At 52.2% G+C, this 70849-nt stretch overlaps 1 protein-coding gene across 1 annotated transcript; it reads right to left on the bottom strand.

The window, feature by feature from the left end:
• Window positions 1–20808: 20808 nt before the first annotated feature.
• ATOH8 (atonal bHLH transcription factor 8) lies at window positions 20809–53130 on the bottom strand. The gene is made up of 3 exons (XM_042932899.1): window positions 51971–53130; window positions 42928–43119; window positions 20809–21881 (listed from the first exon to the last, which is right to left on the bottom strand). Exons 1-3 carry the CDS (start codon window positions 52727–52729, stop codon window positions 21876–21878), a joined length of 957 nt encoding a protein of 318 aa, XP_042788833.1. The 5' UTR covers window positions 52730–53130; the 3' UTR covers window positions 20809–21875.
• Between the last annotated feature and the right edge of the window lie 17719 nt (window positions 53131–70849).

The following is a 70849-nucleotide window of genomic DNA, read 5'->3' as shown; positions in this document are numbered from 1 at the left end:
TGTCTCTCTCTGCCTCAAAAATAAATATAAAAACGTTTAAAAAAAAAATTTAAATACATGGATGCTCATGGTAATATGGCTCCTAAAGCAGATTTCTTTATGGATGGCTGAAGAGATTTTTTTTTAATCTTATTTTGATATTATTACAGATTCTCAGGAAGGTGCAAAGACATGTGCAGGGAGGTGCCATGTGCCCTCCACCCAGCTTCCCCCAATGTGAAGGTCATACTTTACCATAGTATAGTATTAAACCCAGGAAGCCTACAGTGGTATAGTCTTTACAATGAACTCAGATTTTACCAGATATGCATGTGTTTATTTGTGTGTGTGGCTCTTTGCAATTTTATCATATGTGTAGCTTTGTGTAAATTGTCTTCAACACTCTCAGAGGGGTCTTTTGCAGAGCAAAAGTTTTTCATTTTAATGAGGTCCAGCTTATCAATGTTTCTTTTTGTGGATCATGCCCAGGCCTAGATCCTATGCTTTTTCAAGTTTTATAGTTTGTGTTTAAGCCCAGTGAAGTTTATGATCCATTTTTGAGTGAATTTTTGTATAAGGGGTGGGGTTAAGTCAAAGTTCTTTTTTTTTTTTTTTTCTTTTTTTGTCTATAGATATCCAGTGGCTAAAGGGATTATAAGAGCTATTTTGACCATACCCAGTTTTGGCTTTAGAAACACTAGTTTTAGATGAAGTAGAGGAGAACTGGAGAAATTAGACAACTTTCCCAAAATTACTGTGGTCATCACAAATTCTGCTCATCAAACATTTCATGCTATCTTTCTTCCAGGTGTATAATAGGATCACACCTCTGGGCCCCTCTGTGGTTGGGTGGGGCCACATTGGTGCTTGCCAGTGACCTGTGAGTAGAAATTATATGAATCTCTCCCAAACAAGAGCATTTGAATGCTTCTGTGAGACCCTCCAGATCTTTTCTTTCCCTCTGTCCCAGCAACCGTTAAGTTCAAAATGGTGACCACTCCATCAGCCTGCATCCCAGAGTGGGGAGAAATGGAATAGAGCCCCCAGTGGATTTGTGCGGATATTTAGAAGGAATAAGAAATAAACTTTGGGTCTAAGCCATTACACTTCTAAGCCTGTAGGTTACCAGAGCATGACTCAGCCACTCCTTCCCCATACAGCCACCAAGCTGGACTTCAGAAGAATCCAGGTTCCCCTTCACTCCAGGGTCAGTGCTCCACATGCTTGCTCTGAGGGAAACCCAGCAGGAGGGTTTGTGGCTCTATATGAACCCTCTCTGCTACTGAAACAGCAGCTGTCCCCAGCGCCTGCACAAGCTCAGCTCGAGAAGGGCCCTCAGGGAATTCAACAGTGCTGCTCCCAGTGACCCTGGAGACCTCTGCACTCTGCCTAGCACTAGTCACTCCCCCACTACCCCCGACACGGGGGCTGGATTGACTTCTAAGGGGGATAAGGACAAACTGGGACCCACTGAGGAGAGGGCCTGAAATGGGAAGAGGGACACAGAAGACTTCACGGTGTCAAGTCCAGAAGGCAGGGTTTCTGATTCCTTACCATTTCACCTGCCAGAAGCTCCATTCAGACACAAACAAAACAAAGAAAACACATCATTTCAGGCTATGTCTGGAGGACGTGCCTGAGTCCCTGTAGCAGACATTGCCTTTGTTTACCAATATCCATTTTTCTTTCCCCTTTGCTAACAAATTCAGTTTGTTTGAGATAGAAATGCACCCAGCCTCAAGCGCGGAATCTATGGCCAGATTAAAGCAAGCATGACAAGCCTGTTCCTCTATTCCCAGTCCCCTTGCAACCAGGATTGGACCATAAGATACAGGTGCAAGTGTGTGTGTGTGTGTGTGTGTGTGTGTGTGTGTATCTACCTCAAGTAAAGCTTCTGCTTTCCTAAAAATATAGATTCAGCTGATATGTTCCCTCTTTCCATTTCTCTGTGTCTGTTTTCTTTTGAATGTGGGCATGATATCTAGAGTTGTACCAGCCACCTAAGACCACAAGGAAAAAGCCAAGAGAATCTCAGAGTTGCTGAGTTAAGATAGCAATATTACAACCACCACCACCTGATTCCTTGTTATGAGAAAAAGACTCCCTGGTGCATTTAAACCTCTATCACCAGGTTTCCAGCTACTTGTAGCCAAACACCTTCCTAAGTGGTAGAATTTCCAGCAGAGGAGTCGGGGAAAATGACTTTTTCTGATTATCAGCCACTGTACTTCTCCTCTTTCCTCACCTGGGGTTGTGTGGCCCCCAGATCAGTCCTGCCCCCAGAAGTTGTCCCTAGATCAATTCTGACCTGCAGCAGGAGGTAGGATTTAAGCAGCCTCATATCCTGAGCTCTGCAGCAGGAGCATTTTGCATCTTCCACATCAACTCCAGAGTTATCTCCTCCAAACACAAACCTGAACATGGCACTCTTCTGCCCCAAATCCTATTAACTTCCCTCAGACCCCAAGAATGGCATTCAGATCCTTTCCCAAGCCTTCAAGGCCCTTCCCACCTTGGATTCAGCTTACTTTCGTAGCTTTATATCCCTGTCCTTTTCACCAGGCACGATCCCCATCTTCTGGCCCACCTCTGTCACCCCATGTCCACCATGGGCTGATACGTTTGCTCCCTCCTTTGCACTCTTTCTGCACACCTTTGTTATAGCGAGCGCCACTCTGCCTTGTAGTTGCTTGTTTACAAATGTTTCCTTCCAGAGATCGCAAGCTGTGAGGACAAGAGCCCGTCCTTATTCTGTTTGTATGTGCTTCAGCTTCCAGAATAGCTGGTACCCAAAAGAAATCCTGGGGATCAAGAAATAAAACCCCAGTGCTTTGGTTATACTTTGGACATTAACCTTGAGCTTCCTCTTTGGGCTCTGTTTGGAGCCACTCTTCAGGTAACTTGTGAAGTTCCCCATTATAAGGAAAGGGTTTGCTCAGTTTCCTATTAAGCAATATTTATTAAGCACCTACTGTGTGCTTGTATCAGTTAGCTATATGCTGTGTAACAAATATCCACAAAATCCTAATGGTGTATAATCATGAGCATTTATTTCTCACCGGTCTTTGGGTTGGTGGGGAGTATTACAAGGTGTTACTACAAGCCCCACTTTTCAGATGAGGAAACCAGAGGTATAGAGAGGTAATGTAATCATCCAAGTTTGCATAGTTGATAAGGAGCAGAGCCAGAATAACAAGCAAGAGGACCTGACCTGAAGCTGGAGTCCTAACCATTATCTTGCACTACCTCGATGCTCTAGACTGCATGTTTGTGTCCCCTCAAACTTTGTATCTTGAAACTTAATTGGTGATGTGATGGTATTCAGACATGGGCCTTTGGGAGGTGATTAGATCTTGAGGGTGGAGCCCTCATGAATGGAATTAGTGACCTTCTGAAAGAGACTCCAGAGAGCTCTCTTGCCCTTTCTGCCATGTGAGAACACAGGGAAAAGACAGCCACCTATGACCCAGTAAACAGTCTCTCACCAGATAACAAATCTGCCAGCATCTTGATCTTGGACTTCCCAGCCTCTAGAACTGCAAGAAAGAAATATCTGTTGTTTATAAGCTACCCAGTGTATGGTATCTTGTTATAGCAATCCAAATGGACCAAGACATTCTCCATCTTGGAGAGTATCCCACTGTGCTTAAGAACTTGGCTTGTTTTTTTTAAAAAAAGTTAATGTTTATTTCATTTACTTATTTATTTATTGAGAGAGAGAGTGCATGAGCAGGGGAGGGGCAGAGAGAGAGGGAGACACAGAGTCTGAAGCAGGCTCCAGGCTCCAACCTGTCAGCACAGAACCTGACATGGGGCTCCAGCCCACAAATCCTGAGATCATGACCTGAGCCGAAGTTGGCTGCTTAACTGGCTGAGCCACCCAGGCGCCCCAAAAGTTGACTTGTTTTAAAAATAACAGCCTAATATTCCAAGGAATGGATGTGGATATACCGTAATTACTTAGCCAGTCTCTACTGATGTGCATTTAAGTTTTTCTCAAACTTTTGCCACCACAAACAATGTTGCATGAGCAATTCGTGCCCAAGTCATTCAGCATCTGTGAAGTATATCTGCAGGGAAAATTTCTAGAAGTGGAGTTGCTGGCTCAAAGTTATGTACCTTTGTAATTTTGATAGATATTGCTAAATTGCTTGCCAACAATCTATGGACTGTCGGTTTCCCCACACCCGTTCCCACAGGATGTGTTAGCAAGCTTTTTGATCTTTAGCAGCACGATGGATGAAAAGCAGTATCTCAGTGTTGTTTTAATTTGCATGGTTTTTATTATGAGTAGTGTTGAAAAAATAATGTTACCTCATGGGGTTGCCATGAGGATTAAATGAACTAAGACAATGAATACATATCAAGTTCTTAGAACAGTACTCAGTACTGGGTAAGCACTTAATAAATGTTTATTGCTCTTACTATTATATATTAAATGGGGGAGAGCAATGCACAGAGCTCTATGCACAATATGCCACTATTTCTGGGGAAAAGAGGAAGCAAGCAAAAATATGTGTATATACATAGGCATATACATCCACATCCATGCATACATTGGTGTGTGTGTGTGTGTGTGTGTGTGTGTGTGTGTGTATGTACTTGCATGTGTATGTAACATTTCTCAGGAAAGATATACAAAAGTAGAAAACATTGATGCCTCTAAGGAAGGAATTGTGTGCTGGTGACAGGAGAGAGAAGAGATTTTTCACAGCATTCCCTTTGTATCTCATCGTATTTGAATCATGCGCACGAATCATTTATTCTCAAATGGGCTGTAGTTACTGGCACTTCCTGTAGGAAGTCTATGCAATTAAGAAGGCTCCCAGCTCCACGGTTTTAGCCCAGAGTCCTGGGGAGGTGACACATTCCAGTTTGCCACCTTCCCACCCTTGCCTCTTGAGGGCACCAGACTCAGCCCTAATGGTAGCTCAAAAGAAAGCTGGGTTTGCCACCAGCTGAGGAATGAATGGAAAGTACCAGTGTTCATTCTTCCTTTCCCCCCAAGTTTTCCACACCTATCACTCCATCCAACCCCCTCAAGACAGAAGGAGGAAGGACCACATGAGAAAAAGGGACCCTGAAATCTTTGCTGCCTTCCAGACACTCCGTGTGGTAATAGAAGAATTCCTGGACTTGAGTACCCTCATCTAGTCTCAACGAAGCCACCGATCTCCTGGGGAGACAAGAACCATCACCTTCCTGGGCCTTAGTCTTCTGAGAGTGAAAAGGGGTTACTGCCACCCAGCCTACATCATAGGGTTTGGATTAAATCAAATAAGAAATATGAAGCCACATTGAACACACCAAAGCGTGATGTTACAGAACGTGTGGGTGGCATGGGACAGCGAGTGTTCCTGAGCTGTCACCAAAGACAGTGGCCTCTGCTCCACAGGGCATCTGTTCGCAGCACAGACCTCCAACCTGGGAGTGCCTCTTCTCATCCAAGAGAACTGAATGAAACACCTTGCCCAGGTACTACCAGATGTCAGACACCATGCAGAGAATAAAGAGAACAAAGATGCAGGAAAGAGAGAAGCCAATTCCAGGCTTAATAAATGCAGGAATTTTGCAGAATGCGTTGGAAACATCCAACCTCGGTGAAAATCTGTTGATTAAAAACTTAACCCTCAGTCATAAGAAGGAATGGAAGTTTTGACACGTGCTGCAACATGGAAGTCATTATGCTGAGTGAAATCAGCCAAACGCAAAAGGACAAATACTGTATGATTCCACTTATATGAGGTAGCTAGACTAGGCCATTCATAACGGCAGAAAGGAGAATAGAGTTACCAGGGGCTGGGGGCAGGTAAATGGGAACTTATATGAGTTCTGAGTTTCAGCTCTGGAGATGGATTGTGGCGACAGCTATACAACACTGTGAGGGTGCTTAGTACTACTGAATTGTACAATTAAAAATGATTGAGGGATGCCTGGGTGGCGTCCACCTTCAGCTCAGGTCATGATCTTGTGGTTTGTGAGTTCGAGCCCCGCACTGGGCTCTGTGCTGACAGCTTGGAGCCTGGAGCCTGCTTCAGATTCTGTGTCTCCCTTTCTCTCTGTCCCTCCCCTGCTTGCACTCTTACTCTCTCTCTTAAAAATAAACATTAAAAAAAAAAAAGGCTTTTTAAAAATAAATAAATAAATAAAAATAAAAATGATTGAAATGTTAAATTTTTATGTTATATATATTTTACCAGAATAAAAAGTCGCCCCAAAAAAGAAGGGGGAAAAAACCCTTTATTGCTCACCAATTATACGCGATTGCCTTATGAGATCCTGAAACTAATTTTAAAATAAGGGCCCTGAAACAAGAAAACACCGGATCCCAAGAGCAGCAGTAGAGAGAGCGAGTGTGAAGGGCCTAAGGGAGCCCGCTAGGTCCACATCGGTGCCATTTCCTGGCCACACTGCTCTGAGTTCCCACTAGTTAATAGAAACTGCCAGGCGGTGACCCCAGAATGCCACTATAGAATAGTCACGGTCATACAGATTTGAGTTTGTGTTTGCATAAGCGATATTGTAACATGTATGTCATTTTCACATCACAATGTGAAGTCATTCATGCTAAAGCAAATCCTTTTGTTGACTTCATATAGTCCTTAGTTTAAACACAGAAAAGGATACCTTCAGCTGGTTATCTGGGTCAGGTGAAACTTACCTAGCTATTAAAATTGCGATTCTGCTGTCCTGAGTAGGTGAAATCAGGAAAGCCCCAATCCCATCCCTCTTAAAAGCATTCTGCCCAAATGAGGCTTGATTCTGTCTGGATGTGTGACCCACAACCATCATCAGGGATAAGTGACATTAAACAGTTTATGAGAAGAGGAACTGCGTCTGCCTCAGATCTGTCGCTGCCTCTGTCCCTGAGGTGGGCAGAGTCCAAAAAGAAAAGGGATCTCGGGGAATGGATGGGGTCAGGGGAAGGGAGCCGGACTCAAAGGCAGCCAGTTCTCTGAGGCTGGCAAGGAAATGTTGTTCCTTTGTTTGCACAGTTGGCCCTCAGCCCAGACAGGGTGAGTGACCGCCAACACGGTGGGGCCTCTTGGACCTGGGGAAAGCCTGACCACCTGCAACACCCGCCAGCCTCACCTGCCAAGATGTGACAGATCCCTTCAGGGCACGACTAGGGCGCCTTAGTTAGGAGAATGCATGTTAAACATATTAAGTGATGTCTCACTTTTCAAGATGCCTTTGTTAGGATAAAATTTGGTTGTTGTGACAGAGATCCAAAGCTTCCCAAGTTTTATTTCCATGCTGGCACCCAGAGAAAACGATAACAATCATATAGCTCAGTGGCGTAAAAGAACAGGGTTGCTTGTGTGCAGAAGCCACTGGCCCAGGGATGAAGGCAACAGTAGCTTCACACACCTGGAACCCATTTACACACACCAGGGAGGCCCAACACTGGGAAGCTCTGGCTTTATTACTGTGGCTGTTGAGTTCCCGCTCAGACAAGTGCGTTGTTATTCTGACTCTGCTCTACAAAGCCGCCGAGGGCCCAGACCCCATCCATGTTGTTGCTCCTCCATTCCCAGGATGTTGCCCTCATTTGCAAGATCCAAGATGGCACTTCACATATCCACCTTCCCTCCAGAGAGAGGGGAAAGAGGAAGGGAAGACCCACCCATCCTCTTAAGGGCATGTATCGGGTGTTTACTGCTGCATAACAGATTACCCCAAAACTGAGTTGCTTAAAACAATCAACATTTATCATCTCAGCTTCCCTGAGTCAGGAATTCAGAGGCTGCAGTCAAGATGTCCACCAGGATGGCAGTCATCTGAGGGCTAGACCGAAAGCTTCAGAACTTGCTTCCAAGATGGCTCGTGTGGCTATTGGCAGGAAGCCTCAGTTCCTCACCACATGGGCCTCTCCCCAGGGCTTCTTGATTGTCCTCATGACCTGGCAGTTGGCTTCCCAAGAGTGGTTATTACAAGATAGAGCAAGGAGGGAAGCCAACTGCCTCTTCGGTCCTATATCTTGCAGATCACACACAGTGACTTCTGCCACATGATGTTCATTAGATGCAAGTCACTATGTACAGCATACACTTAAAGGGAGGAGGATTAGGCTTCACCTTAATGCAAGAAGGACTATCAAAGAATTTGTGGACATATATGAAACCACCACAGGACACATCTGGGAAGTTGTATGTACACTTCTTCCGCTCGTACCCCATTGACCAGAACTCAGTCACGTGACCACACATAGTCCAGGGGGAGCTGGCATATATTGCCTTTATTGCAGTGGGTATACACCCGACTAAAAATTGGTGATCTATTACTATGGGAAAGAAATGGGACATGAATTAAGTTTCTGACTCAAAAGAAGCAAAAATGCAGATATGCTAGGTGAACAAAAAGAATCTGGTGGAATCTAATTTACATTCTAGGAGCAGGAAAATATGTTTTTCATCAATGGCATCCTTTCTGATGTTCATGGCATATGGATGAGTGAAAAACGCAGGTTGACTAACAGCATGATCCCATTTAAGACGATTTATATACACATATCTCAACGGGTGTGGAGGCGGAGAGGTGACTGGGGAAGGTGTTTGCCAACTTAATAGCAATGGTTATCTCCAGGTGGTTAAATTACTGCCGACTTTTTCCATACATTTCTATGTCATTTTTCTGTATCATTTACTGTTTCTCCCCAAACAGAAAAAGCTGTTAAAAAAATATTTTCTCCTATCCTTTCTAATCAACCTACCTGATGTAGAGGAGGAGGGTCAGTGAGGAATTCTAGGCAAACTGCAGTGAGTCTTGGTGAATCTGTCAGCTCTGAGGCCAGCCAAGTGCAGGGCAGGAAGGAGAGGCAGGCAGGGCCAAGAGCCTGGTTAGAGAGTCGGGATGTGCCACTGGACACAGAGCATGACATCACAGCTGAGTCCAGGGGGTGGCGGGTCAAGGGGAGGCCAAGAATCATGAGAACAGAAGTCAGAGGCTGGAGAGTCAGGCCAATGGCGGGAACAACCAAGGTGTGGCGCCCGAGGGGATGTGCCAGGGTCTGGGCAAAATCCAGAGCAAGCATCCAGGCTGACGACAGTGTTCCCAATTACCAGCAAGACCTAGAGTCCAGAGGAAAAGGGATTCCAGAAAGCAATGCTAGCTATCATGATGGGAGCCAGTGCAGGTCAAAAACACCCTAGGTGCCCCTTCCGGGCAGGAGCAACCAACTGGACTGCAGCTCTGGGGCAGCCATGGGGTCACTGGGGAGAATGCCCCTGCCCCAGCAAGAGAGGCCTCTGTGGGGCTGACTGCACTGCCCCTTGCTTGGGCAAGAGTGCGTGAATGGGTTTCATCTTGCCCCCCAACTCTGATCTGTGACTGGTGGCTCCTTGGCCTACCGGGTTGAGAAAGATTCTAAGGCTGAGTCTGGACTTCAGAGAAACCACTGAAGTGATTGATTAGTGAGGTCTGCCAAGGCACAGCCTAGAGTGTTGTAAGCCAAGTGCCATCATTCCTACAGCTCATCCTTTTCCACTAGGGATTCACCATCACCTCTTCCCTGCCTCACTCACCTGGCGCCCATTGTAAGGAAAGTTTACCCATAATCTCTCCCCACCTTTTCATTTTGGCTGATCCATTGTTAGAGTTTCTGTATACAGAGAGGCTTTTTATGTAACTGTCATAAAAAAGTACATCCTAATCATCATTGGAATCACAGCACGACTTTCCTATGATTGTTTTTCATCTTTTTTGAAGTAACAACATGCATTGTAGAAAATATGGAGAATCAGCAAGAAAAAAACTTTAAAACATCTTTAATTCCAAAACTCATAGGGGATCCCAGTGGCAAACCAGGATACTCACTCTAAGACAACAACTCCAGAACCTTCATAAGTATCAGAATTATTTGGTTTATTCTATTCTATTTTATTTCATTTCATTTCAGAGAGAGAGAGAAAAAGAGAGAGAGAGAGAGTGAGCAGGGGAGAGGGGCAGAGGGAGAGGGAAAATCTTAAGCAGGCTCCACACTCAGCATAGAGCCTGATGCGGGGCTTGATCCCATGACCCTGGGATCATGACCTGAGCTGAAATCAAGAGTCAGATGCGCAACTGACTGAGCCACCCAGGCGTCCCTGAATTTTTTTTTTTTTTTAAGAAATGAAGATTCCCTTTAAACGCTCATTAGAAAAGGTAAGGTGTTCCCCCCACCACCACTCCCAAAACCAAAAAATGAGCAAAGGCTGTGAACAAGACATTTAATAGAAGTAAGAAAAATTCAAGAGGTCAATAAATAAGAAACACATCCTTCTCTAGTTAGTCAGGAAAATGAAAATTAAAACAATGAGATGCCTCCCCCCTCATTAGCGCGTTGGCAAGAATCAAGAGTGAGATAACATCCAGCACAGGCAGGGAAATGGGCATGACCTGCTACAACCCCGTGGGGAAATAATCTGAGGTTGTTTATTAAAATTAAAAGTACTCTACACTATGTGCAGTTGACATAACAGTCTCGCTTCCGGGATTTACTCACAGAAGTAAAACCCCCGGAACATGAAGACATATGTACAGGGACAAACACTGAAGCATCCAGTCATTTGTTCAATCAATATTTGTTGATCAACTACTATGTGCCAGGCAATGTTCTAGACACCAGGAATGCAGTGACTAAAACAAACAAAACTCCCTGATCCCAGAGAGTTTACCTTCCAAGGGGAGGAAAGGAATTACTGAGTAGGCAGAGAAGGCAATTTACAATAGAATAATCAGGGAAGGCCTCACCGAGTAGGCAGCATTTGATCAAAGAACGGAAGAAGGTGAGGGAAAAAGTCATGGGGATGTTGTGGAGTAGAGCATTCCAGGTAGGGAAAGAGCAGATGCAAAGGCCCAGAGGCGGGCTGGTCTGGTGTGTCAAAGAACCACAGAGAGGGGAGGGGTAGATGGTGGGGTCAGGGAGGTAAGCGGGGCAGGGGGTGCAGGCCTTGGAGAGGGCTGTAGGACCCGGCTTTCCTCTGAGAAGGATGTAGCCGTCTCGGGAACGCAGCTATGAATCTGGAAGTCATTGACCTGCAAAGTGTTAGGGAGGAGAGAGAATGACGGACCAGAGCCCTGAGCCCCAGGACAGCCAACAAGCCAAAGAGGCTGAGAAGGAGCAGCCAGAGCAGTAGGAGGCAGCCCAGAGGGACAGAGCGCTACTTCGGGGACGGGGGATGGGCTGCATCAAATGTGTGGACAGGTCAGTTCTGGTGAGCACTGAGGGCCAACTCTGGACTTGGCATCATGAACATCCTGAGCGAGAGGGCTGGAAGGTGCGGCCCTGGAGAAGGACTTCAGTCGTGAGGGTGGGCATGTACTTGAATGAACCCCTCAGGGAGGGAAGCGAAAAGAGCCCCCGGGAGCAAGGAGGAGCAAGAGGACAGCAGCTGACAGACCCTGCCAGCAGTGCAGGGGCAGCAGCTGGACTTCTCCAGACAACAATGGACCACGCTGCTGTGTCCTTGAGCGCCTGAGGCGGTGCCTCTCACCCAGGACCGGAGGAAATCGGATCTGTGTTAATTAAGTCTCATCTACAGCAAGTCAGCAAGTCGGTACCTGCCAAGAGGATCCAGGCCCCGCCTCTGAGTAAGCGGCCAGGCAGCAAGGAAGGCACTAGCTCCTTGGGAAAGTGCTCAGGCCCCTGGGGAGGAAACGAGCCCCTGACTGAGGACTAAGGACTGGGTGGGAGGAAGTTCCACAGCCCTGGGAGGGGCTCAGAGGGCCAGGGGAGAGGACAGGCCCGCCAAGGCCAGTCCTGAGTGAGAAAAGCAGATGGAATGAAATGCCTCTCCCTTCTCACCGTGGGTGATGCCTGATGGGGCAGGCAGGCTTAAAATGGTGATATTAGAATAGAATTTAAGTGGATTTTTTTTTTTAATTTAAGTAGATTTTTAACTCAGCCTGGTGTTGACCGATAACTTCTAGAGTGACAGAATTATGTAGCTGGAAGAAGATATAGTCATCATGTCCTCCAACCACGTATTTTATGAATTGAAACGGAGGCTCAGAGAGGGGAGTCCTTCTCCTGGGTCACACAGGAGTAAGCGGCAGGGCTGAGAACCAGCGTCAGGGCCCCTGGCACCTGTGACAACCTGCATGCCAGGAGAGGCCTGGGGTATGCTGTTGAACCCTGAACCCACACCTGAGGAAACCAGGCTGGGGAGAGGAAAGAAGAAGCCAGGAGGCAAAAATGGGCTCCCTCAGAGGACAGAGAAGAACCGAGAGAGGCCTGGCTCCTGGCAGGGCTGGGCTCTGTAAGCCAGGAAGAAAACCCCCTGAGAATAGACTGGCCCAGGTGGGAGAGGGAGCCAGAGCTCTGGGAGAAGGCAGGTCTCAAGGTGGGCTCAGGCCCTAGGAGGCAGGTGCTCACAGGCCTCAGCAAGGGTGAACACCCCCAACCTCGTCCTGTGGAGGAGGCGATTTTACTCCGATCCTCTGCACAGCTTTGGGCTGGAGAAGCTTCAGCGTCACCGATTCCCCTCACTGTGTGCTCCATCTGGCTCCTGCTTCTCATTCCTTTCACACCGAGAACACTCCTCTTACCTGATACTTTTCTCCCTCACCTGAATCTCTGCTGGGCTTGGCAAGATGGCCTGCAGGCCAGGGTGGGATGGGCAGGACCCTCTGGGCTCGCGCTGCAGCCCCTCACCAGGGCAAAGAATCCCAAGGAGCCCTCCCACCCCCGAGCAGCCGTGCTGTATGGCAAGGCCTCGGGGCCTGCAGAGGGAGACAGCCGGCCCCCCTCCCTGCCCTCCTGGAGCCCACGTCTGAGCCAGGAAGATGGAAGGAGATCCAAGTATCAGTGACGTGAGGGGAAGGGAGGTGTCCTGGGGGGCCCCAGCCACATGGAGTTTGGATAAAAAGTAAAGGGCCTTCTGTTGAGGGGACGGGGCTGGGGGCTGAGGAGGTGACCTGTACCCAGATCAGAAGGATGACCGCTCGTTTATTTGTAGTTTCTCTAAAGATGCCATTGCTTTTTTGTTTCACAACTCTGGCAAGGTCTTTGCTCCTTCAAATAGTTCTCTGGTTTAAAAGATAATCTCTGGGGAGGAGACATAACAGCCGTTCTAGCAAGAACGAGGCATGGCTTCCAGCTCCTCGTGGTGGTAGAGCCTGTGTGTGGGGTTGTAACCTGAGCCCTGACCTCCGGCACACAGGCAGGACCCACGCAGTTTGGGACCCAGGTTGGACATCGCTCTGAGAGACCTTGGAGGTCACAGAGCCACTGGCTACTTGTAGTCAAGAGAGGCGGCCAAGCTGGACGCCAGGCCTCCAGGCTCCCGGAGGGGCCCAGGTTCTCCCCCAGTCACAGGAGGCTCGACTCTGGCTGCTGCCTCGCTTGCCTTTCCTAGACCCGCTTGTGGGGGAGGAGAGAGCAGCGGAAGACCCTCTACAGGGGGATTGAGCCTCGAGGGTCTGCCTGCCTGCTAGAAAGCGGTCTCCGTGGGAAGTGCTGACAGGGAAGGGCGGGGAGGAGCAGTGGTTCAGAACACGTCGTCCAGCTCCCTGAAGGAACAGGACAGGGCGCACCTGTGAGGCTGCCAAGAGGGGGCCGAGGCCTCTCAGGCAACTGCTCCCCTCAAGTTTGGCTCCTGTCCAGTCCTACCATCAAAGCCCGGGAAGGCAGCCCTGACAGATGTCACCAACACTGAGCTGTCAGTCATCCCAGTGGGTCCCCACAGCACAAGCAGGGCCATGTGTCCTGCGAGGGTTAGAGGGCAAGGCTCTCCCTCATCTCCCCAAGCACTGACCACTGAGCACCCCTCCAAGGTACTTCTCAGACAGCTTCACCTCTCGTGGCTTCAGCCCAGCCTTGAGTTTGGAGACCAAGCCGACCAGAGCACTTCCGGCGGTGCCTGGGGCAAGCACGTGGGTAAGAAAATCCTGGCCCATTCAAAATCCAAACATTCTAGTGGCTTCACACACTAGCAGTCTTCAAACTGTGCTCCAGGGAACCCTCTTAGTGTCCCACGAGAGACAGGGGTATGAAATAAAGATTAAGTGTGCTCCATCAATAGAAGAATGAATAAGCAAAATGTAGCATGTACATACAACGGAATATTATTCAGCCACAAAAAGGAATAAAGTTCTGACACAGGCTACAACATGAACAGACCTTATTAAAAGCATTATGCTTAGTGCATTAAGGCTAATAGAGAAGGACAAATTATGGTACAAAATTTCACTTACATAAGTTACCTAGAATAGGCAAATTCATAGAGACAGAAAGTAGAATAGAGGCTACCAGGGGCCGTGGGGAGGTGGGAAGGGTTTTTATGGGGGTGAGGACAAAGTTTGGGGTATAGATAGTGGTGATGGTTATACGACATTGTGCACATATTTAATGCCACTGAATTGTGACACTAAAAAGGGTTAAAATGACAAATATTATGCTACATATATTTTTCCACACTAAAAACATTTTTTTAATGTTTATTTTTCAGAGAGAGAGAGAGCGCCAGCAGGGGAGGGGCAGAGAGGGAGGGAGACAGAGAATCTGAAGCAGGCTCCAGGCTCTGAGCTGTCAGCACAGAGCCTGATGCAGGGCTTGAACTCACAAACGAACTGTGAGCTCATGACCTGAGCTGAAGTCAGATGCTTAACTGACTGAGCTACCCAGGTGTCCCAGCATTTTTTTTAAAGAGAATAAGTGCTGAACTAAGTTGGAGAGGCGCTCGTTTCTCAAAGTTAAATGTTTTCCTCCTGCAGGACTTTTCAGAGGAGTATATTACGCTGAGGCTCCCAATGGAGAGGGCCATTGAACCCTTTGTTCTTAGAAGGCCCAGTCCTGTTCATCTTAGAGCTCTTCCCCAAATTACAAATTTGGCTTCCTTGACTGCCTCTCACACCTGAAAGAGGCACCAAAATCTTTTTCAAATCCGGGTTTTTATTTAGAAAATAAAGGTCAACATAGCTATCCCAAAGTGTGCCAAAAAACTTGGCTTTTGTTTTATTTTCTTCCCCAAAAATGGAGATTTCTTTCTTGGAACTTGGAAACATTTTGAGTTCTTTATTTAAAAAAAAAAAAAATTGTGTGTTGCATGCATGTATGTGTGTGGAAGAGGGAAATTCTCTAGAAACTTCTGGTGTGGAGCTGAAAATGAAACCCCAGAGGATGAATGCTTGTTGTCTGTGGGCCAGATGGCTTTGAAGGTGGTTTGGGGTATGGGGCTGGCACAGGGCTGAGTTCAGGGCTCTGTCTGCTTCCTGGGGGAAGGGCAGGCTTTGTCCTGTCCCCTGTTCCTGGTGGTGTCATCAGTCAGCTGTTTTAGGAGGGACAGGCTTCCCTTACAGGAAAGCCTGAAGGGAGAAATGTGGCTGCCCCAGGGCATGCATCCCTATGTATCTCTGCCCCAGAAGCAGGACCTTGGCTACTGCTCAGCTGAGGGTGGGTGAGAGCCCCAGCCAGCCGCCCTATTTGCTCGTGACCTTTCCACTGGACATATTTTACAGTCTCATGTTGTCTGGCCTGGGTTTGGTGGGGACCTGGGGTTGGTTAAGGGGGATATTAGATTGAAGAAAAAAGGCTGGATTCAAGCCCCAGCTGTGGGACAACTTAGGGTGAGTCACAGCCCAGAAATGTAGTGTCAGGGAGTGAAGCCAGAGGGGAAAATATTTATAACTGCCGGAAACATGATGAACCTGTCAAAAATATATGAAATCAGCTAAATAAATTGGGAAGAAAAAGGCAAGGCCTTGTTTGTTTTTTGTGTGTGAGTGTAAACATTTCTTTAAAAATCATCAAGAAAGAGAAAAATAATTCCTCTACATACAACTGCCATATGTGAGTGATGTTTGGGGGAAGTCGAGGAAATGTGGCTGTGTTCCCTGGAGCTGAAGCAGGTTAGAGAGACAGCATCAGCCATAGGAGGCAATTGGCAGAGAGATTATGAATTCACTGGACCCAAGAAGTCAAAGCTGAGATAACCATGGGGATATAAGGCCCCCGAGAATCCTCAGAGATCTGGAGCGATGCTGGCCTTCTGTGAAGACAGGATGGAGGTGGAGATGTTTTTATTTATATCTCAACAGGAGAGGGGAACCCTTAGGACCTAGGCCACTGCTGTTGGGTAAAGCAGGGTCCCTCTGGGTGCCCAGGTTCGGGACTGGGAGAACTCCAGTTCTGGGAGGAACCAGGGGGCCTAGGTGGATCTGACGCAGAGGAAAGTTAGATTGAAAAGGAACCGTTTCCACTGCAGCAAACACTAGGGTTCAGAAAGCATGTTGTTTCAGGGGCAGCCAGAGAAAAGGAACCTGGAATTTGGCCAGCACCCCGGGATGCCAAACTGGGGGTCATAGAGACTGGGGGGGACGTTGGAGACGCTGGAAGACAGCAGGGACCACTGGCCACAGATCTGTTGGGCAGCTAAGGAACCTGGACTTTGCCCCGGCGGAGATGGGCCCAGGGGAAGGACTTCAGAAATAAACCACTATCAGCCACAGCGGAGGAAGGGTCAGCCGGGAACATATCAAAGACAGGCCAGCCAGGGGGCGCCACACAGCCCCATGAGCAATAGCGAAGGCAGGCCTTCTAACCTAGCCTCAGTCCGGTCTTCCTGGCGGTGCACCCAGCAGGCTGGTCTGAGGGTGTTCCTACCGAAACTTGCTCCAGGAAGGCAGAGAGAGCGCATCTCTTCGATTGATTAACAGTGACTGCCCAGAGCGCGGTCAGGAACTCCGACCGCAGAGCCCGGGAAGGAGAGCCACCGCTGATTGGTGATGTCTGAGGCAGGCGGTCAGGGGGTGTGGCAGCGCTCATTCATTCATCCACACCCGGTCCACAGCAGTTTACCTCCTCCGTGCCTGGCCCGTGTGCTCTGAAGCTGTCCTCTTCGCAGGGTCTCAAAAGGCTCAGCTGCAGAAAGAGCAAAAGGCCCCACAGCCCAGGCTGCACTCTGCTCTGGCCCTTCTCCCTTGGAGCCTCTTTGAGGTTTTGGAAAACGCCTGTGTCCCACTCTCTCGGGATCTTGAACAAATTAGCTGCGTGGTAGCTATTTGTGGAAGGAAGAAAGTAAATGCGGGAATCACCATATTTTCCACTTTTTTATTCATTTAACAAAGAAACCAATATATACATTTTGCAAGGCCTTTTCGGGGATTTGGAGATGAATTAGACCCAATCTTTGCCTTCTAGGAATTCATACCTCATCTGGAGATTAGACATGTGCCCAAATATCTGTAAAACCAGGTCGTTATTTATAAATACAAGTTCCTTGGGGGTGCCTGGCTTCAGGAAGGCAAACAGAGCTTGTCTGGGGCCTGGGGTATCAGAGGGGAGGAGTGTGCCAAGGTGAGAACCAGGATGGGGTTTGGGGGGGGCGGTAGCAAAGGAAAAGCCAACTGCCCTTCCTCTGGCCCCCCACCCCCACCTCACCTCCCAGGCAGGTCCCCTCCATGCCTCCCTGTGCTCCTGGAGCCTGGAAACAACACAGCTGTGCAGGATTGGCGGCAGCAAGAGGTGGGAGTGACAATGGCATTACAAGTCCCCTTGAAGGAAACACTTGGAGATGTCCAAGTCTTGCTCTGAGAAGGCCAGACTGTCACTGGGCTACTGGTGATGACTACGTTGCTGCTCAGAAGACAGCACGGACAGAGGGAGGCAAGTGCATTGCCAGCTCCGGCCTCCCAGCTGGCCTACCATGGCTGACCACAGCACAGCACTTGCCCACATCTCCGCCCTGGATCACGGGCATGAGGGGCTCTGTGGGTTCCTCCAGCTCCCAGCACAGTCCCTGCATGCTGTTACCTGTTCTGGCCCCTGGGACCTGCAGGGTCTCCTCGCAGGCTGGTGAGAAAGGGGAGAGGGGTGATGGTGGGTCGGAGAAAGAAGGACAGCCCAGGGCCCTTGGAGGACTCAGGTTGGTAGAGGGAGGGTAGGAGGATGTCTCAGGCCAGAGTGATGGTGATGGGGACAGGAAGGAGTCACTGTGTGGGGAGACAGAATCCACGTGGGGCCCTGGCCCAGCTGTGAGCCCAGAAAGGCCCAGGGACTCATGGACCGCCCTCCCCAGAACTTAAGCCTCTCTTCTGGGATGATGTGGGGCCGGAACCAGGAAGCAGTGCAGCTGATGTGCACAGAGTTTTTGAAGTTTTATAAAGCTGGGTGGAGCTGGGAACTCCGAGTCCTGGAGCAGTTCTTTGTGGTTTGTGTCCTGCAGAGAGCAGGAAGCATACATGCTGCAGGAACCAGGCAGGCACTCAGAGGTACACACACAGACATATGTGTCACTCACAGGTCCCCTGGGTCCCTCTGTGGCTGGTGATTGATGAGCCATCACCGGCACGTGGGCTCAGGATGCAGAGCAAACAACAAAGCAGGAGGCTGTGCCGCAAACAAACCTGCAGGGCTCTGTGATCACAAACCCTCCGCTGGACTGGGACGTGAGGAGGGTGGCTCTTCATAATTTTTATCCTGTCGAGGGTCTTCTTGCCTGGCTGCTTCCATAAAATGGCCTGAAAGGCTGCCAGTGAAATTGGCAATCTCAATCTACCTCAAATGGATCGCCCTTCCCTGGGAATATCTGCAAGCGTGTATACAGGTGTGCATGTGTATGCAAGAAGGAGTGTACATTTGTGTGTGTGTGTGTGTGTGTGTGTGTGTGTGTATGCACAAACACAAGCGGCTGTGCTGGGGGAGAAGCATGAAAAAGAAAGAAAAAGAAAGAAAAGCATGAACTTTCAATCGTTCACACACATATATGCACGCATGTGCACACAGAGCTATACACACACACCCACGTCCACCCATCCACATTTTTGGCCCGGCCTGTATCCCACATCAGTGATTCTAAATCACTTTTTTGTCAGAAACCTGAGCCCACTTAAACCAGTAGCTCTCAATCTTGCCAGCACTTTGGAATCACTTAGGGAGCTTTTAAAAATCCCAGTGCCAGGGACGCTTGGGTGGCTCAGTTGGTTGAGCGCCGACTTTGGCTCAGGTCATGATCTCACGGTTCATGGGTTCAAGCTCTGTGTTGGGCTCTGTGCTGACAGCTCAGAGCCTGGAGCCTGCTTTGGATTCTGTGTCTCCCTCTCGCTCTGCCCCTACCTCTCTCTCTCTCTCTCTCAAAATTAAACATAAAAAAATCCCAATGCCCAAGTCACACTCCAGACCAATACATCGGAGTTTCTGGAGATGGGACTTTGGCATAAATACTTCATATCAATAATCATAATCTCCTTAGGTGATTCCAATGTCCCACCAGGGCTATGTATTCCTATGCACAGAAAGCCCTTCTCCCATTCTTCTGCACAGAGAAAACTTCTGTTCATCCTTCAAGACCCAACTCCCAAGGCCTCTTTGGAGGAATTGCCTGAAATTCCCAACAACATCTTAGTCATCTGACTGTATCATAATTATTTGCTTATCTGCCCGGAGGTCCATGAGCTCCATGAAGACAGGTGCTGTGTGAGATCCATTCCTCCATTGTGAACACCCAGCTTAATGTCTGATATGCAGCTAATGACCAATAGATGCTTCAGAACGAAAGGGAAGTATGTTACAAAGGCCAGGAATAAGAGAGGGGTGGGAGTGGAGGCCACGGGTTGTTTCTGGGTGGTAAGGCCATGGGGTCTGGTCCCCTGGTGGCAGGATGAGGGTACCTCCCCACCTTTTAGTAACAGAAAGGGTCCTCTTATGTCAATAAGTTTCATGCTGTTTGGTCCACATTTCCTGCTTCCCTAGGAAGTGTCACCAGAGATACTCAGAAAGTCAGGGAGACAAGTGAGTGGGGATATGCCTTGTGCCTGGAGCCCTAGGTGACCAACCTTTTTTTTTTTTTTTAATGTTTATTTTGAGAAAGAGTGGAAAGGGGCAGTGAGAGAGCGGGGGGGGGGGGGGGGGGGGGGGGGGGGCAGAGAGAGAGAATCCCAAGCAGGCTCCATGCTGTCAGTGCTGAGCCTAACGCAGAGCTTGATCTCCCCACCATGAGATCATGACCTGAGCTGAAATCCAGAGCTGGATGCTCAATCGACTGAGCCACCTGGGCACCCCAGTGACCATCCCCTTGTAGCCCCCATCCCAAGTCCATTCTGTCTTGCAGGGCACCTTTGCTCTGAGGAGTGCTCTGAGCAGTCTGGGTCCCCTACTTCTGTCCCAGATCCAGGACCTGTCCAACAACCTGGTTCTTGGCAAAGGGCCGTGCCTGGGAAACACTAGTGCAGGGGGAGGAGCTCCTGTCAGTCAGCTGCACCTGCAGACATTCAGGACCCGGTCCAGGATCCCAGGGAGCAGACAGAGACAGCGTGGCTGGGCTGAACCAAGGGACAAATGTGCACCCTGCAGGAGCATAGCTCCTTTCCTCATCACCTCCCATCTCCCTGGGCAGCCCTGCCCTTGAGAGTCCTCTCCCCATTCTTATCTTATGACCTCTTCCCCACCCCCGAATGCCCACTGAGGTGAAGTGATGTGACAAGGCCACACAAAGACTTTGGGCTGGGACTGGACTATGGGGACAGAAAGGGGGTAAGAGCACAGGATGTGGCGTGAGATCACCCTGATTTGGGGGCCAGATCCATCACTGTCTCCTTGGGGCCTTATTTCTTCATCTGTAAAATGGGATTAAAATGACAGTTCCCACCTCATAAACTCGTGGAATGGATTAAGTGAGGTATGAAGTGGAAAGAGCTCCTCACATGTTTCTGACCAGGCCTCCTGGTCACTAGTCCAGATTTGAGGTCATGGTGAGGGCTCCCTACACCCTGACACACGCACACACACACACACACACACACACTCACATGCTCAACTTCTAGGCCGACACCAGCCTCTCCCCTCCTCCCACAACTCCCCCTTAACTGACCAGCCAAAGTCCTGGTCGCCCACAGAGTCCATTCAACACGAGCAAGTGTTTTCTTTACATGTTTGGGCTTTTACTTCAATTTGAAGCAGATGGTTGAGCACAGATGTGAACAGCTTTGGCCTTTTGAGCACAAGGAAGGAATAGGCCTTGGCTTTGAACATGCCCCTCGCCACAGTACTGGCCCATTTCCCTGGTCCCTTCCTTCCCTCTGCCCACCCCTTGCATAACCGGGAACAGACTACTGGCCTTCATACAGGGCACCATCTTGTTTTCCCAGCCAGGAGGGTGGGCCATGGGCAAGGAGTGGCTGGCTGGGCTGGCTGGGGAGCAAAGACCTTTTAGGCTGGTCACCTTGGGGGACAAGACCCTGGGGTGGGGTACGGGGTGGTCAAATTGGTTTCTTTTCCCCCTTACTCCCTTGCCATGATGCTCAGGGCCCAAGAAGCCTGGACCAGAACACTGACAATCAGGGTCAGAGGCCTAGGCAGCCAGTGGGAAGGAGAGAAGAGGGCCAGGATCTCACATCCCACTCCATATAAGCACCCCCAGCCCCTTCTCACAGCCCCCAGAAGGCTTATCTTATACCCAACCAGCTCAGGACCCAGCGTAGAAAGAGAGTGCCAGGTCAGAAGGTTGAGTGCTTCCAATGGTCACCAAATGTCCATCCCTTCCATGAGTTTCCTGTGGGATCGCTGACTCGTCTTTGGCTTGAGATGGAACTCGGGCAACAGGAGGAGCAAAAGTCCTAGAGCAATGGGGTGGCTTTTTGCCATGGGGTTTTGTCACCACCATTTCTTCAGTGTCTCTGTGGAATCTTTGGCAACGAATTTCTGCAGCCAGACAGGGGCCTCAGGCCCTGGGCAAGAGGGAGGCTTTGCTCTCCCCTCCCCACCAGGCCGAGGGCAAAGTGCAGAGTCACCAGAGTGGCTGAGGGGGGACAGGAGGGCAAGAGGGAGGCAGGTGTGCCCCTGCCCCACCCTGAGAGGCAGTGGTCTGAGCATCTGGTGGAATCCTGGAGAAGACAAGGCTGGACTTGGAGAGCTCACCTTCTCCTCGGGCTTGACCAGAACGAGGGCCCACGGAAGCATCCTTGGTCTAGACCGGGGCCAGTCACTCCTGAAAGAAACAACCAACCATCAGAAAAACTTGACTCTCCTGACTCTTTCCTAAAGGCCAGCTGATCCCAGGAGCTGGCACCCCAGCACCTCCTCTCTCTTGATCCTTGCTGGCTCCTGCCCCGGGAGGGACCTGTGTGGCTCAGGCAGGGGACTACATCCTGAGGGGTTCAGTAAGTGATGGAGCCGGCATCTGGACCCAGAACTGGCTGCCTCCAGAGCCCACACTGTCCCCTTACTCCTCACTCTGCATTTCAGAGCCATTGCTGACTTGGCCGCTTTGGGGATATGGGCAGGGCTGCAGGGGCTAGAGGGGGACTCAGGGACACCTGGTGCTGATAACACAGTCCTCCGGGTCACACCTCTGAGGCATGTGAGTCAGGTCTGCCCCCCCCCCCCACAGGAATGACCACCTGCAGCCCCTTTTCCCTACGCTGTTCAGACAAGAGCACTATGCCAGGAGTCCAGGGGCCTCTTCTAGGTGCTGTCCATCCACCCCACCAGGTGGGTGACCTGAGACAAGTCACTTAACTCCTCTGGGCCTCAGTGTTCTCCTGACACAGCTAGAGCAGGTCAATAATTTTCAAACTTTCTTTTAAGCAGCAGAAGTGAAGTCTAACCCATGAAACCCTAACACAGAAAACAGATAAACATGGTCTGGTGTGTTTGCAGCAGCAGGGTAGGGAGGACACAGGGAGAGGGGGTCACAGGGTGTATTCCCTCCAACGGAGGCCTGGGACATCTCTGAGAACCTAGGGTGCGCAGGAGCCTAGTTTGAAAACCACTAGGTTGCACCGTCGTGTGCGTCTCGCAGTCCTGACCTTTGGAACCCTCACTCTGGCACCTGAACCTGGTGTCGCTCATGAGAAAACTGACCGCAGGGTGTGACTTGCTACCAGGGACAGGAGACAGGGAAAGGTCACAGGGGCTGCTGGGACTTCAGGTTCTGGGGGAGGTCTGCGAGGCCTCCAAGTCTACCCAAACACACCAAAGAGCAACAGCAGTGCCCTAAGCTGGCACAGCACACTCCTACGAAAGCAGCTCCAAATACCGCTTCTCTGGGATTCTTGCAACAACCCTGAACAAACAGCTAAGTACTCGTTTTTGAAGCAAAACATCTGTCAGGCACCTCCACCATGCCAGGGGGGCTTTCTCCGCACCCTCATCTCAGAGGTGAGCCATCGCCGGTGGAGAGGGGGCGCTGGAAGCTGGCGGCCATCAGGATTCGAATGCGGATCGACAATGTTTGTTCTACCACAGAGAAGCTGCTTCTGCTGAACCGGAGGCTTGGGGAGCCGGGATGGGGCCAAACCACAGCCTGGAGGGCCTGCCAACCACAGGCCCCGGTGAGCCTCGCAGGCCTGGGGCGCCGGGCTTGGCCAGCGGCCAGGGTGTGAGGCTGGGGTAAGGCTGGAAGTGGGGTCCGAGGAGGGCGAGAGCTGGGCCAGGAGGAGGGGGCGTCCCCTAGCTAACAGAGGCTGAGAAGGGAGAAAGGAAAGAAGAGGGAGCATCTTGATGGGGTGAGTCCCGGCTCACATCCTCTGAGCCCACAGTGCGGTGCGTGGCTGGCCCCAGCAGGAATCTGCTTTTTGTTACCGAGTCTGAGGAGGAGGATTAAGAGGCGGAAAGGAAACCCGTGGGGATGGCACAGGGTCTGTGGTCCACGGGGTGATTTACAGCCCGCGTCAGCCAGTCGCTGGCTGCCTGGGCGGGCCCTGCAGAGAAGGGCCCAGAGTTCCTCTCTGTCCAGCCGGCCTGCGGTCTGGGGGTTCGGCGCAGAAGGCTGGCTGGGCAGGCGGGCCGGAGCTGTCCCACTGGCTACTCGGTCAAGGCGCCAGGGCCCTGCCCGGGCTCGCTATTGGCCCTCAGGCCCTGCGGAAGCCATGACTACCACCCAAGAGCAAGGGAGCCAGGTTCTTCTCACCAAAGCCTGACCTTCAGTTCTTGCTCCCACCCTTTCCCTGGTGTCTACACTGGACCTGTGTTCCCACCGCCCACCTCGGTACAGGAATCCCAGCACACGTATCATCCATACGTGGAAGTCTTATGTCAAATGGGGCATGGTGGGAAAACACCAGGAGGCCTTGGGTGCCAGGACCTCCTCTGTGATCAACCAGCTTTGTGACTTTGGGGAACTCACTCTCCCTCTCTGTGCTTAATTCCTTCACTTGTACAGCACACACATGGATTTGCACTCCCCCCAAAGGGTATGAACATTAGGCAGGTGAGGTTATCCCATCTGGGAGTCTGGGAAACATTTTAGACCTTGACCCCACCTTGGAAAGTCACTACCTATATTAGCGTATTAAAGGACTGAAAAGTCCTGCAATGAAGAAATTCACAAGACTTTATTTACTCATTGTTTTCTGAACTCCTATGATCCTGTGATCACAACTGCACCCTGAGTCAATCTGTGGCCCTTCCCTCTAGGTGCCTCCCAGAAGCAGCACTCGGCCACATCAAGTATCTGCTTCCTTCCTGCCTACCAGCTGGCCCAGTCTCTCAGTGCCCCAACTCAAATGTCCCAGTGGAGGCAGCCGATGGTCCAGCCTCAATCAGATTTCCTCCACAGATCAGCTGTGGCTGAGGGGTTAGGAGACAAACCCATGGATGCCCCTTCAGAAGGGGCAGGGTGTATGCGTGTGTGTATTAATTACAGGCACATAATTACAAATGCGACAGAGAGGGCTGGCAAATACCCCCAACTTTGGCAACCGTACTACAGACCCCTTCTCATGAAACTGGTGTCAACATCCTATGTCACCTCATATAGAAGCACAGCCTGAGAGGGCCTCCCGAACCCCATCCAGCTCTGGGATTTATAGGTGGTGTTTCCTCTTTGGGCCAAGGCTCTGGGTACAGAGGAGAAAGGCTCTTGGCTCACTGCTCACAGAAGTCTCCTACATCCCAGGCCCTTACCACAGAAGATGCCCTTTAAACAGGTTCTGCAGTGAAAATAAACTTTGAACACGACTAGGCAAGATGGCCTCCCAGGTCCCTTTCCGCGGCCTGACATGCTGAGTCCGATGGAGGTGATTTGGTCAGAGTGGCAAAGTGGCTGAGTCTATCACATTTAGAAATCATTTTTTTTAATCTGTTCATTTGTGGTCAGAACATCATTTGTGGTCAGAACATCAGCTCCACAAGGACAGGGACATGGTCTGTTTTGTTCCCTGACGTAGCCCGAGAGCCTAGAACAGTCTGGACACATACTAGCATCTTGATAAATATTTGTTGAACACGTGAATAAATATTCCCAGTCACAGGTTTTTTATTCACCATAGCTTTTATATACCATGGAGTATGTTTCCTGTTTCAAATGTAACTTCGCATTTTTGAAAATACGCCTATGCTTTAGGGAAACTTGGGGTAATTGTTGTGAATCCTGAAACAATTCTGCATCTTTTTTTGCTTTTGTTCACCTCCAGTTTCTTATTCTGACTCTGTCCTCTCCTTACCAAGTCTGTCTCTGGCTTTAGGTGGATTGGTTTCCTCTTTTGATCACTTCTGTGTATTGCAGGGCAATTTTACCATTTTAGGGGCATTTAAAAATGACTGTGTCTGCTTTCTAAGGTGTTTTACCTTTTAAATTCATTTTCAGTCCATGTTATCTACTTAACCATTTTTCATTATTTTTAAATTATACTTTTTTTTTTTTTTTTTTACATTTTAGCAATTTGGATACAGCCTTCCACATGCAGAAAAAGACATCTAGTGAAACGGAAATCCCTATTTTTTTTTTTTTTTTTTGCATTAGTTTGTCCTAAAAAGAATAGTCAGGTTTCAGATGTTAGTTTAAAACAAAAACACGAGGGGCGCCTGGCTGGCTCAGTTGGTTGGTTGAGCGTCCGACTTTGGCTCAGGTCATGATCTCACAGTTCATGAGTTTGAGCCCTGTGTCAGGCCCTGTGCTAATGGCTCAGAGCCTGGAGCTTGCTTTGGACTCTGTGTCTCCCTCTCTCCCTGTCCCGCTCCTGATCGCACTGTCTCTCTCTCTCTCTCTCTCAAATGAATAAACATTTTTTAAAAATTTTTAAAAAATATGAAAGACAAACAGAGAGGACGTGGGAAAAGTATTTTTCAAGACCCATGCTATTAGGTATTATTTTTTCTTTCACTTTTAAGTACACCCACGTTTGGGCTGGGAAGGGGGTTCTGTGTTTGGTTCTAAACGCAGAACATTGGGGTTCACCTTGGCCCCAAAGTCAGCAGGCTATGGGGCTCTGGGCAAGCGAGTTAATCTCTCTATGCCTCAGTTTCCTCATCTTTATAGTGAACCTAGTAACAGTACTCACCTTCCAGTTGCCAAGAATCAATGAGACAATGGAGCGTTGCCCCCCCCCGCCCCCAAGCAGGGCCTGGCACACAGTGGGAACACTGGAAGGTGCTGGCTCACATTCCTGGAAAAAGCTGGGTCCTCGGTTTGACTAATGGGTGTTTAGAAACATAAAAAGGCATCACAGGCTGAAAAGTCTCAAAGTAAGTTTATGTCATCTTGACCAATTTGCTTTCAATGGATTGTTCTTAAAAATGTAGACACAACTTCTAAAATCACATAAGGCATGTCTCTTGCCTCATGAATGGATAACCAAAGTGTGGTGTATCCATGCCAGGGAATATTATTCAGCCACAAAAAGAAATGAAGCTCCAACACATTTCCAGACCATGGATGAACCCTGAGAGGAGTACGCTGAGTGAAAGAAGCCAGGCACTGAAGACCATGTGTCACAGGATTCCATTTACACGAACTGTCCAGAATGGGAAAATCCACAGAGTAGGCTAGGACTGAGGGACAGTGAAGACCGTGGGGTAGGAAGAAATAGTAAAGCATACAGGGTATTTTTTTTTTTTTTTTTTTTTTTTGCCTGATACAAAAGTTCTAAAATTGTGGTAATGGCTGCACATAGGTGTGAAAATACTAAAAACCACTGAAGTGGACACATTTTTTTTTAAGTAATTTTTTTTGTTGTTAAATTTATTTATTTATTTTGAGAGAGAGAGAGAGCATGCGAGCGTGCACACAAAGCAGGGGAGGGGCAGAGAGAGAGGGAAAGAGAGAGAATCCCAAGCAGGCTCCACACCATCAGCACAGAGCCTGATGTGGGGCTCAAACTCCCAACTGTGAGATCATGACCTGAGCCAAAAGCAAGGGTGGGACGCTTAACCAACTGAGCCACCCACGCGACCCTGAAGTGGACACTTTAAACAGGTGAACTATATACGATCTCAATAAAGCAGTTAAGTTTTTAAAAACATTACACAGGTAGGACATGTTAATTATAGAAAAACTAGAAAATACAGAAGAGTGAACAGAAGAAACAACATTTCAATCACCTCAGTCTCCCCACTAGGAGCAAACCACTGATAGCCTTGGGTGACTTATTGTTCCATATATTTTTATGCTCAGACCTACCTGTATAGTATTTTTTTTTTTGTTTGTCTGGGTGTTTATTTGTTTACTTGTATTTTAAAATTTTTATTATTTAAGTATGCTTGGCACCTATATAGCAGTTTATGAAAGTGGAGTTATGTTGTGTAACTGCTGGTGTTTGTGTTTTCTCCAACACCCCAGCCTGTACACCTTTGCATTTGGCAGATGTGTTTTCACATCTCCACGGGCCAGGCTGTGCTGAGGTTATTCTGGGCACAAGCACAGGCCTGGGCTTCTGGCCTCCCAACTTCCCAGGGAACTGGAAGCAGGTATGGACCAGCCCACCCCCAGTGCCTCCCGCCCCGCCTGGCCTGGGCGCCAGGGGTGACAGGCAGGAAATTTATGAGCAGTTGGAGTTGGCTGCTATTTTCTGAGGGCGGGAACATGGTGTGAATCAAGGATCCCACTGTGTCCGGGCTGGGAGGGCCCTCTGAGGTCCCAGCCATCTAAGATTTGCAAAGTTACGGCCAGAGCCCCTTGTGGGCCAGGAGAATCCACCTGGGGACCATGAATTGGGAGAATTCATTCACTCATCAAAGATGTACTCAGTCCCTACTGGGTGCCAGCTCTGTGACAGGCACGGGGTTAGAGTCCCTGCCCTGGGGCAGCTGACGATGTAACTCCAGGGTGAGACTGAAAACCACTGCTGCTGGTACATGCCATTGATTCGCCCGGTCCCCCTTGTGTTCGCTCCTCACTAGAGGAGCGGCTGAGGTGGCCAGGGGCTCTAGGCTAGTGTGCAGACAGTTGCCTGGGCAGCTAAGAGGCTCCCCTGCCCTGCGGGCCCCAGCCCCCCAGGTGGGAGCATGGGTGGGTCCAGCAGTCTAAGCCCCCCATTGACTGAGGCCAGTGGAGACGACCAAACTTCAGTCAGTCAGTGACATACAGAAGAACTGTCCTACCGGGAAGAATGAACCCCCTCATCAGACAACGTTGAGGATGAGAGCAGGTAACCCTGGGGCCCCCTCCTGTGCTAAGACGCCAGCTGCAGAACCGGATCCAGGTATGCTGGGCAAGCATTGGGAGAGGACAGTCCACACACCCCACGCTGCCCTGAAGCTTTACTTGGAGTTACTCCCGCCGGCTGGAACATAAACTCCAAGAGGGCGGGGTTTTGTGGCTGGGTCCCTGCTGTCTCCCGGTCCAGGATAATCGGGGCTAACTCGAGTCCAGTCTCTTCACCCCCCAGGCCCCACCTCCACTGCAGGCTGAGAAAAACGTGCCTCTCCTCTGCACTCCCGAGGCACTGTATGTGGACTCCCACACCCCTCCGTGCCACGAATTATTGTTGGTACGATTGCCATCATCATCCCCTCGCTCACACCACATACCTCGACTGCGAGCTCCCGAGGGAAGGAGGCGGTCGCGTCGTCCTGTCCACCGCTGTCCTCCCAGGCCTAAGGCCAGAAGTGAGTGAATCGGCGCTCAGAGCTACCATCTACTGCCTCGTGCCGGGCACCACGCTGCCCTCCTTTGCATGTGCTGTCTTACACACTCCCTGGGAGGTGGCCATCTCTGCTCCCATTTTGCAGATGAGGAAATGGAGGCCGGTCCGGTTTCCTGACTGGCCTGGGTCACGCTGCTAAGATGCAGCAGAGCAAGGCAGACCCCCTGACCTCTGGACAGCTCAGCTTCTTCTGCAAAGCGGGCTGGTGAGTCCCCAAGCCATGCACCCAGCTGCCACCTTCCTTGGTTCTAAGAAAATCTCTGTCTTTGTCCTTTGAGCCTAAGGGAAAGGTGGCTGGCAGTGGGAGGCCTGGCATTCCCAGAGCCAGGGCCAGAACCCAGAAGGAGCCCACTGAGCCTGCAGGGGATGGCCAGGGAGAGCCGCGGCCCCCGCCACGCTGACGCCTTCTTGGGCTACAGGCCGCTCTCTCTGGCTGCCAGTCTCTCACTTTCTTTCTCCATGCTTTGCCTATGTGTCTCTGTGCCAACTTTCTCTTGGCCTCTCCTTTGTTTATATCTCCCCGTCCATCAGCCTGTCTGTCTTTCTTGGCCCCCACCCCACCCCACCCAGAGCACAGAGCACTGGGAGGGTCGAGCTGGCCCGAGAGAGGCCTGAGGCCCAGCTGCTGCAGCTTCCCATCTGCTTCCCATTCTGTGATGTTGTCCAGCCAATTCCACTCGGCTACACACTGCTCTTCCAGACCCCAGGAGCTCAAGGAGCCCGTGACCTTGCCCCATAGCCAGGGGAGGCACTCAGGCTGGAGGGGAGCAGACAGCTGGGCAGACAGGTGGCCCAGCCAGGTGAGGAAGGCCCTGCTCCCTGGCAGCTTCCCGGTGGGCCCTGACCCATGCCCCTCACCCCACCCCCACCCCCACCCCCACCCCCGCTATGCACACACACACACACACCTAACCGCAGTGCTGACAGATCCCTGTCAGACCTGCTTCTTCCCCAGCTGGGGATCGCTGGCCATCACTGCCCTGCATCTTTCAGTGCCTCCCCCCCTGATCCTTACTGCAACTGACAGCAGGGGTGATGGGGAACCAAGCAGACAAGCCAATTCACGCCCAAATGCTGGCCAGTGCGCCTTTGCAAAGATCACGATGTATCTCTCCAGGAGACCTCCAGGAAGGAATCTAGCTGTGGATATTTCAGGACCAGCGGGGCAATAACATGTGGTCATGGAGCCCCTGGAGAGCCCAAACAATCAAATGACTTCCACAAAAACAGCGTGCAAATGCAGTTTTAAGGTGAGAAAAACACCACCCCTACCCCTTCTCATCATCCCTGGGCCTCTCACAGCCAGATTCCGGAGGCACGGTGGGGGACATCTTTGATCAGGGCTCTTTACTCACTGCCACCCTGTCCATCAGTGACACCACAAAAGTAGCTCCCAGCCGCATAAGGGAAAGGCCGAGACTGGACAAGAAACGATTATTTTACCCACATGCGTGTGCATACGCACACCTACTGACAGGCAACACGGTGTGGTGGCTGAATGTGCCAGCCGTGGCACCACACGGCCTCTGTTCGAATCCTGACTTCCTCATTCTACCAGCTGTGTGACCTTGGGCATGTTCCTTAACCTCTCTGTACCTCAGTTTCTTCACCTATAAAATGGTAATAATAGTAATCTACCGCAGGAGGTTGTAGGGAGGACTCAAGAGCACAGTGGCAGCCCCGCGAAGCACCCGGCCCCTAGGCAGTCACGTGCCAGAGCACACGTGTGTGCATCTGTGTCTCCCTTCCATTGGCCCGTTAGCTCCTCAAGGCAGGACTGTGTCTCCACCTCAGACTGCCAGGGTCCCACCCAGTACTGGGCACAAAGGAGCTGCCTATTAGATCCTGGGGAGGACAACTGGAAACCCCTCCTTTCCTATGGCTTCCACTCGTCCGTTCTTTCGGCAAACATCTACGGAGCGTTTAGACCATGCCAGGCTCCCTTTGAGGCACTGGGGATGCTGCAAACAGCAAAACAGACACGGAGCCCTGCCCTCCCCGCACTGACATCCTAGAACCAGCTCTTGCACAGAAGCAGACTTCCCCAGAGAAAGGAAGCCTCGTATTTTCTGTGCCAAAACAGCTTGGACAGGTCCTTTCCTAATAATTGATGCACTTCCCTGCATTCTCAGCCCGACGTTACTGGATGTACTTTAGCTTCCTCTTGACAACCCAAGGTCAAGCCCAGAAACATCGGGCCAGAGAAGACTCCACAGGTCCTCGAGGCTTCGGGGGCCCTTTACCCAGACACTAAATGGCTCCAAGCCTCTTGGCTCTTCTGAGCCTCTGGCACTGCTCTCTTTGTTTTTCTGTTTCCTCCCACACCATCAGGCCGCTGGCCGTGACTCTGGGCGCTGTCCCTGCACCTGCTCCAGGTTACCACTTCAATAGGTTATTTCTGCTCAGCTGCTCTGATCTGAGACACCGGGGAGTCCAGCTTGTCAGAACTATGCACAGATTAAGGGCCGTGGGCTCTGAAGACGGCCCCTCCAGGGCTCCCCTATGAGCTTTTATGCTTGGCCCTTGTGTCATTTAGCCCTGCCCTCCAAGGGGTGGGGCCTTTGTTTGTTTTGTTCTCCAACGTGACCCGGCACCCAGAACAATGTCTGACGCACAGTGGACATTCCAAAGTATTTATTCTTAAACAAATGTGCAGGACCCTCATGCTTTCTTCATCTTTTACTGCTCCTGTTAACTCAAGAGACTGAACAAGTAAGAATCACTGTGTGGATAGGCTGAGGGGGTGAGTGGGCCAAAGTGGGCCAACCTTTGCCAGTAACCACTCTGGCCGCCCACCCATGTCCCATGTGTGCGTGCAGGTGGGGCTGCGGGGGGCAGGAGAGCACCACTGCCACGGACTGGGTGGGGTGATTCTCAGCAACACCTCTACCCACCTGGACAGGAAGTCAACCTACCATGTAGGAGGCCCCCCATCTGATCCTGACAGACGGTGCCTAGAGACCGACCCAGCGGGACACCCGTGCGTGTGTGTGCGCGCAGGATGGACGGGGTGTCCTCTGCGTGGCAATGCAATCAAGTCCTCTGTGGCCAGCCCAGTCTGATATCCATTCTCTAAATCACTGGGTGGGGAGGGGACACTGGGGCCCCTCTGCCCAGTGCCCTGATGGACGTGGAACCTCTCTGACCACACAGCATTTCCAGCTGACAAAGCCCTTTCTCAGCCATTGTTTCCTTGAAGCCGGCTCACCTGTGGCCATTTCCATCCGTGTTTTAGGAGGAGCAGAGCATAGAGAAGGCAAGACCCTGAGGTCACAAAGGCCATGAGTGGCTGGGCTGAGACTCAGACCCACATCTCCCAGTCCTGGGCCTTTCACTGCCAGACACTCTCTGCAGCTCATACCCACCTTGGGAGCAGCAGAGGACAGAGATGGTCTAGATTCAGGAGCACCTGTGTCATGGGGCTGAGGAGCCTGCCTTACCCCACCTGGCCTGCCCAGCTGTGTGACCTGGGTGACTTCACCTCTGGGTCCCAGCCTCCCCATCTAGCTGCCATGGTTAGAAATATGTGTCTCGGGGAGGTCTGGGTGGCTCAGTCAGTTAGGCATCCGACTTTGGCTCAAGTCATGATCTCGCGGGTTGGTGAGTTTGAGCCCCACATCATGCTCTCTGCTGTGGGCGCAGAGCCCGCTGCAGATCCTCTGTTTCCTTGTCGCTGTCCCTCCCCCACTCTCTTGGAAGGAAGGAAGGAAGGAAGGAAGGAAGGAAGGAAGGAAGGAAGGAAGGAAGGAAGAAATGCGCGTCTCCAGAGGTTGCTATAGGAATTAAGTGAGTAACAGGCATGAGAGGGCTCTGCAAAGTGTAAAGCACAGCACAGATAGGTACATGGTCACTAGTGGCCTAGCCTGGTCACCCAGGTTCTTTTAACCTTAGTGTCGTCAACTGAAAATGGAGCTATTGGCACTCACTTTGCAGAGCCACGGCGAAGAGGGAGCAAGCTCACGGAGGCGGGGTTCTGGCACTGTGGTTAAGGTTAGGACACCGGTTAGCCCCACTGAGAAGAAAACCACCCTGTCACAAATCAGGGCCAATGCTCCAGGGATGTCACGTAGCTGCATGTCACGAGCCTGCTGCACTCCCAACTGAGAGATCCTGATGTCTTTCTCACTTTCAGGGGGAGCACCCCTTCTTCTAGGACAGGTAGGGGATGTCTGGGCAGGACGACTGAACTGATGAGGAGAAAGGCTCTCTCCAGCAAAGCCCCTGTTCTGCCTTTGGATGTAACATGAGGATGAAGTGCTCAGTGCTGTGGCAGCCACTATGTAGCCATGAGGCAAAGACAGAAAGAAGCCTTGGAGCCCAGGAAGCAGCTGCTTCCCTTCAGCTTTCCTGAGAAACAGGAACCCCTACTTAGTTTAAGCTGCTGCTTGAGGTGCTGGCTCTGTGATCTGAAATGCAAAGTTTTCCTCACTGATTCAAGGGAACAAGGACACAAATTCCCCAAACAGGGGGCTGAGGGAACACAGGAGCATTTCCCTGGTTGTGTCCTGAAGTCCCTAGTTTATCCTTCCCTCGAGTCTCTGCCCTCGAGTCTCTGCCTTCAGCCTAGGAATACTCAGTCCCAGCTGTGTGGATATTAGTTGAAGGAATGGTGTGTCATTATTTGGGGGCCTACTATGCACCAGAAACTGGGATACAAAAATGAAAGGGCACCCAGTCTGACTGGAGAAGCAGGCACTAAATAAACACTGTATGCCTTAAGGTAGTGTAGTGTGGGGGTTATAGTATCACATAATATATCCTGTAACATACCAGCTAAAAGTGTAACAATATAACATGGGCTTCAGCACGTCACATAACAGAACATCTTACATCGTTACTTCACAGTATATCATAGGACACTCTCCTGAATTAGACTATACACACCACTGTGGTAAAGGCAAGTAGAGTGGCCATGCTATGAGGCCCTGAGGAGGAGGCTGGGGTAGGGGTCAGGGAGGTCTTCCAGGAGGAACTGAGCCTTCCAGAATGAGCAGGAGTTAGCCAGCCAGACAGGGGAGAAGGGCATTCCAGGCAGAAGGAACAACATGAGCACAGAGGCCAAAAATAGCCCCTTTGGGCGAGGAGTTCCTTGTTGCTAGAGTGTAAATTGGGACACAGGGAGTGACCGGCTGGAGCCAGGTCACTTGGGGGAGGGTCAGGTGTCCTACGAGGGGGTATGGCCTCTACTCTTGGCCTGTGGGGAGCCCCTGAGGGTCCCGAGCAGGGAGTGAGGTGGTCAGACCTGGCTTCTGGCTGAGCTGCTAGGAGGGGCTCAGGTGGGGGCCCACAGAGCCGGAGCAGTTGGGCAGCTGGGCCAGGTCCCAGGTGGCTGTGAATTCTGGGTGGAGGACAGGAAGGTCTTGAAGGAAGGAATGGCTCCCTACTTCTCCCTCCAGAAATATTTTTAGTAGGAGCTCAAGGAAGGCAGGGATTGATATCTTCCCCTAGAACCAGCTTTCTGGTGTGCTAGGGCAAATAAAAGGGGAGAAGCAGTTCAAGGACAGGCGAGGAACGGGGGCCTGCAGCCACCCCTCGGATCCGGGCCTTCTGCTGTGCTGGGTACAGTGTTCAAGGCTGAGCAGGGAGCAGGGAAGCCTCAGGGCTGGAAAGCAACTTCTGGTCATTGGGCTGACTCTACATTATAACCAGGGGCCTGGGGCCAGCAGTCATTCCTCTTTGCCCAGCCCTCCGCCCCTCCGCACCTTTGGCCCCACAAAGACCAATTTCTCAGGCAGAGGACATGGGAGAGAGGAGGAAGTTCACGAAACAGCTTCGCATACTTTGTGCATCAACCCTTGAGTAGATCTGGAAGGCAGGCTAGGCATCTTCCAGACAGGACACTTGAACACGGCCACCCAGTCACACAGCCCCGGGGCAGAGCTGAGGCTGGCTTCAGAGTCCGGGGCCCAGACACCTGCCCACTGACACCAAGCAGGGAGGGTAGATCTCAGCCCCCTCTGAGCCCTTCAGACGGTGAGATTAATGGCCCTGAAATTGTGATAAACATAAATATTTGGTCCCTCTGGAGCTGCCTCTCTCCAACTAAAACTGGGAGGGGAGGAGAGAGAAAAGGAGGGCAAAGGAATGAAATGCAGGGGCCTGGGTACAGTGTAGATGAGACACACGGATGCCCTCCAACACCCACAGTCCTTGGCTTGTAAGAAGCCAGCCACCCACAGCCACGGGACAACAGACTTTTCCCACTGCTGCGGTGAGGGGTTCCGGAGCTTCTGGGTCTGCTGGGGCTGTGTGGGGGCAGACAGCGGGAAAGGGGTGCAGGGAATTGAGAAAGGAAAGGGGAGACCCCAGTCCCTTGGCCCTGACCTGTGTCCCACCCCCCCCCCCCCATATCAAATCAGCACCCTCTGACACTTGGGAGGCATCCCTCTTCCCACCTCCACCTGGCAGCCTGGGGCCTGAGTCTCAGCTCCACATCAGTGCTCCAAGGGGTATGAGGAAGGCGGGCCACGCCTCGCCATCTTGCTTCCTCCCGGAAGCTGGTGTCACAGCTGCCGGCCCTGCCCCAGTACCCGTGGCCTCCGGACAGACCACAGGGTGACTGCTCCCAAGAGGTGCCCAGATTCCAGGCACACATCTCCCAGAAGCTTCTGGCAGAGACAGCCAGTTCTTTAAAAAGGCTTCATGTCATACTGCAATCAGCTGAGGGGCCCAAGCACAAGGGTGTTTATGAATGCCACTGTTCTCCCAAAGCATCTCCACGTTGCTCTCTGATGAGCCGACGAGGGTCTCTGCGTTATCTCTGCCCCTCTGACGTCTCTGGCATCTTTTGTGCCTGGGTTTATGACTTTCTGCCTCTCGTCCAAGACCTGAGCATTCATGGCCTGGGCCTTGCCCATAGCGTGCCCTCCCAGGCACCTTCTTTCCCGTCTGTCCTTCCCTACCCACCCTGCACCCACCCACCCCCCGCCCAGGTTTTATGAAAACAGTCACTTCCAACTCCCTCCAACTCTAACAGTTTTGAGAAGGAAAGGATTCTGGCAGCATCCAGGAGAACTAATTAGGTGGTCTTCAGGCACCTTAGAGGAAGAAGAAAAGTCATAAGTGGTGTAAGAAGAGGAAGAAACAACATAAAAAGAAAACGAGGGGAAACAAAATAAAAACCAGAGATAAAAAGTCAAGAGAAAACGGCGGCGCCTGAGAAACAAGAATTCCAGCCGCCAACTTTTACGGCGTCCAGCCCTGTTATTCATAAGTGAGTTTCCTCTCTCACAAAGGACCTTTTGCACGGTTTTCCCTTCTGCCTCCAAACCAGCTGCTCACGCTGTTGTATCCTGAGTGATGATGAGGCTCTGAAAGGGTTTTTTGGGAACAGATGGCCAGGGGAGAGCTGGGGAATGTGCCAGCAGAGGGCTGGGCGGGCTGCCAAGGCCTGCGGTGACTGAGTGCTTGGGCTTCCAGCTCGCGTGCTTTCCCTGCCCTCTGCCCTCCGTGGCGCCAGCAGGCCTTCCCAGCGAGCGCTCGGAACATCTGGAGTCTGGGGCTGCCAGGAGGGGGGGCCGCGGCGGCCGGGCGGGGGACCCTCTGTTCCAGCGAAGCTCCCATGGACTCGCCACCAGGCCCGCCTCGCAGAACAGCTAATCAAAACCACAGCGCCCCGAATGGGAACCAGGCGTGCTCCCAGCTGCAGCCAGAGGCCGCCAGGCGACTTAACCCGGTGTCAAGCCTCGCTGGCGGTGCAGCGCTGGGGGTGCGCGGGGCTGATGACACCCCCAGCCTACCCCACCCCGCGCCACCCCCAGCGCCACCACCGGCGGGCTATTGGCTCCCTGCAGCTAAATGCAGCCTCCACGTGCTGCGGCCCGGCCGCTTACATAAGAGCTGCTGCTCGGGGCAAGGCGCTGCACCCGGCATTTGCTGGGGACCCTCTGGGCGCAGGCCACCCCAATGGGCAGTGGGTGAGCCTGGGGGCCCGGCAGGCCTCCAGAGTTGAAGGGCATGGAGTTTGGAACCAAAGAGACACAGGCTGGAAACGGCTCGACCGCTTGCTAGCCATGTGGCCTTGGGCAAGTGCCCTCCTCTTGGCCTCGGTTTCCCCTCTGTGCAATGGGGAAGGAGGTCCTAACTTGTGCGGTTAGTGTAACGTGAGGCAGAGACAACGTACGTGAGGTGCCTGGCAGACAACGGGCACTCACTGCATGGTCGGCATGACCGTAGGGGGCAGCTTATTAGCACTATTACTTGTGCACAACCAAACATTATGCATGTTTTTTGGTATGAGTCCGTGAACTTGAAAAGCCAGGGGATTTCTGAGTTGGCTGCACGTTCACCTTATGGGTGTGAGACCAGGGGTTTGGGCTGAAGTGCTGGAGAGGGGAGGGGTCCCCCATTCAGAACTATTCATTCTTATCTGCCTTTTGGTTCGTCAGTCTTTCGTCCACCCCAGGCACCGCCCCTTCCAGAGATAGTCCTTCCTGGGGTTCCATATGAAGTTGTTACCTTACTGCTATAAATTCCAGAGATTTCCTTTCTGGCACTCCCGGAGAAAATGCCAGCCCCTTCTCATATGGCAACCTGTTGAATCCTTCCAGCAAGGTGGCAAGGAAGGCATGTGGGCTCTCACTTTATAGATGAGGGAATGGGGGATCAGAGAGGTTAAGTGACACACCTAAGGCCACACAGCTAGGTCTTGCCCATGTCAGGACTCTCCCCCACAAAACTCTGTTCTTGGCCTACTTCACAGTCTTCCTGAAGGTCTCCCTGTTCTGCTTTCATATGTCTTAAAGTTACACAACAGCACCAGAGAGAACTGAAGAGAACTGTAGGGTTCAACCTACCCCTCCCCCAACCTACACAGACACCCTTTCTCCAGTGTCTTGGACCAAGGGTCATTGAGCTTCTGCAGAGATTTCCAGAGGGACACCCTGGCTCAAAGAGCAGCTGGCAGGAGGATGGGAGGGGGGTTCTCGGAAGGGTCTCTACATTCCCAAGGGTGATCCGTTAGAGCCTCAGCGGGGTCTTCCCATGTCTCTGTGACCTTCTGACCATGAGTGGTTGGTTCTTTCTCGCTGTGCCCAAGATTCCAAGTTTTCACTCGTGGACAGCATGCTGGGCAGAAGGGTGCATGTCAGGAGCAGAGCAATTTGGAAAAGGGGACAGGAGGCGGGTGACGAGTGCGTGAAAGCAGAGAGTAAAGCAGCACCAGCCTCTACCCCACCCTGGGACCACCCGGGGAACATCGGAGGGCTGACTTCTGCCTTCCTTCCGGGGAAAGCTGGCTCTGAGCTCACCTGTGAGGCTCCCCAGCCAATGATCCCTCCAACCCAGTCCCTGCCAGACTTGTGGACTAATGATGTCAAATGTGAGAGGAGAAACGGCAGCTGAGAGAACACTCTGTTAGAGCAAACAGCTGGCGACAAACGTCTATGTAATTGGAATGCCAGAAAAAATAAATTGCATCCATTTTTATGACTAGAAGGGAATTTGATGGTGGTTTCCCACCTACCCCCCTTTTTTCCCAGCATAGATGGACTCTATGGGCTTTGAAGGCAAATGGTATTTAACTCAGTCACTTGGCCGGTAGGATTTGGAAATAGAACCTCCTCTCACACACCCACTTCCATGTGGGAGGCAGAACAGGGAAGGGTAGGGCCCCTGCACCCCTCTCTGACTGGCTAAGGGACCTTGGTCAAGTTCCTTAGGTCTCTGGACCTCAGCTTCATTATCTGTGTAATGGGACAGCATCAGTACCTCCCTCGTAGGCTTGGCAGAAAGAGTCACGAGTCGATACATCACAAGATCTAAGCACCATGCCCAACACGTAGTCCAGGCTCTAAGAACATCAGGTATTACCGGTGTTCCCAGGACACAATGCACTGGAGACCCAGCAGTCCCTGTGAGAAACTTTCAGGTCTGTGTAAGATGCCCATGCAGGGCACAGGGAAAGTAAGAGTACCACGTTTAGTCATTCAGACAGAAAAAGGGGCTGAGGTGACCTCAGCTCAGAAAGCCCAACCAGAAAGGGCCTCAGAAATCACTTCTGGTGACAACTCGCCTCAGAGAAGTGGACACTGAGGCCCCAGTGCAGATGACTATGTACATGCAATGGGGACGGAGCCAGGGCTGTGCCCCTTGGCAGATACTCTAGGGACACAGGAGGCCAGGCACACCAGCAGTTGGGTCCAGCCAGAGCAGGAGCTCTTAAGACTGGGCCACACGCTCCGGGGCTTGGGTACAGTCCACATAAGGCTCTGGGCTCAGCCAGTCAGTAAAGGGCCCCTCGAAACACCCTTGGCTCCCATGGACCCCCCAACCCAAAACCAACGTACCACCTCCGCTTGTCCCCAGCACCAAAGCTACAGAAGTCTGCACACAAGATGTTCTTCCGAAAAGGAGCAGGTCACCCTGGGACCTGCCATCACCAAGAAAAGCCTCCCCTGCCTAAAAAGCAGCAGGAAAAGAGGGAAGACATGAGTGTGATGGAGCTGCATCAGCTTCAGGGCTTCCTCCGGCCCAGATCACCCAACGCGTTAGGAGCAACCTCCAGTCTTGCAGAGCCAGCCTCCCTCCATCTGGCACAGCCCTGGGGGTCCCTAACCGCTGCCCAGGCTTCTGGGACAGCCCTTAACTCGGTGCATCATGACGTTTTCTCTCTCCCCATCCCCAAATAGCCTGCAAGCAACTTGAGGGCACGGACTTACTGGCCATTTAGCACTACCGTTTAAACTATGCCTTCAGTGTTAGTAGCTGTCGTTATTACTATTATTATTATTACTCAGTAGGTTAAAGGCACTGGTAAGGGGCGTCCTCGATTGTGGGAAATTGGTCCTTTCCTATTCTGCAGGTCTGGCAAGGCCCACCCGGCTCAGGTGTGAAACAGTCTTGCTGCTCTTCTTCCTCCTCCTCCTCCTCCTCCTCCACCTCCCCCTCCCCCTCCTCCTCCAAAGCTCCCAGGAGTTGCTGCTTTAAAAACAGGAGCTGCAGAAACATGGCCCAAAGCCAGGTGCTTAACGTGCATTATCTCCAGCTACAGCCAGAGTCAGAACTGCGTTCTCCAGGGCCCATCCACTCCTCCCCACCATCTCTGGGCTGGGCGGCCTCACCGGCTGACACAGGCCTCACCGCACAACAGGGGCTTCCAAACGAGGCTCTGAAACCTCAGAGTTGTGTCCCATGAGGACCAGAGACAGAAGACCCACCGGTCAAGGGACACTGATCTCCCACCCCTGGTAGGGAAGGGCTGAGGTGAGGCAAAAGGATGCACCTGGGACTTGGGGTGGGGAGCATTGAATTCAGATTCAATCCCATTCTTAACACAGGTCTGGCGGGTGGGCAAGGCAGCTCATTAGCGCTACAAGGGATCTCAGATGACACGGTGTACAATCTCTCAAGGAGGCGTCCTGAGAAAGGGTCGCCCGGCCTCTTGGGGACACATGAACTGTGTGAGGGAGCCATCAAGTGGGACAGCTGGCTAAAGATGCTATCAGTCATACCGGTGAGGGTCACTGCCATCACAGCAGCTGTTTACAGAGGACTTCCTTTGAGCCACTTATATTGGCACGTGTTTTCTAGTTTGTTCCCTTCTTTACTTTTTATCTCTCTCATTAGGATTTAAGCTTGGCTCACCCCCATCCCCAAATCCTCAGTGGCCACAGGGGAGGGGTACAGAGGCTTGATCTGAGCCCCAAATCCATATACTCTGTGTACAGGGACTATGGAGGGTCAAGTCTCAGTGTGGATGGAACTCACCGCACATGCTCAATGAACATTGAGTGAATGAATGAATGAATGAATGAGCGAATGATCAAGTGAATTTCCAGGGATACCGGTCTCCTTCGTTCTGGTTAACAAAAAGGTGGCCTGCCCCAGCCACTCAGGGCCACTGGGCAGGTCACTAGAGACCATCCCTGAGGAAGGACATCTCAGAACTCACCTCACCTGCCTGGTGACAGAGAGGCAGGGAAGCACAGGTCACAGAAATGGGGTGGTGCCGTGAACCCCCTACCTGCCAGGGCAGAATGCTGGGGCTGGAGAAGTCCTCAGATGTCCCGGCAACTCCAGGACCCTATCAGTCTAAGTCCTCTCAGCAGAGCTGACTGGGTAGGCATAGCCCTTGGGAGATAGCAGCCCGGGGACAGTTAGTAGGATGGGATGTGGGTTGCAAGCAGCCCCATGCCCTTCTGAGGTGAGGCAAGACCTCTGTGTGGACACACAGGCTGGAAAGGGCCTGAGAAATCACTGATGATGCTCCCACTGTGCCCATTTATCAGTGAGAGAACTGAGGCTCGAAGAGGTTAAGAAATGGGTCCAAGATGACACAGACACAGCTGTTAGGTGACTGTAAACTCAGGGTTCTTTGTTGCTCTGAACTGCAGTCTGCCACCTCAGTCTCCCAATCTGGACAATGGGAAGTTGGACCAGATGGCCTCTAAGGTGTCTTAGGTTTGAAGTGATTTTAGGGGAAGCCAAAAGCTCATCTCTGCTGGGCATCTTGACCCCACTCCCCTGCTGTCCTCCCCAGCCCAGGATGTGGTCTGCTCCAATCAAGGAACAGGGAAGAGAGGGGGCCTCAGCACTGTCTTGCTGCATGGGGGGACTTTGGGGGGCAGGTGAGGGGATGAGGGGTGGATTTGGAGCAAATGGCGCCTGACCACCCTGCCCATCCACACCTCGGGACCGCCCGAATGCCACGGGAAGTTCACCCAGAGTTTACAAACCTCCTTTGTCACAGAGCCCTGCATGGAGCCATCAATCACGCCCTTAATTTACCCGTGTCACTTTCCAGAGGAAAGCCGCCCTGCCAGCAGCCAGTGGCGCTTCCTCTCTCACCCACTTGATGAGGATTTCATCTAATTGGTCCATGTTAAATCACTCCCAGGAATGCAACGTACAATTACTGTAGCAGTGGCTGGCGGTGAGGACGTGCCTGGCCCTCCTTGGTGGAGGCAGGAGAGTCTAGGGGGGGCCTCCCTGGCTCAGGGCCCAGAGGCCGCTGGGAGAACCCAGAGAGGAGCCTGATGGAAAGGGGGGCTGGAGGAGGAATGTCAGGGACAAGAGGGAGAGGCAGGTCAGGAAGGAAGAAGGAGGCAGCAGGAAGGAGGGAGGATGCCAGCCACCGGGTTCCCCCACCTTCCCCATCCCTGGATGCCCAGGGGAGCCAGGCGTCTCTCACAGCCTCCACCCTCCTCATGGACACAGGCTGGGTCCCACCCTCTGTGTCTCTTCCCCTAGCCTCCCAGGAACAGGCATCCAGAGGGTTGCCACAGCTTTGCCCAGCACTGCCTGGCACTGACCCCCAAATGCAAAGGCTGGAAGCACAGGCCATTCAGGGACCACAGCTGTGCCCACCACCTTTCCTCCTGCACATATTTCTCTAAACACATCAAGCTCTGTACAGGCTGTTCCCTCGGTCTCGGATGCTCTTCCATGTTTCATCTTCCTGGCGAACTCTTGGTTATCCTTCTGGTCCCGGATCAAATACCACTTACACTAAGATGCCCTTTCAAACCACGTTGGGCAGGAGAGGTAACCTGTCCCTCCTCTGCCTGGCCTTCCACTGCCCTCAGCAGAGACCTCCGAGACCACCTTGCCACCCTGTACCATCCATATCTACTGGCAGAAGGGTCACTCTGACCATGCTGTGAGCTTCATGGGGCCTGGGGCCACATGTCTGTCACTTTTATAGCCCCTGCCCAGCACGCTTTGTACGTGGGTGGGGTCGGCAAATCTCTCCACAATGAATAAATGAATTACAAATATCACCCGCCTTAATATACGGCCTCAGGTAATCCACAGGCCAAGTCACACTCCCAAAACGTGCCAAAGGGCTCTCCTGGGCTGTCACCCTGCTCAGAGGATCTCATTCTAATATAAATTTATTAGGGGCCGCGTGAGCAAACCAGCACCAGAATACATAAAACCAGAAAGAGCTTCAGATACATCATCTTCCGCAGTAAGTGAGCGAACCCAGGCCCAGAGGCCCAGGGTGACTGTCCAAGGTACCCACCAGGCCCATGACCAGTAGAGAGTCACCCCCATAATCCCAGGGGCGTGAGAAGCTCTGAAGGTGGAGCAACCCCCAGCAAACCTCTAAGAGGCTGATCTCGCTGGCCCCCTTAGAAGCCTCGGTGAGCGTGGGGTGCCCCGATTTCTCTTCCCACCTCTCCCGTCCCCCTCTGGAGGCTGCTGCCCGAGTGGCTGGCACATACATACCTTACGCTTCTTGGCACGTCCCTCGGCCTGCAGGGTGCGGGTGCAGCGCTGCACACACTCAGAGAAGCTGAGGTTGCTGTGGTCGGCACTGTAGTCAAGGTCAGCCAGCCGCGCCAGGGACAGGATGTAGTTACAGGCAATCCTCAGGATGGCCAGTTTGGACAGCTTCTGCCCATATGAGTAACACGGCACCTGTGGGTTGAGAAGGCATCAGGAGGGGCTGCCGGGGGTCTCTGTGTTGAGCAAGGCCCAGCAGGGCACCCCGGCCAGGCCGGCGTGGGGCCCCTCACAGTGACATCCCACCGCCTGAGAGGGGATGGCTGGGCAACAGAGGTGTCCTGTCTAATCCCCTAACGCAGAGTTTATTTTTGAAGCACCTGCTGTTTTCCACGCATACATCTCAACTCATCCACTCACAAACTCCGGGAAGCATCCACATTCCCACTTTGTAGTGGAAGAAACTGAGGCTCAGCTCATGCCCATGAGGCAATAGGAATGAAGCATATGAGTTCCCACCGTGACAGAGCTCTGTCCCCCACCCTCCCTAAGGAGTCTCTCAGAGAGAACGGACACATTTGTCAGCTCCCACGTTCCATTCATTCACTCACGCAGTGACACTTGTTTTGCTGGGCGCCTGGGGGTCCAACTCTGAACAATAACTTGATTCCTGGCTTCGGAGAACTCACGCTCAAGAGTTACGTTACAATGTCATAATGGAATTAGGTACCCAGGGTCCTGGGTCAAACGCAAGTGCTTAGCTGGGAGGGCACACATATGCATGGTTTTCTTTTTCTTTTCTCTTTTTCTTGATGCCCTCTGGACCCTAAGTGCTGCTGGGCATACAACAGGTACACAATAAATACAGCCCCAACCAGACATACTTGTCAGTGACTCATCGCCAAGTACACACTAACTGCACACGGGTGTGTGCGGCATGAAGCAATGGAGCCTCTACCTTTTTAACATTGTCCTGTGTGAGCAAAATGCAACGCAGACCACAGCTGAGTTCTGCGCGGTGACGTGCAGGCGATACTACAAGGCCCATGTGACCGGTGCTAACCGGTACAGCCGACTGCCCCTCTGATGCACACCGTTCACCTAAATGGCTGAAACGTGCTGACCCAGCAACCAGGGCTCTGGTCTCCTCTGCCCTCTGGCTCTCCAGGATCTATACCCAGCATCCATCCCTACCACCGCCGCTGGTACTGATCAACCCCATGCCATAGACTGGGTCACCCCAGCACATCCATTCAGCAAGTATTTGGTGAGTATCCCCCATCTGCCAGGCACTGTTCTGGGCCAATGGTTCTCAACAGGGGATGATTCCGTCCCTCGGGGGACTGTTCGCAATGTCTGCAAGACATGCCTAACTGTCCATCTTGGGGAGCAATGGAGGGGAGGTGCAACTGGCTCCCACTGGGGAGAGGCCAGGGTTGCTGCTAAACAGCCTGCAGTGCACAGGGGCCTAAAAGGCCCCCACCACACAGAATTGCCTGGCCCAAACTGTCACTGGTGCAGAGATGGAGAAAGCATGAAGAAGACAGTCACTCAGATGGGGACTCTAAATGCATCATCTATTTTGATCTCACTTGAAACCTCACCTTGCCCAGGAGCTCTCTCTGACCTTCCCCACCCAACCCTAAACCAGGGGGCAAGGGGCAGAGTGCAGGAGGGGGCACTTGCCCTTAACAGTGCTCTAGTAGCCCCCCAACTGTCCTTAATTCACAATCATCGCAACTAATTTAATGGCCCGTCTTCCTGTGAGCCATTGGAGGAAGGCCCATGTCTGCAGGACCTAGCACAGGCGTCGGCCATAAACAGGCCCTCAAGGGCATTTGTTGAATGAGGGAATGAATGAATAAATAAATGACTGATCTACCTCCATGTTCCCCAGGTGTCTCCAGAATGTTTAGAAATGGGTTCAAAACCCTTCCCTCTCTCTCGGAGGATGAAGATTAGCTATTGAGGGTAGAGCTGAAGCACACGTACCTTTTGGTAATCTGGGTTCAACTCCTGACTCTAGCTCTCACCAGGGTGAGTGACATCAACTTTCCAAGCCTGGGTTTCCTCTTCAGATGCTCCCGGGACTGCCCTTGCAGCACGGTAGGGTTAAGTGAGATGATGGGTACATTCCACAGAGTAAGGCCTGATACAAGTCGGTGAGTTATTACTGCAGAACGTCTCCAAAGAGGGGCCCCAGAGCAGGTGAGGAGCAAGAGGCCGGAAGCCAGGACACAATGCCGGCTCATCGCCCCGCTCCCCCACTACTTGGGGTCCTGAAAGGGCACCCACGTCAGAGGCAAGGTTTGCTGTCTCCTTTTGAAATCCTCCAGCAGCCAAGGAGTTGCCCCTCACCAAGCTGGGAAACTGAAGGAGGACCCGCCTGGTGACAGACAGCATGCCAACTCTTGTGCGCTCCCCCTTCCCACCTCCCATGCCCAGCCCTGGCTGCGGCTCCAAACCCATCCAAGAAAAGCCAAGAAAAAGGCCAGCAGAACAATGCACTTTGCCTGTTCCCAGCCAGAGTCCAGAGAATCCTGCTTTATCAGCCTGAACAAATAAACAAGGTCTGTGGGACAGAAAGGATCCTGGGAGGCAGGGAGGGGGGATCTCAAAAGCCAGCCCAGCACCTCTGGCTCCTCTGCACCCCAGGAGGGAGTGCCTATCTGGCAGAGGCCCTCGGGCACTGAGCGCAGCTCTGTGACACAGGTCCCTGCTGCTGTTTTCACCCAGGAGCCACGCGGGGAGTTACCCAGCTCACTGAGCTCTTGGCCCCTGAACAGAGGGGCTTTCCTGCCAGTGGGGAGTAGGGATCTCAGGAAGGAGCCGCATGTGGGGATCCAGGGTCACTGCAGGATTACAGAGCAACAGATGAGGTCAAGGCCAACCTAGGGGCTCCTGTGCCAGGCTTGGGGCCAGTTTTGTCACTCTGTCCCATTGCTTCTTTCAAAATCCACATCTGACAAGGAAACTATCCATCAAGCTCTAGTTGTATATCTGGTACTATGGGAGCAATTCACAGGTCGTTTGTCCCCCCTTTAAAACCCTCCCCCAAATAAAGACGGTTATCCCATCTGCACGTGAAGAAACAGAAAAGTGACGTATTGGACCACAGTTCACTCAGCTAAGAGCTTAAGCTAAGCCAGGAGCTTATCTATCTAGTACCTAAGGAAGGTACATGGCCACTGAGCTCCCCAGGATCCCTCCACCACAGGTGGCTATATATGGGACACCAAGGGCACCTTTTGGACAGCTCACTCCTCCTCCTCCTCCCCTCCCCTGGAGGGAGGTGTTCCTCAGCCCACTGGTTAATTCCAGACCCTCCTGGAATTTTTAAGCCCCAGAGCCCCGTTCAGAAGCACCCTGGCCTGGCCTGGCTCCTACAAAGTAAGAGTCTAGCAGCAGGTCCTAGTTCTGGAAGGTCGAGGTAGGGTGGAAAGAGCTGGTCTGAATCACAGACACTTATCAGTAGTGTGACTCTGGACAAGTGCCTTCACCTCTCTGAGCCTCAGTTCCCTCACCCAGAGAGTGGGGATGACAATGCCTGGGGACTCCACATGATTGTGGGGACGGGGCCACCTCTTGCTGTTTACTGTGATCTACTAAAGGTATTTTTGATACAGTGCCTATATTTATCTTTAAACTTTATTTATCTATAGTTTTAATACAATGCCTATATTTATGTTTAAAAAGTGAGGTAGAAATGATCACTTCCACTTTACAGAGAAGCATTTGATGCCTCAGCTGGGCTCCTTCCAATGAGCTGGAAGCAACTGCTTGAGGATTTGGATGAGCCTTTATAGCCAAAGGTCAGGGCACCGGCAGCCTGCCCTTCTGAGCTGGGGATGGAGAGTTCTGGACTGATAATCCCATGGGACCTTAGCCTTTGCGCATTACCAGCGACCCCACCACCTGCAGGGGAACCCCTCAGCAGCTGTCTGCGACCCTGGTCAGAGGACACAGGGCACAGGAGACAGCAAGGTCACTTGGCTTCAATTCCTGACAGATTGCCCAACTTCCAGCAAAGTAAGGAACCTGCCCCGTGCTCACCCCATCAAGATTTTCAAGCTTCAGAGGACCAGGGTGGGGATTTTCACAAGGTCCCTTATGACCCCGCAAACATTCCATCCCACCTACCTCAAGCCAGACTCTCTCCTGGCTCTGGAAAGCAGGAGACGGTGGGAAGGGCACTGGCCTGGGAGCCTGAGGACCTGGCTCTATTCCTAGCCATCCAATGTGACCTTAGGTAGTTCCATAACCGTAAAGGACCTCAGTTTCCTCACCAACAAAATGATCATCAGAATACCCACTACCTCACAGTGGGAGCTCAGCAGGCAAATATAGGAAGTTGCTACAGAGAAACAAAGTCCAGAACCTACCAGCCCATGCGGGAAAGTCCTCAAAGCCCTCCCCCTCTTCGGACCCAGCCCAGGATGCCCTCCTGGTAGCCCATCGGGACTCCCGGACCCACCGAGCTCCAATATCACCATGTCATGGCACACAGCTGAGCCCCTGACTTCATTTGAAACTATTCTCTAATCGCTCAGTGGGTGCTGGCTGCCTGGGGTGAAGCCACTTGGTGCAGGGCCGTGCGAGGTCCTTGTCAAGTTCTACCGAAATAGGTTCTCGAAAATCCCCTTTCCACACAGCCGTGAGGCTGGACCCTGAGAACCTGGCTCTTAGTAGTTAAGAGCCATGACCCCAGGGCAAGACAAACCCGGGTACAAGTCCTGGTCACTTGCTTAACCTCTCTGTAAGTGTTCTCATCTGTAAAATGGGAAGGTGACAGCAGAGATGTGCGACAGGCTCAGGTAAGGCACTTCACCCAGTGCAATGAGGCTCAATAAACAGCCACTCTGGTGACTGTGGTCATGAGGGGGCAGAGTAAAGCCCTCTGTCACCCCTCAACCATGTGGATGGAGTCCCCAAAGCTGGCCTGCCCCCCATTCCCTGAGGAGGAACGCACTGGCTGCTGTGGGGTCACAGCCCCCGGCATCCTATGGGGTAGGGGCTAAGGGAGGTATAGGGCTGGGGGCACCATCCCAATGCCCCCTCATGGTCCACCCTGAGTTCACTCGGTGAGGATCCCCTGGGAGACAGCAGGGTAGGGGCCCCAGGCCCAACTTGCTTGGCCCCCCGCTCATGAAGAGGTACCTCAGCAGGCCCTGAGGGCTCCTCGCCACCACCCCAGGCCTTGGCCCTGTCCGGTTACTGTTCCTCCATCGAGGCTGAGGGGCTTTTGAGGGGAGAGAGGAAATCTGCACTCACACCAGATGTCCCAGTGTTCTGCCAGGAGGCTGAGTCCAGAACTCGGGCCTCTCCCCTCACTCACCCAGCAAGGCCAGGCTTTCCTTCTGACCCCCTCCCACCTGGCCCTGAGCAGCCCTGCACACGGGCCAGGCCCAGCTGTGCACACATGGCCTTCACATGAGGCGGCAGGGAGGGCCCTATGCAGCTGGGCTGGTGGCATGTGCTGTGGCCTGACCATCTGCCCCGCACACCCCCCCCCCACCAAGACCAGAGGGCCTCTCCCCACCTGCACTTCCTTGGCCAAGCAGCTGCCCCCACTTCCCCTTCTGGTTAAGAGCAGAGTGTGTTGGACCAAACAGGAGGCTTCCTGGTGCTGAGGGTGGACAGCTCCGGGGCATTCAAAAGCCTGAGAAGCAGAGCTCTTAAAAGCCTGGGCACTGGAGTGACTCACTGACTCTGATCTGAATCCCGGCCCTACAGTGACAGTGGAACACAGCTACACAGGCTGTGCCTACACCATGCCAAGAAGGCACCAACACACACAAATCTAAAGACTGTTCGCCAAGGAGATGTGCAAAACCCGCAAGGCCCCACGTGGTGGCAAAAGGCTGCCACCTCGGCCAACTCACATAAGCTCTCTGAACCTCAGTTTCACTATCTGTGAAAAGGGGAGAGGATAATATACCTATTTCATTAAACGAACTAACACACATAATATGCTTAGCCTGGTGCTCTACCCAAAGCAAACATCTGATAAATGGTAGCTTCTATCATTGTTATTAAAATGATTATAGGGGTATCCGGGTGGCTCAGTGGGTTAAGTGTCTGACTTCGGCTCAGGTCATGATCCTGTGGTTCGTGAGTTTGAGCCCTGCATCAGGCTCTATGTTGACAGCTCAGAGCCTGGAGCCTGCTCTGTCTCAGTCTCTCTCTCTCTCTCTCTCAAAAATGAATAAACATTAAAAATTTTAAATAAAATAAAATGATTATAGAATATTTATTTCCACTTATTTCTCAAGGCTTTGCTTGGCACTGAGGACACTATAAATGCTCAAGGATTGTTCATTCCTCCTACAGCCCCATTCCTTTCTTCATTTGCTCTTTGCAAAGAAGCTACGGGGAGGTGTTGGGGGGAGCCTTATCACCATTTTCCAGCTCTAGCGACTAAAGCCCAGGGAGGGGAAGTGACTTTCCATGATCCCACAGAAAGCATGCAGCAGAGGCATGATTCAAACCCAGAGGAGGCCTCTGAACTCCTCATCCAGTGCTCTTTTAGCCATACCAGGAAGCTGCTCAGGGAAACAAGACCCCAGATTACAGCCACAGTCCCAGAACTGATCTCGGTGCTATGATGGCCAAGCCCTCCTTTCAGGCAAAACCATCCTCCTTCCTTTCCCTCCTTTGCCAAGGGCCCATTTCAAACAGTCAAACCAGAGCGACAGCTTGTGTGGACTGGAGTATCTGGATTGGGATGTGGATGTGTGCACCTTTTACAGGTGGGGGACTGAGGAGGAAGGAGCTCCTTCGGGACACAGGACTTTCTCCATCTGATGGATGCCATGGTGGGTGTGGCCTCAGCCCCTGGCTCTGAGACCACGAGTGCCCTTGCCATGTTTCCTTTCCTCCCAGACAATAGGCAGATGCCCCCTATGGCCCAGCAGCATTCTGGGGAAGGGACAGAACGGTCTGAGCAAGGAGAGAACGAACAGGAGCAGGCACCTCTGTGACCATGTATTTGTGTGTGCTCTTAGGCATGTGTAATGATCATGACATAGCCATAGGTATGTCCCGGAATCTGTCCTTTTTATGTAGAACTTCTCCACCAGAAGGGTAGAAGCAAGAAGGGACCAGGACTTAAATAGTCTCATCTCTGACTCAGCCACGTGTTAACCAGCTTCCGATTGTTAATAAACATGACACTGGTACAAAGATGACACGGTGGAAAGCATTTGGCCAGGCAGTCGTTCCAGAAACTGCTGTCATCTGCCTTTACCCACTAGGTGATCTTGGACAAGTCTCCTTCCTTCCTTCCCCAGGCCTCAGTTTTCCATTCCATTGAATGGGCTAATTCAACCTGCCGGGATGTTAAGATCAAACAAGATGGAATATTATTGAAAGAAGTTAAAGCCACTGGGTGAATGAGATGTAGTTGAGTACACAGAGACCGTGAATACTTTCTCAGAAATGAACGAGGCAAAAGGGGCCTTGAACTGGCAGCCAAAGGGACCTAGGTGACAGCCCTGCCCTGCTACTCACCGGCTGTGATGCTCTAGGCACGTGGCCTCCCCAGTCTGGGAGGTTTCCCCAGTTGCAAGGGGAGCAAGTGGACAGGCATCTTTCTGCCGTTCTGTCATCCTTCCATCCTTGGGGTGGGTTGTAGGACACTCTACAGGCTGCCACCCTCCCCAGGCATTCAGACACAGAGCTGCTGTCCAAGAATAAGCCTGAATGTTCCACTGGGCCCACTGCCCAGGGTCCCAACCCGTGTGGCTGGCCACCTCACTGACCAAGCATCTTACCCAAGCCCAAGCAAGACACTTTGGCTCAAGTTGTAGAGCCTCTTTTCTCCCAGGAGCTCAATTCCCTTCCAGTGGATGGACACATGTCCCTGTCTACTCCGCCCGCAGGAGGAAGAAGAGAGTGGGATCCAGAAAGAAGATCATGTTTTCTAAGACACTTTGTTGTTGGCTAAAGAGAGAGGCTGAGTTACTTTCTTGGAGTCACACAAGAAATCAGCTATAGAGTAAGCAAAAAACCTGAACATCTAAACCAGTCCCATCCACCCCTAATCCATCCCCATGCCCTGTGGGGCTGGGGGCAAGGGGCACTTACTACCCTCTTCTAAGATCTCCCTTCTTTCTAAGAAAATGAGAAGTCTAGAACCCCAGGGCAGTCCCAGTCTTGTTTAAAGTGTAATTGCAAAACTGCCCCTCTCCTCTAAGGGTAATTCTCTAGCAAATGTTCTTCGTCACTCATCCCCCCAGAGGACGCTGGTAAGGGCAGTGCCCACCAGCCCCAAACTGAGAAGCCCCTGACCCGCCTCAGAACTAGGCTCTGAAGATCCCCTAACCATCCGGTCCCCTCAGTAGACCTACCTGCTTCACCGTGGGGTGAAAGGGAGCAGCGGAGGGCGTCCCCTAGGAAGGCTCTCACCAGCCAATTCCTGAGGCTGCCCCCTGGGGAGGGGACGCAGACTTGTAACCCAGATCCTTAAGGATACCAGGGAAAAGGGTGCAGAACCCCAAGCAGCCAGAGTGTAGGGGTATCTCTTTTGGGACGTAGGGGCTGAAGAGGAGCTAGCAAAACTAGGTCCACCCCTCCGCAGCATCTGGGCCTTCCAAGACCCAGACCACACTAAATGCCCGAAGGGAAAGGGTCTTCCCCACTCTTCCTCGCTGGAGACAGATTCCCACATTCCCTCTCTCCACTCCCCACCGCGCCCAAGGGACCCGGGGAGACAAATAACTCGCTGCCATAAAAGTGAACTATGAGGGCTGAAGTCAGACGCGCAGACAGGGTCACCCTGGGGGGCTGGGGGAAGAACCGGGGCGTGCCTGGCCAGAGATCTCGAACCTTTGCCCTCACTTTGCAAGCGAAGATCCGTACCAACGCTGTGACAAAGGTTACTGACCTAGAAGGGCTCAAATGTGTCTGGGCCCTGGGGCCGACCGGGCGGGAACAATATGCGCCTCACACACACCTTCATCCGCCCGAAAATCCCCCCGCCACTCACCCACCCACTCCCGCAACCATCCCTCGGGCGCAGTGAGGGTGTGCGGCTGGGAGCTGGTACCTGCTTCCTGAGCGCCTCGAAGGCTGCGCTGATCGTGTGCACCCGCGTCCGCTCCCTGGCGTTCGCTAGGAGCCTCCGGGTCTGCTGCAGGGCTTTGATCTCCGAAGCGGCGGTGGTCGCTTCGCCCGGCCGTTTCCTAGGCGACGCGGAGGAATCCGGGTGGTTATTGTAAATTACGTGTGAAATTGACGAGTAAGAACTTTCTCCGGGGCGCGTGGGGGGCGCCGGGCGCACTGAAGACTCCGGGGGCGCAGGGGGCGCCGACGGCGTGGGGCGTGCAGGCGGTGCGCACAGCAAGATGCGGGGACGCAGGCCGGGTTCCCGGAAAGGCTGCGCCTCGGGACCCCCAGGTACTTGGCCCTGGGACGCTGGAACCGGCGGCGGCGGCGGCGGCGGCGTGGGGAGTCCCGGCCCCACTGCGCCCAAGGCGAAGCCGCGTTTCCGCGCGTCCGAGACCTCCGGCGCTCGGGCGCTCCGGCGCTCCCCGGCTGGGTCCGCACCCCCACCTGAAGGAACCGCCGGCGCCGCCGGGGCTGGCACCGGGGCCGCGACCGGCTGCAGCCTCTGGGTCCTGTCGCGCAGCCCGTTGGTGGCGGTGGCGCCGTGCTCGGGCGCTTCCAAGTCCAATCGGAAAGTTTTATAGCCGTTCGCGCGCCGCGCCGGCTCCTTGCCTTTCCGCTTGAGCTTCTTGAGGCCGTTCAGCTCCTTCACGCACACGGTCTTCCACGGCCCGTCCTCGAGAACCGGGATGTGCTTCATGGCGCGGGCAGCGCGAGAGGCAGGGGCGTGGGGCTGCCCGGGCCGCGCGCCCGCCGCGCTAGCTCTGCACGCTGCGCGCCGGCTCTGCCCGGGCCGCCGCCGCGCTCAGCGCCTGGGAGTCTCGGGCTCTCCCCCTTCTCGCGCCCGCCCTCCTCCCTCCCTCTCTCCCCCTCGCCCGGGGCAGCTGCGCCGCCGGCTCCGCGAAGCCGCCGGGCTGTCCGTTCCCGGAGCGCTCAGAGTGTCATCTGAAGTCGCTGCCGCCTTGCCAGCATTTCTGGAGAACGCCCGCTGCGCTCCATCTGTGTTTGTTTAGCCTCAGTTTACACAGAAGCCCAGTTCGCGAGATCAGTCAGCGCCGCCGCCCGGAGAGGAGGCAGCTCCCGCCGCCGCCGCCTCCCCAGCCCCGGCCGCCCGAGCCACGAGCGCCTTTAAAGAAACAGGAAGCATTTTTCAAAACAGCTGGGCTGCCGGCCGCCTCCTTTGTCCGCGTCCTCTCTACCTCCCCCCACCCCCATCCCTTCTGTCCAGAACCTGCCTCCTCAGGCTCCCCCTCCCCGCCCCCTCCTCAAGTCCCGGGCGCTTCTCTTTCCCCAGAGGACGGTCCGCTCCCAGCAGAACTGCCCGGAGCACGTGGCTTCTGGGCCCTTGGGCCCGTCCCCAAATCTGAGCTGGGCCTTCTCTACCCGGGCTAGCTGACCTCTGGGTGATGCACCAGCGACCTTCTGCACCCAGCAGCTCTCCGTCCCAACTCACCATTGGAGAAAAAAAAAAAGGAAAAAAAAGCAGAAACGGATCGGCAACTTCTGCGAGGGACGTTGTGGGGGGAGGGGGAGCACCAAGGTGGGGGAAGGAAAAGGTCCTGAGCAGTTGAGACCCTCACTCCCACAGCACCGCAACCCCACCCACTCTGGCACTCGCTGGAGCAGGGAGGCCAGGAGTAGAAGACCTAAGCGATAGGGAAACTGAGGCTCTGAAAAGAAATGTGCTTTCCCAGTGTCACACAGGGAGTCAAAGACGCGCCCAAAGAGGCTGAGTAGAATGGACACTTCGGATTTAGGTGGACCTAGCATCTGTGAGATTGTGAAGTTGCCTCCCGCTAGGCCGCCTGCTAAGCCCGGATTTATTCATCTATGAAATGAGAAATGTGCAGGCCATCAGTGCCCAAGTCCCAGCCTTGCTGTGAGGAGCTGAGCCCCAGGCACACCGGAGGTACTAGTCAAATGGTGGCTTTGCTTATAATTGTTATTAATAACAGGGGCAGAGTAGCTCCTAGAGGCGGATTTCCTGGGTTTGAACCCCAGCTCTTCCACTTACAAACAGTGATCTTAGGCAAGTCACTGAACCTCTCTGTGCCTCCCTGTAAAATGGAGGTAATAATTATACCTTCCTGCCGAGGTGGTTGTGAAGATTGAGAATGTGTGTGTAACACTCAGAGCAGTGTCTGGCACTAAGGGATAGCTTTGTAAGTGCCCACAGTTACTGGCAGGAAGCAGAAGTTGACTCCCTGCTCCCCCCAGACCTTCAGTCCTCAGTGCCATCCCACTGGAGATTTGGAAAGGAGAGGTCAAGCTAGGGGGACCATTTCTCCAAGTCTGCCCTGGAGGACCAGCACAGGGCTTTACCCATCCCAGGTCTTTTCTTATGGCAGTTCCTCCTTAAGGCAGTGGTGGGCACTTTAAACAGTTTGGGAGAAGAAGATGGACCTTCAACCCTGGTCTTGGGCTCTGGCCTCTGCAGCCACTGCACCTCATCTTCTGGTTTCATTCCTTCACTCCTGCCCCCATACTTACCAGACCAGGTTGGGGGTTTTCCTGTAAAAATGCAGAAGGAGGCAGGTGGCTTGGTGGCCTGTGGCATGCAGGGTCCTGGGAGATAGGAGAGCAGTCTAGGCAAAAGTTTTGGGGCAGAAGCATAGAGCTGGGGCCAGGAGCCCATCCATGATAGACCTTGGCTTTTCAACTACTGAGCCCCCTGACCGTGGGCCAGACATCATCCCACTAGGGTTCTTTTCGCTCCTCTGTCCCTGAGGATGATATTTCTGTCCAGCAAACCTCTCAGGGTAGTTGGGAAAGGGAAAAGAGATTGCGGAGGCGAAACTACTTTGACATAGGGCTTCAAAGATACACTCACACATACACATTCACATACACGGAGGCATGAAATTTTCTGACTACAGCAAATCCAAAACTACTTTTCTTCCCACTGAGATGGGTCTCCATAAGGCATGTGGTCCCTGGGGCACCCCCCTTCATGGACGCCCAGTGTCTTCCTGCACCTTATCTCTCTCCTAAGACCAAGAGGGTGCCCCAGAGAGGAGCCGTCATTCACCTGCTGTTCCCCCGCCCCAGCCCACGACCCTAATGCCCTGGCTTTCGCTCATAGATCTCCCACATCTCCCTGCGTCAGAGCATGCTCATCCTCACCCTTTGATGACTGGCTCCAGTCCCGCCTCCTCCTGTAAACCTTGGCTGACCACCAGAGCCCCCTGTCTCACTCTTGCTGTCCTCTGCACATATCACTCACAGGTATGGGTGCAATTTATCCTTCACTGAGGACCTGGCTGACTCCCTAGGTTTATGAGCTCCTGGAAGCCTGCGGGCTCCTTCCTCCCTATCTCCAAGAGTTGGTGCTCAGGAAACCTTTGCTGAAGGACAACCAGCCCTTATGCCCTTCTTCACCTTCTCCAGAACCCAAGCAGAGGCTAAGATCCATGTTTGCCCACTCCTCGTGCATCTAGTCAGTCAGTGGCAGAGATGGGAGGAAAGCCAGGTCCCCCTCTCCAGAGTTGCTCAGGTACTCTCTGAGCCTCAGTTTCCTCACCTGTAAAATGGAGATCATAATATTGTGCCTCACAGGGCTGTCATGAGGCTGCATGTACAGCATGGAGCATAGTGATGATGTAAAGTGAATGGTGGCCTTAGGCATCCTCTGTTAGCACGCTGCCTTGGCTCCTTGCATCCTGGCATCTGCCCCCAGACTAGGGGTGCAGTTGCAGGCTGTGGTGTTGATGGCTAGTGGGGGTGGCTAGTGTGGAAGTCTCTGGGAGGACTGAAAATCATCCCTAAAGAGCCCAGGCTGCACTCCAGGAAAAGTATATATCTTGGCTGAGCATCGAGGGCTCTCAGTATTGTGCTGCCTGAGCCCCTTGCCATCTTTCCCCAAAATAGAGCAGTTTGCTGAAATCCCACAGTGTGGGAAGAGAGGAAGGGAATGGATAGGAATGGGAAGGGAAAGACTCAGACCTGGCTCCAGTCTCCCAGGACACCCTCCTGCCCCCTCACCATGCTGCCTCTCCTCTGGTCAGACACTGGGGCCCCGGGGTTGGCAGCAGGCAAGCCTAGGAGGGATCTTTGCTTTGCCATTTACCAGCTGTGTGGCCTTAAGCAGCCACTTTACCTCTCTGAGCCTTAGTTCATTATCTGGGGTTTATCCCCTTAGTCATAAGATAGAATGCATGTACAGGAACGGGAGGCAAACTGTGAAGGACCCAAGTGACGTGAAGAGTCCCTGTTATTGCTATTCCCAGCCCACCAGGTGGCAGATCTTCAAGGTGCAGACTAGCTGCCCGTGGACCGCAGCCTAAGGGCAAACCTGCATCCAGGGCTCCTCATTCTGCCTCCCATCAGCCTCCTTGAGAAATGGGGGAGAGAGACCAGCTGGGCAGCGCCCCCTGGTGGTATGATGCTGCCTGTACTGCACATCTCCTATGAGGAACTACTTGCTGATCTTGGCGCCCGGAGTGGTAGCTCTGCAATGACAGTCATATGCGTTTTGTGAATTCATAGAGTTGCCAGGATAAAAAGGCTCTTGAGGCTCAAGGTGGTATCGCCCTCTGCTTGGGATGGCACAATGCAGGCACTCCAGAAAACCTATGCCCTACATTAAAAACATCCCTCCTTGAATCAACTGTTTGATGTTGTTACCCTGGGCTAGCACGATGGTGCCATTGGGAGGTGCCACATCCCCTGGATGGCTGGTCCAAGTAACAAGAACGAAGCTAGAAAGGGAAAGGAAGGCAAGAGCTTAGGGCTTAGGCCCCTGGGGACAAATACTAGACAGTCAGGCAGCAATAATTACCTCCACGCAGGGATCGATCAGAGGCTCTATTTCACTAAATCCTTATAACAATCCAAGGAGGTAAGCCCATTCTACAGATAAGGAAACTATTCCCGGAGGAAAAAACTTGCCAACAGAAAGGAAATAACGGAAGTGGGATTTGAACCCAGGGCAACTGACCCAAAAACCCAAGCTTTGAGTCATTGTGGTTTGCTGCCTCTTGAGACCTCGGTGACTAACATCTGGGGAGTTGAGTAGCTGGGCTTCCTATTGTACTGGCTGCTTTGGCATCCTGGCTGTCTCTGCATGTGCTGGAAGCCTGGGTGAGCTTCTTGCTGTCCACCTCTCATCTGAAGCCACTGACCTTCCTTGGACCAGCCCAGTGTGCCTCCAGCTCCTTCCAGGTCAGGATTAGATGGCAGGGTGCCACTTCTGGACCTCAGATCTTTGGATGTCCAAGCACTGGTGCCTTCCCATTATTACTGAGTGGAACTTGCCCAGCAATCCCTTGGTGCACACGCAACACCCATGGGTGACCAAGAGACAGCTTGTCAGGGTGATGTCCAATGATGGCTGTCTTCTTAGCTGGATGGGATAGAACCTTAGACACTTGCTACATGAAATTCTATATTCCTGAATCTGCAGTCCTCATTTCTGGCTGTTCCAATTGTTCCAGAGTGGGTGTGTCTGTCACCTATTCAAGAAAGGGAGGAAGAGTGGACACTGGGTGGCCAGAAGGAAACAGGGTGTGTATGCCTAGAGCACCCGGAGCGGTGCTCGAAGCAACCCTAGATAGGACCACCCAGGGGAGTGAGCATGAAGTAGAATATGGTCAGCATGGTGGCTCCAAAGCCCCTCCCTATCTTCCGGCACAGGGTCCACACGGCCAGCATTAATCAGCAGGACGCTGGATCCAGAGGACAGGGATGAGTCATGCAGGCAGGAAGCTCCTTTGGACTCACTTTCTGGTCTTCCTTCTATCTTCCTCTATCCAAGTGACCTTTTCACTGGCTGTTCCATTTGCATTGCTCCCAGGTATCCCCATGGCTCATTCCCTCACCCCTTGTGGCATTTCTGTGTCACCCTAGTAAGGCTGTCCCTGAGCACCCATGTAAAGTTTATATCCCTCCCCTAACCTGCTCTAATTTTTAAAGCACTTACCATCATCTGACATTTTATATATATGTCAGATTATATATATCGGTCATTATATATATGAATGTCAGCTCCATGGGGGCAGGGATTTTTGCCTGCCTTGTCCACTGCTGCATCCCAGCCTCTAGAACAATCCCTGGTACACAGTAGGCACTCAAAAATACTTACTGAATGAGCAAAGGCCCACTGCACAGTATGGACCAGGGCTTGCTCAGTTGCTCTGACAGAAGAACCAGTGAATCCAGAGACAGAGTTGATCACATCACAGGAATGGCTGCTCTCACTACTGAGAACTGGTGGTCATGTCAGATTCGGTTTCTCTTCTCTGACTTTTGGCCTCTAGACTGATAAACTGAGTGGGGGATGATGGGTTTTAATCAACAGTCACCCATTCGTTTGACAAATCTTGCGCCCATTCAGGTCTCATGGTGGGACTGGGGCAAAGAAATGAAGTGTCCACATCAGGAGCTTAAGTGCAAACAGCAGACCATTCCCATCCCCTCCCTCCCTGGTCCACCTCTGACAATTCAGTATGCATTTGTAGACCACCAACTGAGGCTGGGGATACAGCAGTGAAGACAGCAAACACCCCTGACCTCAGGGGGTGGGCGTTCCAGCGGGAAGAGACGTGATGTCCACCTCAAGGGGCCCCGAGCCCAGTGGAAAGATAACTCAAGTCTGTTGAGAGCTGCAAGACACAGCGCAAAGTGCTGCACCCTGCAGGAAAAGCTGTGGGAACTCCAAGTGTGGCAGAACAGCTCTGGGAGACTTCCTGGAGGAAGGGACATTTAAATCAGGCCTGAGAACGGTCGGACTTGGCCTGGCAGACTGCCTCCCGGGCAAAGGCCCACAGCTTGCTCCCTCACCTCCTTCAAGCCTTCCCCACCATGTCACTTCCTCGCTGTCATGTCACGTCCTCACTGCAGCCTCCCCTCACCACCCATTTACAACTGAACCGCCAGCACTTTCCTGCTGCTAACACACCATGTTCACGGTCTGTGTTCTCACCCAAAGGAGACAGGAAGGAGCAACACCTGCTCCCTTGCAAAGCCCAGCAAGGATTCTTCCCATTGGCAGGCAAGATGGCAGAGGAGAGAGGGGATGGTCACGTGCTACTGCCCAGACTTTCGAGAATTTGCTAAAATCAAGGGGATTATCTGAGCCTCCTGGAGACCTGCCCAAGGAAGAAACACTGCTAGCCAGGCCTGTGCTGGGCAAATACACCCCCAGAGGACAGGTGGACTGCCCTGGAGTAGCTAAGTCTTCAAGCTCTCAGCTTCCTCTGACCAACATCTGACTTGGCCCTGCCCTCTCCTGTCCTCTTCCCTCACCCTGACTTCATACTGTCCTCCAGATTCCTTCATTCTAACGGCCTCTGATGGGGAAGGCCCAGAGTCTTCTGTCGCTTCTCCTCTGCTCCTCTTCTATGCCCTATGGGTTCTGTTTCAGCAAAACAATATTATCTGTCTCACTAACTTAATGTTGCTAATGCTCGATCAGCTTTGTGGTTTTGTCTATTAATTTATTAACTTGTTTTGGTTTCTAGTTACATAAGACTGAGTGCACTTATGTCATAGCGTAAGAGTACAATTATGTCATCGGGCTCTGTGACAACGTGTTGTCCTTTCAGACAAGGGCATACATTCCTCGGGTCCAAGAAGCTCTGGGCTAGATTCTGTCGGAGTTCTGCAGCTTTGACTTGCTGGTCTGGGAAGCAAGAGATGCGTTCTCTTCCCGGGATTGGCAAATACCCTTCCCTTTGGCACCTGCCTCCCCTGCCTTTCTCCCCGCGGCAAGCTTCAGTGTCTTCATCTGTAAAATGGGAAGAGTGAGGAGGAGCTGGAGCCTGCCTCTCCTGAGAAACCACCCCCCGCCCCATCCCCAGCATCTCTCCATTTGTCATAACGCCAGCAAGGAAAAGTACAACATTCACTCCTAGGAGAGAAAGCTCTCCTGCATGCCTAACCTCCATTGCAGACAAGAAAAGCTGTCTCAGGGAGCCATCGAGCCCACTGGAACGCTGAAGCTGGATCAGCCAGGGAGGAGGCAGTGAGCAAGCAGGCGGCTCATTAGGGCTCTGCTCATCAGCACCAAGTTGTCAACAGCCTAACGAGACCCGGCTTAAGCCGGTGATCTCCTGGGAGCGGTTACCAATCCTCACAGACTTGCTCTGTGGCTAGATGTGAAACCAGAGTGTGATAACTCCTTTTTTTTTTTTTTTTTTTTTTTTTGTAGGAAAACAACTTTAAATTCCCCAAGGAGCACATTCCTTCATTGTGAAGTATTCCCTACCCATCTCCCCCATTCCCTCCTAAAAGAAGGGAAACAAAAAAGGCTTGACTGCTTCTTCTGTGCAGGCTTCTTAAAAAAAACTATTTTTACAGCTCTCTGAAAAAGTCCCTGCTGCTGGCGGCAGCCGGAGAACATGAGGGGGCAGAGCAGAGCTGACGCAATGCACATTTATTAGCAGTGAGGAAAATTAATAAGGCACCAGCTCAGCCATGGCCCAGCTCAAGGGCAGCTCCATAGACCTAGGAAGCCCCAGGGGCAGCTGTCGATCTGGTGGTCTCCAGGCTGAGCCCTCAGACACCTAATCAGTTGCAATCCTAGATCAGCACAGCTGGAGGGAGGCTTCGAGATCCTCTAGTGCCCAGAGGACAAACGCTTTTTATCATGCGTGCCAAATCTAATTGATTGGTAGGGGCTGCCTGAAGCCCTGTGTTGAAAAGGATTCTGAGACCCTCATCTGGATCCCATGGGAATGAGTGCTGTAATCGATTAGCAATGTCTGCCATGGATGAAAGGGGAAGAGTGGTAGTATGCACACCGTGTGTTTGCCACTCCTGATCTAGCCCAACCTTCCCATTTTATTGTTGGAGAGACTGAATCCCAAAGCTTATTGTTCATAGGGTTTTTTTCCCAGCCTTCTCAGGAGTCTGGCTGTTGCTGGTAAGTAGCCGGTAGCCTACGTGTGTCTGAGAACCAAAGATACCCGACCTAAAGACTATCTCTGAAAATCCAGAACAATTACTGGGTTTGGTGAGTTCAGTCAATTACCCGTTTCCTGGAAATAATTGGTAAAATCAGTTCTCTTGTGGAATTGACAAATCAGTTCAACCAATGAAGGTGATCTGGCAGGCCCAGGTGACCCCAAGCTGGTGCTTACCTAATATTAGTGGTCAGTTAGGTCAAAAAGAACCAATGGGTGAGACTAACCAACTATTTGACCTCAGGACAATAAAGTCCCCAGGTGGTCAGTGGAGTCATCCGAATTAATCAGATAGATTACTATCCCCTCTGGTCTCTACCTGGCAAGCTTGGGTCTGACCATCCTGAGCATAACTCCACCTCCCTCACTCCATCTTCTCCTGTCCTGCCATGCCTGGCTTATTTCCTTCTTCTCTCCCAAGCCTGTGAAAGACCCCGCTTCCTCTGCCAGAGGTGGGCTGGCCACCTTAGACAAGCTCATCTCGCCCCCCACCCAACACTTGCCTATCACCTCTGACATCTTAGACTCTCCCCCTCCATCTGCGACAGCTCATCCAGGCCACTCCTCACTTCAGAACTACGAACACTGAGTCCTGAGCAGGGAAAGGACTCGCTAAACATCTCTAGGAAGTCGTGGCAGCTCTTGGTCTCCTGACTCCAAGTCTAGAGTCATGCTGGTTGCCCTGAGAAACCCATTCTGTCTGGTTCACCTCAGTTTCAGGCACCAGTCAGAGTAGCATAGATAACTTCTGAGGATCCCCAAAGTGGGCACTCCCAGAGTGAACATCTAGGGTGGGAAAGAACTTGGCATGTGAAGGAGGGATCCTGGGGGCTGTAGGAGGGGACATGGGTCATTAGGAAGGTGATTCGGGCTGCGGGAAAGGCCTGGCTTGGTATGGAACCTGGCAGGCCTGCCAAGGGGCCCAACTGCCACCTCCTGGGAATGGTGAGGCCAGGCAGATTCCTTTCCGGTCTCCATGCACTTGTCACACTGCCTCTGGGAGGCATCTTAGATCCTGTCTTTGAATTTAACAGTTTTCCTTCCAGGGGCAAAAAAAAAATCAACAAACAAAAATAGGCCCTTACCTGGGCAACTTGGCTAAATGGAAAAGGCCCCTCCTTGTGGTGGGGAGAAATCGGTCTTTACAGTGGGACAACTCTTAGTTGAACACTAGCTTGCCACTTACAAGCTGGGAGCTTGGCAAAGTTCCTTCATCTCTCTGGGCCTCAGTTTCCTTGTTTGTAAAGTCAAATAGAGAGATCGGTGACCCTTGTAGGGTTGCTGGGAAGACTGAAGGGGATTGTCAACGTAAAGTGCTTAGCCCAGGGCTCGGCACATGGTAACCCCGAACGGTATCCTGAACGCCTCTCCTCTCCTTTCAATGCAATACTTCATGCTTCAGGGCTCAGACCCTATGAGACCTCCTCCGGGAGGCCTTCCCTGAACACCATCAGTCATTCATGCATCCCACTCTGGGGAACTTCCAGGCTGGCCCGACTGTATTCTGTACTGGGAGACTTGTTTCCCCATAAGAGCCTATGAGTCACGGGGAGCCGGGGTGGTCTGCATCTCCCCTCCCTCCCGAGAGCCCCCAGCTCTGGGCTGGGAACACAATGGGTGCTAGATAAAGTGGCTGCACAGATCCTGGCACCAGCCTCTCACCCCCACCCACCTAATCTCCTGGTTGCCTGATTTTCCAACCCCCTGTCTAGTTTCTTCCTAATGCTTCTGTCTCCACATCTCCAGGGCTCTGTTTGCATGAGGGAGAAAAGTCTACACACACACACACACAGCCCAGAAAGCATCCAGTTGCTCCTGGGCAGGCTGCCAGCGATTGAGTGACCTGAAGCTTCCCCCCCAAATCACATTCCACTGGCACGGATCTTGCCCCGCCTGACGCCAGCCTCCGAACTCGCCCCCAGAGCAAACATTTCCAGTTGGCAGCTCGGCCTTGTTTTTCTGAGGCCCTGATTCAGGCTCCCTTGTAGAAAACAGAAAACAAAATGCATGGGACCAAAAATGAATTAAAATCTGAAAGGAGGAGGGTGAGGTGGGGAGGCGTTTGCTCTAAGGCGCATGGAAAAATATGAGCTTCGGGATGTGCAAAGAGTTTCTAAGAAGCAAACGCACATGCTCGCCACCCCTCCCCTGCTGGCTTGGAGGCTGTGATCAATTCATTCAGGCCACTGCCTCCTGCTAAAAGACTCACTCTGTTCTCATTCACAGCTGCGAGGGAGGACAGAGCGAGGGTGGGGAGGCTGTGGATCTGTGAGGAGAGGGTGGTCGCTGGTACAGGGCTGGTGTTTGTTCTAAAGGGGAAATGAAAGGAAGAAAAATAAACACGGCCAGCCGGATTTTCACGGCAACGGGTGAGGCATCAGGGCGAGGAGGGGGTGTGTGTGCGCGTGTGCTAGCGTGTGCACATGCCTGTGGGCACCCCTCTGTTTGCCTTCTCGAATAGGAGCTGCTCGGTGGAAAGATGTCATAACCCAGGCTTGGGTGGCAGGGGGACAGGCCAGCCAGGGAGGGCCAGGGCTGGTGCCGAGGCCTGCCCCTGGGGTCAGGCAAAGGCCAGGTGTCTAAAGAGGAGAGCTCAGCTGGGGCCATTAGTCAAGGGCCGGGGCGTGGGGACTCAGAAGGTCAGTCTCAAATCGAGTGCTCAGTCCCTGGGGAAGAGGTGGACCAAGGGGCGTCACTAGAAGGATGGGCTCAGGCCTGGAATATAGATGCCCCTTTGAGGAGGGGAGGGCCATGAAGGAGGAGGGAGGGATTGAGAGAGGTCCAAGGGATAGGAAGGGGCTGGTGAGGTGATAGGGTGGGAAAGACGACAGCGAGAGGTGGTGAACAGACTCCAGAGTGAGGGCAGATCAACCATTAATCCCGCTGAGACACAGAGCTGATCAGCGGGGCTATAAAGAACCTCCCACCCAAGGACAAGGGTCCCATGAGGGCACCAGAGAGGAGAGAGGAATCCCTCAGCTGAGATGCAGGGTCCCAGGCCCAGTAGAGCCTAAGAAGTGTCATCAGGAGTGAGTGGGCTGTCACATGAGATGCTGGGCATGTCAGGACAGCTCAGGAAGCCACAAGAGAGGGGAGCTCAGAGCTCACACCGGGACCCGTGTGGCTGGGTCCCTTCTCCATGGTGCCAGCTGCCCCACACAAGGAAAGGCCTGAAACCTGCGAGGGACCTGGCAGTAGTAAAGAGGTCCCAGGGAGAGGGGCCTGCTAAAGTCTGCAGAGGCTGGAAGTGCTCAGCTGAGACAGACCAGCACTGCTGGAGCAGAAAGTCACATGGGCCAATAGAAGAGATCCAGGAGCCCTGGTCTAGTGTCTCCCAGAAAATGGTGACAGAACCACCTGTGTCCAAATCACCTGTGACATATAATAATCTATGCATTTCTGCCATCTTTTCCACCTGCTGGAACAGATGCCATCTGATTAGGCTACTGAGGAGCTGAATTTTGGAGAGGCAGCTCAGGGGGTTCTTGTGCACAGTCAAGTTGAATTCCTCCCCTAGATGATGTGGCCAAGTTCTCTGACCCTCCCAGCCCCTCCTGTCTAGCTGTACCCCTATCTGTCCAGACCCAGGAATCATAGGACCATCACAATCTATGAGGGTAGAAGTTAACAAACTTTTCCCAAGGGGATTTTGGCTTTGACTCAGAACATCTCTTAACCCAAAGAAAATGAGTCTCTAATGGTGGAAATTCAGGCCCAGAGAAAGCCAGAGGGAGAGTTTTGGGAATACGTGAGCAGTCTTCCAACTAGGCCTCAAGCTCACTACATTATTGGGAGGCCCCAAAGTTAGCTTTACAGAACTTCTTTCCCTTTACTTATCAGTTCTCAGAAGAGTGAGTTTTCTGTAAACATCCTGCGGAATGTTTTTTTATTATTATTATCATTTTGAATTTACAGATTTTAAAAATATTTGATATGTTGCAATTCACTGCAAGGTTTTTGTTTGTTTAGCTTTGATTTTGATGCACAAATGATCCCCTTCTGTCCAGCAGGAGCTCCTTCAAGTTGGCACCTGTGTCCTTTTGACATGACTCCGGTGGTGTTTGATAGCTTTCTTGGCTTCTGGTACAAGATGTTCTGGGCTCCTTTTATATGTTTCCTGCTCCAGACCTGGAAACAGCCAATTCTCCAAGAAGCCTTGTTTTTTTTCGTGAGAAAAGATGTTTAGAGACCACAATATGATCACTATATATGCTCAAAGACAGCTTATTTTGTTTGAGTTTCTTAATCTTCTCCAAGAGGGCCTTGAGTCTGGGCCCAAGGGCATCTGAAGGATATGACACCTTGCCCCCGTAAGTGTGTTTCTCCCGAATCCCAGCTGTCTCCTCCTTGGAAGTAAGCTCTCTACCCACTTGAGGAAGCCTCTGTCTTTCTTCCCTCTCCAAAGATCAATCTCTGTCTCCCAGGGCTGGCCCGTCAGCCCCAAAGCCCTCCTCACCATCTCTCTTGGGTGTGTTCTATAATGTGAGGAACACAGATACAAAAATCAGACCCCGAGGAAGTTGCTCACCTCTCCATGCCATAGTTTCTTCACCTGAAAAGTAAGGTTGAAAGTATTTTAAATGAGGGGATTCAAAGGAAGTTCTCAGCACAGTGCTTAGCTAACAGTAAGCACTAGAAAACTTTATGGCTTTGTATTATTACCTGCCAGGGGAACCTACAAAGTTTTGGTGTGTGCAAATAGAGTTTCCAGCAGTCTTCTCTGACTCTCCTGAGGCAGGCAGGCCTGTAGATCCCCATCTTGCTGTAAAACAGGGACACAAAGGTGGTTTGTGCTGGCTTTAGGCTTTTGAGAGGGGAGTGCCCAGTGGAGAAAGGAGCACTCAAAGGAAATAAGAAGTCCCTGGAATGAGGTCTTAGGTTAAAAGAAATGAGCAATGTGTGTGTGGAGGGTGGTGGGCCTTGCAAGGCATGCATGGGGCAATAAGGGGATGAAGATCTTGTGTGAGTACAAACCAGGACCACGGTTTGGCAGGGCCTTGTGAAATCTGGACCTCTGCAATCTGAAGCAGCTCTGGGGACCAGCTCCCTTCTCCCTGGACATCAATAAGACTGGCCACAAACATTCTTGTTTCTCCTCTTTTCGTGTGCACGGTAGCATCACATGACTCTTCTACCTTTAAAATTAGGCACAGCCATATTGTAAGTGGAAGGGTCACATGTCACCTCTGAGCAGAAGCCTTAAGAGCTGATGAGCAATTGGCTGAATTTCCTTCTGCTGCCTCTGCAACCGTGGAGGTACTTGTAGGTCTGAGGTGCGGCATGAGAACGTGCAGCGACTTCCTGGCTCACCTGAGATGGACAGGTAGTGTGTGGTCAAGAATAAACTCCTGCTGGGTCAGCCACTGGCATCTGGGACTGTTTGTTTCCACAGCTGAGTCTAGCCTATCCTGACTAACTGCTCTCTCTTTCCTTCTTAGTAGCACTCTTCCCCACTCAGGGAGTCTGTTCTTTCTGTGAATCAATTCCACCCTCTTCTCCCTACCAACCGACTTCTTCTTGCCCTGGACTCTGGGGTAGTTCTTTCCTTGTAGCTTTACCTGCTCCTCTTTTCTGCTCCCACATAACTTTTGCTTGCCTATCATGCTTGCACGGCCCTGTCTCTGCTTCATGGCTCTGCCTGTAACTGCTTCCTTCTTCAGACCGTCTTAGTTTGGAGAGGCAAAGAAAGATCGATTTCCCTAGCTCATCTCTTGAAGCCAGGCCACACGTGGGAGGTTGTCCAGCTTCTAGACTGGCTCTCTGGTCTACATACCAATCTCTGGCCCAAAGAGCTGTGGAAAAAGAGGACAAGTGGACTGGAGGTTGTACCAGGATACAAAACAGGGCACCACCCTGAGTGCGGGGGAGGCAGGGCATGGCTATCTGGAAGGACTGTAAGGGAGCAGGCATCAGATGGGGTGGGGGTGGGGGGTTGGAGGTGGGGAAGGGAAGGAAGTTTGCTTTTAAGCATTAAATCATGTTAACCTTCCATCTACAAGATACTCAACATCTGGCTGAAACAAGAACACTTTCACGGAACATCTGGATACTCACTCTGCACAGTGTGAAACAGCTGGATCCCTGGCAGCATCTGCCAGAGTCACTGATGTGGGGTCTCCTCTGTGTGTTTAACATCACATTTGTGCTTTCCTTTGCCTGTAACAGAACACCAGACTCAAACTGGTTTAAATTTTTTAAAAGGACATTACTAGCTCACTGGGCTGAAAAAGTCCAGAGACGAGGCCGGCTTCAGGTAAGCACTAGCAGCTGAACAGTATCTCCAAGGACTCAGCTTCTTTGTATCCTGCTGGGAGCATTATCCCCAAACTGGCTGTCCTCAGGGGTCCCAAAAAGACTGCCAGAAGCCCCCACAGTTACATGTACCTTGTTTAATGACACGAGTGGAATCATATCTGTCTCAGCATCCCTAGCAAAAGGCTTGATATCTCCTCTGATTGGACAGGACCAGGTCACGTGCCCCAATTGATCCAGTCGCTGAGACCTAAGGGTACTGGGATGTGCTGACAGACTTAGTCACACACTCCACCCTTGGAACCAGAGATGGAGTCAGCTTCTTCAGAAACCCAAGGAGCCCCAAGGGCAAGCTGAAGAATGTTGGGAAATGGAAAGAGGCATGGAAGGTTATGTGCTGCTAGACACAAGGTCGGGACTAGGGTGAAGCAAGTGAGAAACCCAGGGCACAAAATTTAAGGAGAAGCTCACTCTCAGGGTTGGGCTCAAATTTTGTGCCCTGGGTTCCTCACTTACTTCACCCTAGTCCCAGCCCTGACTGCATCACAGGTTACCCCAAAAGTTGGTAGCTTCAAACAAGAAACACTTATTATATCATGGTTTCTGGGAGTCAGGAATTTGAAAGTGGCTTTGCTGGGGTGCTCTGGCTTGGGTGGTTCCTGAGGTTGCCATCAAGATGTCGGCAAGGACTCCAGTCATGGGAAGACTTGACTGGGGCCTGAAGACCCACTTCCGAAATGACTTCCTCACATGGCTTTTGGCAGAAAATCTCAGCTCCTTCCCATGTGGACTTCCCTCTGTAGGGCTGCTGGAACATCCTCATGACATGGTGGCTGGCCTTCCACAGAATACGTGATCCAAGAAAGAGCAAGGGGAAAGCAACATTGCCTTTCATAGCGCCATTCAGTATTCACACACCATCACTTCTGCCATTTTCTATTCACTAGAAATGAATTATTAGATCCAGATCATGGTCAAAGGGAGGGAACTACCTGCCACCCTTTGAAGGGTGGACTGTAAAAGAATTTTTAGACGTATTTAAAGACCCCACATGAAGCAATGACAAGATGACTGAGTCACTAAAGGTGCCCTGAATTATGGCTTCCTTCCTTCCCGTTATCTAAGGCTGAGATGACATGTATACTTTATCTCCTGTGCCAACTTTGTCTGGTTGGTAATGACTGTCTAAGAAAAAGAGGTATAATTGATTATTAATATCTGCCCTGAGACTAACCAGCAGCCGTGGCACCCTATCTCTGATAACAGAATTTGTCTTTGTTCAGGATCCAGCCACAATGTGCTGAGAGAAAGTGGGCCCCCGACGATAACCCATTATTGGCCTAAATCAACCATCCCATGGGAAGGGGTGACCCTGTTCACTCTTGCCAATGGTTGGTTGAAAGATAGAGATGTAACCTAGTCTAGCCAAGAAAGGATTCTGATTCCAAACAATTCTGATGAAGAGGTTTTGGAAACGGTTTCCCTTGTAGATAAAATGGCCCTGGTGAGGAGAATGCTTTCTTCCTCTGAAAGCAGATTTAGGAGAATATAATGCTTGGGCGTCTAGCTACCATGTTACAACCAAAAGGAAAAGCTGTGAGAATTTCCAGGAAATGGAACCAGAACCCAGACATCATCTTGACTTAATCAATTCCAGAACAGCTCTCCTCTGGACTTCTTGTTTGGAGAGATAATAAATGCTCTCATTGAGCATTTTGGTCGAGTTTTCTGTTACATGTGGCCCAGAGTGACCTAACTGATATGTGAAATGATCCCAATTTTATGAACTTTCATGTATCTTGAAGAAAACTGGACAAGTTCCTTCCTTACATCCCTAAAGAATATTGCTCGGTATGACATCACATCTTCCTTCATGACCAGAGTGCACCTTGGAACCTCTTCTTGCCTAAGTAGGAAAGTAAAACCCTGCACTTCAACTTCTTCCCTTTTGTTAGATGCAGACCCTCTCCAGAAACCCTTGCCAAGGTATCCCCGACCCACATGAAGTCTGGGCCCATGTGGCAGGTGGTTAATCCATCTCTGGGGAAAGGAAGACCACCCCCAACTCCAACAGAGCCTGCCTATGACAAACCCCTGGGGGTTGGTCCAGGTGTGCTGGGAGGTCAGGTCTGGCCATAGGTACAAGTTGCTCCTAAGAGTCTTTCCCTCCTTCTAGTTCCCTTCCTCCCCCCTCCAAGAGCCTCTCTTCCTCTTTATTTCCCTCTGTCCCAACACCCATTTTCTCCTTTCTCATGGAGCTTCTTACTCTGGACACATCATGCTCAAAACAAAGACTGCCTTCCAGAACCTCTCTTGCAGCTAGAGGCGGCCCTGTGACTACATTCTGATCAGTGATACAGCGAGGGAAATGATGTGTGCAACAACCACTTGGGTCCAACAATGACAGGCATGCCCTCCCCCACCCCTCCTCTACACTGCAGCTTGCACTGGGGGGAATGGTGGAAAGGGAAGGAGCCTGGGTTCCCACGCTGGCCCTAGACCAACACCTACAGCTTTGTGTAGGAGAAACTGCCATTCTGCTTGAGCCACTCTTATTTCCAGGTCTCTGTAACCTGGAGTCCAGCCCTTCCTTTCGCCTCTCCTCCCCTTCTTTCCCCTCTCCCCTCTCATATTTTTCTCTTCCTTTTCCCTTTCCTTCCTGATTTTTCAATCCGCTCACCTTCCCCTCTTCTGTCTTCTCTCCAACCTACTGGCCCCTTCCAAAGTGGCAGGAGTCGGCAGCCCTCTTTCTTCCCAGTCCCTGTGAATGTGTCCCTGTCCCGAGGGCCCTGCCCAGCAGGGGTTTTTGTCCCCATCCAGAGGACTCCCCGCCATGTCCAGTTCTGTTCTCTGAGGATGGCCTGCTCCCAGGGAGGGGCAGAGGGCCAGCCAGGGCTCCAACCACAGGCAGCCCATCCCGTGGCCTGATGCCCAGTGCCCAATGCCTGTCTCATGATTCCACGGTGACCGCTCTGATGCCTGGAACTGGATGCTTGCCTGCGCTGGAGACCATCTGGCTGTGCCCTCTGGCTTCCCCAGAAGGGAATGCTCTTAGATGGCAGCTGAAGCCAGCCCAAGATGGGGGCTGACCCCTTCTAACCCGTTTATTCTCCATGCCTGGGTTCAAACTGTACGGTGGGTAATGCTGGCAGAAGGGGCAGCGAGGGGGCTCTCTCACCCGGGGGCCCTCAAAACCTGTAGCACAGGTCCCTGTGACTTCCCCTCCCAGCTCTGCCCTCTGAGCCCCAGTGCCAGCCTGCTGTCCCCACTCAGCCCTGGCGGGCGACAGATGGTGCCTTGAAGACAAGTCCTGGGTCTGAGCCCAGGGTGCGGATGTCAGCTGTGGCAGGGGCACTCCCCTTTCATCCTGCGGCGTGCGGCTGGGGCAGTCCCAGCTCTTCACCTGGCTAAGCAGGGCTTAGTGAGGCTGGGAGGGCCGAGCTGCAAGACGCCACACGCGGGCTGGGCTCCAGCGGCCCCCTGGGAGCGAAGGCCTGGCCTGCCTGAGCCCCAGGATGGGGTAGGAGAGCCTACAGTGGCATGAGTGTGGGGCCTCTGCTGGGCTCAAGTCACAGGGGACGGATGCAGGGAGACTCCTTGCCTCCAGGTTGCTCTCAGAGATGGTCTGGACACCCAGAAGGCCTCTCCCTGTGTAAGCGGCCCCTCAG

This window comes from Panthera leo, chromosome A3 (genome assembly GCF_018350215.1).
Source record: "Panthera leo isolate Ple1 chromosome A3, P.leo_Ple1_pat1.1, whole genome shotgun sequence".
NCBI lineage: Eukaryota > Metazoa > Chordata > Mammalia > Carnivora > Felidae > Panthera > Panthera leo.
This window is presented reverse-complemented; position numbering and strand designations above follow the sequence as displayed.

Bases quoted from the DNA above. Each gene is read 5' to 3' on its own strand.
- ATOH8 (XM_042932899.1), bottom strand. From the start codon at position 52,729: ATGAAGCACATCCCGGTTCTCGAGGACGGGCCGTGGAAGACCGTGTGC. The intron at 43,120-51,970 runs GTACCAGCTCCC...CTCAACCCACAG, and splicing joins TCGAGGCGCTCAGGAAGCAG to GTGCCGTGTTACTCATATGG.